Source organism: Eucalyptus grandis, chromosome 7 (genome assembly GCF_016545825.1).
Source record: "Eucalyptus grandis isolate ANBG69807.140 chromosome 7, ASM1654582v1, whole genome shotgun sequence".
NCBI lineage: Eukaryota > Viridiplantae > Streptophyta > Magnoliopsida > Myrtales > Myrtaceae > Eucalyptus > Eucalyptus grandis.
The window spans coordinates 2,315,313-2,387,401 of NC_052618.1; the positions used below are offsets into that span (position 1 = coordinate 2,315,313).

General features: G+C 38.0%; 3 protein-coding genes and 1 pseudogene across 6 annotated transcripts in view; 1 reads left to right on the forward strand and 3 right to left on the reverse strand.

Annotated features, from left to right (window-relative positions):
* Positions 1 to 5,462: 5,462 nt before the first annotated feature.
* LOC120295671 (tuliposide A-converting enzyme 1, chloroplastic-like) lies at positions 5,463 to 27,066 on the forward strand. Its single transcript, XM_039317009.1, has 2 exons — positions 5,463 to 5,719; positions 26,709 to 27,066. The coding sequence occupies exons 1-2, from the start codon at positions 5,463 to 5,465 to the stop codon at positions 27,064 to 27,066; spliced, it is 615 nt and encodes a 204-aa protein (XP_039172943.1).
* A 2,357-nt stretch (positions 27,067 to 29,423) lies between these two features.
* On the reverse strand, positions 29,424 to 48,793 carry LOC104452504 (annotated as a pseudogene).
* Positions 48,794 to 68,889: 20,096 nt separating this feature from the next.
* Positions 68,890 to 71,913, reverse strand: LOC120295672 (nucleolin 2-like). Its single transcript, XM_039317010.1, has 10 exons — positions 71,899 to 71,913; positions 71,709 to 71,795; positions 71,532 to 71,627; positions 71,367 to 71,369; positions 70,881 to 70,958; positions 70,384 to 70,464; positions 69,610 to 69,674; positions 69,460 to 69,506; positions 69,175 to 69,365; positions 68,890 to 68,982 (listed from the first exon to the last, which is right to left on the reverse strand). Exons 1-10 carry the CDS (start codon positions 71,911 to 71,913, stop codon positions 68,890 to 68,892), a joined length of 756 nt encoding a protein of 251 aa, XP_039172944.1.
* LOC120296416 (nucleolin 2-like) overlaps positions 69,618 to 72,089 on the reverse strand; it is a 4,389-nt gene continuing 1,917 nt past the window's right edge. For 3 of the 4 annotated variants that reach the window (XM_039318376.1, XM_039318373.1, XM_039318375.1), the window contains 7 exons: positions 71,879 to 71,993; positions 71,709 to 71,795; positions 71,532 to 71,627; positions 70,881 to 70,958; positions 70,384 to 70,464; positions 70,154 to 70,274; positions 69,618 to 69,674 (listed from right to left, as the gene is read on the reverse strand). In XM_039318376.1, coding sequence (XP_039174310.1) covers positions 71,916 to 71,993 — 78 coding nt within the window. In that variant the 3' untranslated portion in view covers positions 69,618 to 69,674; positions 70,154 to 70,274; positions 70,384 to 70,464; ... (2 more) ...; positions 71,709 to 71,795; positions 71,879 to 71,915. The remainder of the gene's footprint in view (positions 69,675 to 70,153; positions 70,275 to 70,383; positions 70,465 to 70,880; positions 70,959 to 71,531; positions 71,628 to 71,708; positions 71,796 to 71,878; positions 71,994 to 72,089) is intronic. The other variant, XM_039318374.1, reaches the window with a different exon arrangement.

The window sequence follows — 72,089 nt, forward strand, 5'->3', positions numbered from 1 at the left end:
AGCCTGAGAATAATGATCTAGCTAAAATTTCCTTCTATCGTGCATGTTGCGTGCACGTTTCGTGCACTTTCCTAGTCTCTCGAACGTAGACATTGCGATAAGAAATAGCCTTAACCATGTGACTAGATCGTCGATGCAATTAGAAAACTCTATTTAATTGAAGCTCTAAGTATTCAACGTTTTGGTTCCTCTGCCAGACTAGAGTTGAGATTTAGGCCGCTGATCCTAGGAGGAATTTCAAGTACACAATGAAGACTAATTCCAATGAGTGAACAAAAGGAAAGTATGACATAGATATAACAAAGAATTTGTTTGGGAATTAAGGGATAACATACCTTTGTAGAGGGGGTTTTCTTCCGCCTAACTAGGAACGAGCATTCCAATGATAACAGGCATGGAACTCTTCCCCGAGGCTACAAGGACCATTAGGGGAGATCTTCCAAGTGCACACGGTGCATCTGCCCTCGGCACACTTGGTGTTCTCGGTGCATCAACCATTGTCTCTCGATTGAATATATATGTCAAACCACTCAAATCATTCGGGCCACGAAAAGCTGCAAAAGAAGAGGGTTTGGTCGACGAAGTTGGGTATGAAGGAGAATTCCTAGCTGTCCTTCACCTAATGGATTCCTAGGTTGTCTTCTTCGATTTGCAGTGGACGGTGAGTGTGGTTCCAGCCGGAAAACCATTCTCGATCTTCACGTGCGTCTTCTTCCAGATGCTTTTGACACAGCTACTCATGAATAAGGACCAAACGAGGAGGAGCGCAACCAATGGCTTCGTCATTGGGGTAGGAGTTGGTCTGAATATAGAATCAAGCACTCAGTTAAACACAGATTCTCGGTGATGAATGACCTCATGAACGAAAGAGGGAAAATAGGGGGAGAAAGAGGGAGGGAGAAGTGGAGCAATGAAAGTTGACCTCACAAGCATGTTCTCTGGAAGTATCTTCGTCTAACGTTCCGGTGGCAGGCGGCGATGAAACAAAAGGCGAACCCCTCTGCCCCTATTTCTCCCCCTTCTTTTTCTTCCTTTGCATCAATTGCAGTAAGTAAATTTCGAAATTTCATAGTAGGATCATTACTTTATCGCAAGCCCGAGAATAACAATCTAGTCTGAAATTTCCTTCTATCGTGCATGATTCGTGCACATTCTGTGAACGTTTCATGCACAGTCCTAGTCTCTCCAACAAAGACATTATGATAAGAAACATCCTTAGCCATGTGACTAGATGATCAATGCAATTAGAAAACTCTATTGAATTGACTGCCATCAATTGTGAGAGACGAAGGGGCGGATGGTAGAGTAGTTGTTCGGTAAATCTGCAATGAAGGAAATGGAGATGCGAACGGAGGGACAAATAGTGAGGGTTCATCTATAATGCTTGCATGATGAGCAGTTAATGTTGTGTCTAGGACCTAATATTAATTGGACATCATGCATTACACGTGAGGCCTCACTATTTGCCTCTTCGGTCGTGTTGTTGTTCCTTTGCATCTCCATCTCCCTCACTCTGGACCTCCACTCCATATTTTTACTGAATAAGTCCTCCAACCTCCGTCCCTTTGTCCTTGGCATTATCAAGTAGAATTGCACTCACCCAAATCTCATAATCACCATGAACAAGAAGATGGTCCCACCAACGGTAACCACCCCGGGCAACGGCATTAACTTCATGGATATCAGTCCAATGGAGTTTATGGTTCTTCCTCTCTTTTCCTTTATTTTGGTTATTGGTTGGTTTATGTAGCCAGGAAACATTAGACATCTTTTTGTTTTGTTACGAGCTTTGTCTTCTCGGTTCTTGAAGGAAGATGGATTAAATCTACCATCTAATATCATCATTCATTTGAATAGAACTCCCAACAAGTTTGTCATTGACTAGACAAAAGGTGCCAACTATGGTGTAGGTGATCAACTTACATGTATTTAATTAGGAAAATTGGAGCTAATCAAAATAAGTATTTAACTATTTTGGTTGAGTGTCCCAGTGTAAAATGGCAGCACTTTGTCATTAATTTATTACTTATTTTGAATTGCTAATAAACTCTATTACTACCACCTCCAGAAAATTGCCTTTTTTTTTCTTTTAACTGACCTTCCTTGTTACCGTGATGTCCATTGTTTGTTCTTTATTGTAGGTTCTCTATCTGATTACGCAATAGTAAGCTACGGCATTTGATCATCCGGTTCATGCTCTGGTGCTTGTTATTTCTCTGGCTTTCTTCCCCGTGTTATTAATTCCAGCCGGACCTTCCATGTGGCTGGCAAGAAAGATATCTAGTTAGATGTGGTCTAGGTTTCATTATAATAATGATTGGAATAACTATTGGAATTTTCCTACCCTAATTTACAGAACAGTAATTAACAAGACTACTGTTATGTAAATGTACACATTTGAGGGACCTCATTCTTTAGATGAGCTTAGTGAATAATTGATACGCCACTAATTACTCGGTGGTTTTTGACCATCATAGTTGAGAATATTAGGTTTAAGACCTGCTCAGATTGCATTGCAGCATTGCTCTTGGACTTGGTGGTAATTCAATTCCTCTAACCCCCCCCACCCCCGAACCTAAAAAGAAGAAGAAGCTATTTGTGCCAGTTATTGACTATTGGCTTGCTCCATATCTTCTCATTCCATTGTAGACATTGCTTAATATGGTGGATTATTATTGGATCTCAAAACACTTTCTGTGGACAAGTATCTATTTTTTGGTCTTGGCTTCAAGTTATTAGCGCCGTTTAATTTGGTATGTCGGCCATGTAAGTGCAGATTGCTCAATTTGGACTTTCATATTTTAAATAAAGTTCTCTTTCTATAGCTCACTGAAATTGCTGTGTCAACTGCAAGTGTGAATCATCAAGGCTCATCCTGAGCATCTACAGAGTTCATCTTTCTTTAGAGCAAGAAACCAATTGTTGGAGCATAACCTTCTCCAAGTCATATCCACCACAGTAGTGAACTCAAAGCTACAGCTCCCCTCATTGACTTGCATTTGCTACAATTGCAACCTTGAACTAATGCAACAGCGGTTCTTATTATGCTAAGCCCAAAAAAGGGAAGGAAGAACTTGCCTAGCGCAGTGGTCGCTCCTTGGGTTAGAAGACTTAGAGCTGCCCCTTGTGTGCCTTCCTATTGTTTTGCATAAAATCTTTTGTTGAAAAATATTTTTCTCATTGTCTAGCATTGTCTAGCATTTAAAAAAAAATCATTTTCTAGTCAAAACCTGCATTTGGACTAGAGACCTTGGAGCTTGGCCATGGGATCCTCAAAAACCGTGCTCCAATCCTCGGCAGCCAAGCCTAGGTACTTGGCTCTGTGGCCTTAGTCCTTCAAGGTCAGGAGCAGTTGCTTGGTAGCCACAATCGAGTCCATAAAGGCCGGGCACAAGTCCTTTAAGGCCAGGCCCTAGACCCTGGTGTCCATGCTTGGGTTTCTAGCGTCCGTACCCAGGTAGCTGCTAGGTACTTGGCTCTAATGCTTGAGTCACTAATTCCTTAAAGTTGGTCCATAGAAGTGACCCTTTGGTCTCTTGAGGTTGAGCTTGAGTCCACCGAGGTTTGGGCCCAGATCCACATAGGTTGGCCTGGAGACCCAATGCTTATGCCTGACTTCAAGGCAGCAATGCCTGGCTCCTAACCCCGTGTCCATTAGCCTCAAGACTAGAGTGCCCATGCCCTCGTCCCCGATAGCCATGTTTGGGTACTCGGCCCTCATGCCTTAGTCACTAGCAGTCAGCCTGGTTCTCGACAAGAATGCTTGTGAGAGTGCTTGTGCTTGAGGAATTTGGACCTCAACAACTCACTACAACTCATTTTCATCCGACTTTCTACGGTGAAAGGGTTCATACAGCTCTGGTGGCAGCTCTGGTGGTAATACAACTCTGGTAATTGTCTCTGGAACAAGGAACATCACCAACTTTGTTAACCCAAAATAGTTGCAGTCAGTAAAGAAAAAAGAAAAGGAAAATTACTTAATCATACACGTAACCTGTAACCTCTCAAGTATTCTTAAGTATCCCTGACAAGAATGCTTGTGCCTAATCAATTTTGAGGATAAGAGAGAGAGAGAGAGAGAGAGAGAGAGAGAGAGAGAGAGAGAGAGAGAGAGAATTATGCCAGATTTAAAATTAAGAGATGGTGTATTATTTTAGATTATATTTTCCCATAGCCATGTTTCTTGTTGGTGGAATTTTCTTATTTTTATTTTTGCCACACTTTGATTACGAGTTACATGGTATGAATTTCGTCCACGTTCAATATTTATAACAACAAATTAGAGGCATAACTTAAGGAAATTTCCTCCAAGAGATTGAGAAAAACATGCCTCGATTTTTTCCAATCTTAATGATGTGATGAAAAAATAAGTAAATTTATTTTCTTTGTTTATAGTAATTGATATTCATAAGGAGGACCTTCTTTTTGTTAGATTATTGTTTAGTATTGGTAGATGTAATTAATTGAGTAATATTTCCCCTCATCCTTATTTGAAGTACTGATGAATTACAAATATGGAGATCACCATATTTGAGTAATGTCCATATTCATAATTCACCAATTAGAGACCTAATTTGAGAAATTTTTCTCAACATGCTTCTTATCAAAGTATTTTTTATTTTATTTTTTATAATGCAAGGGCACAAGTGATTGTGTTGATAAGTGGTTTGCATGAACTGATCAAGTCCAAGGCTTTGGCCCATACAAGTGATCTTGCATAGTGATCATAGTGATCGTGCTGCATAAGTGGTTTGCATGCACCTCCTAAGATGTAAACATTTAAACATGTGGCATCCAATTTGGAAGCTGAAAATTGTCTAATGCCAAACCAACTGTGCCAATCTTGGGGCTGAATTGCTTTGTTCAAATTAAAACATCTAATTTTCATAATTTTGTAAAACGTCATTATGTATTTGTGTGTCAAATACATAGTTAATAATGAAGCGGCTAGACAAACAGTAAGGTCTGGGCGTGGGCGCCAAGTATAATAAGTTTTCTGGGCTGCACAATACAAAAAGAAACATGAATTTTAAGATTTTGTGTGTCTTCTTCTCAAATTGTTACCCATCAATGAAAGTTAAATCGTTAACTTAATGCCTATCCCAAGATTCATCTCTTTCTAGAGTGTATGCCAGAATGCAATATCTAATAAGGAGAATCTCTACGAGAGGATAGCTGTAGCTGATCCGCTTTGCCCCCTATGTCGCCAAATGCCCGAAACAACAGAACATTTACTTCTCCTCTTGCCCTTGGACGGAAGAGGTTTGGTCTGATCAGAGGGTCCAGATTATAATTCAGCAACAGCAAATTACAAGAATGGACAAATGGGGGTTCAATTGCCGTTTGAATCAAAGAATCTCTTACCGACAAAAGAAGAGCTTGCTGGAATCCTGTGGTCAATATGGAATCCCGAAATGCCTATATTTTTCGATCAAGACAGCCGCAAGCTACCATGGTGGTAGATGAAGCTTTTTCAGCGCGAAAAAAGCTATTTTAGGTGGAACCCAGAGGCAAAACCGAAAATTGGGAGAGACGAAACTCAACTTGCAGCTTTGAAATTCAACTTGGATGGCTCGTGGGTGGAAGGGACAAAAGACGGAGCTGTTGCTGGAATGTGCAGGGATTCGAATGGTGTTGTAGTGGACGGTTTTGTCAAATCGGTTCGAGCTTCATCGGTAATTGAAGTTGAAACCCTGGCTTTGCAACAGACGCTTCAAAGGTAAAGATTCTCAGGAAATTGATTTGCAGGTGGCTGAGGACAGTGATGAGTCATCACTCATGCGCTGCGTGATGGGATTTGGGCAGAGCCCGTGGGCCAGCCTACCTTGGATTGAAGATTGCAGATGTCGGCCAGGCCTACTGAGAGGTGTCCAGCTAGCCCATTGTCTCAGAGGCGCAAATCAAGTCTATCGTGAAGGCCCATCGCAAGTTGTAGTTGGCTTGCGAACCCTTCAAATGCTCTTTTAGATTTATCATGCTCGGATGTTGCACAAACTTTGCTTTAGTATCTAATGAATTGCACATCTTTTTCGAAAAAAAAATTAATAAAAAAGTTAAATTGTTGAGTAAAGAGTACATTATCAATAATAAAATTAATGACACATGAAAGTCTTTCAAGAAAGTCATATAATTCCTATGTTATATATAGTTATCAATTGGCATGATAGAAGGAGGAGGAGAAGGAAAGGAAAACCTTTATCATTTAATATGCTACAAACATCAGTAAAAATATGTTACATAGACTCTGATTTTAAAAGAAAGTAAGGTGCAAGGCTCCAGCTCCACAAGGGTCACCACCTTTGTCGCCATGGCTGAGACCTTTTGCCCTTACTTCTCCACCTCCTCCGACCAAAGGGAATCCGGTGAGATCCTGGACGATTTTCCGAAAGTGGCTGCGCTGACTGTTCTCACCTGATGTTGAGCCGACTTCTTGAATAAGGAGCTCTGTTCTAATTTTGATTATGGTAACCTTTGTTCCGGAACCGTGTTCTGGCTGGAGTTCGGTGGCCTAAACAAGCTTGGTCTTGTCTAGTTCTGTTCTGGCAATCTTAGCCTCAGTTCTGTGCCGCTGCTGTTCATGGCTCAATTTCGCTTGATGAACACGTCGATCGGCCTCTCTTAAATGGAATCGCGGCCGATGATCAAGTTTCAAGCGTAATTTGGGTACTGCAAGATCTCTGGTCACGGAGCAAAGAATCCCACACTTTTCCGGCATCGATGCTAGCAATGACAACGAACGGCCGGCTACCTCCGAGACAACTAGCAAGCCTTGAGGATCAGTTTTCTACCAGTGATGTCTCTCGGAATCTCGACTCTCTCCCTCTCTGATATATCGTGTAAGGTGACTTGCAATGGAAACTCAATGATGACCGCAGATGGTGAGAGAAAATTGAAGGAGAAGATTCTGATTTTGAGAAACTTCGGGAGTCCACCATTAGATTGCCACCACTATGGTCCATAATGATGTATTTAATAGACAATTACGTGCGTTCTTTAAGATGTCGTTTTCGCCAGTGATATCCTTAATCACCGAACCACGTATGTCTATATATCACATACATGCTCTCGGGCGTCGTTTTTGCCGGGGTGATGTACTTAATCACAGAGCCAATATAAACAATTTACGTGCATGTTCTCGGGTGTCGTTTTCGCCAGGGTGATATACTTCATCACAGAGCCACGCACTAACTATTTCTTTCTCATCTTTACCATACCTGATATTAAAGAAAACTAAAAAGAATTTCCCGTAACTGAAAATTCTTGTCCTACTTACTTTTGTTTAGTCCAATTTGATCCCCATAAAATCCCGTGCTGGAGCACTTGGTCCTCACTTGTGTTCTTGCATCGAATTTCCCTCAAACAACAAATTTTGGGCAACAACAACGGCCATTTCCTTCAATTCCGAATTCTAATTCATTTTCTTTTCAGAATCCGATTTTCTGAACAAACAAATCCGATTGAGGTCCAATTTGAATTCTAAAAAAGCCCAAACAACTTCCATTTGCCCATTCACTCACACTAAATGCCAAAAATTCCTTCATTTGGCCAATCCGAATTTTCGTTTGTTTTCCAAATTGTCCACAACGATTTTCCGTAAAAATCCCAAACTCACCGAAAATTCTTCAAAAGGTGAGTCGACATTCCTAAAATGACTCATGACACGACATGACTTCCAATTTCTAAAATCGAATTCAAATTCATGGTTATTTTCAATCAAACGCGCTTTTAGTGTGACCTAGGCTAATATATAGTTTTCAAATATTTTTAGGGCAAATGACCCGTGGTCGATTTTCTTCGAACCACATTGAATCCACTCGACACATTGGCGACTCTTGATTGTCGTGAAAATCTCGAGGATTCAATTACGAACACAGGGTACCAAAACGACAGTAAAATCAAACTAGTGTCAGTCGACAAGAACTTTCCAATTTAGTGGAGTCAGCCACGATCGGTCACACATCTCAGTCAACTGACCTATCTCTGATCTCAAATCGATTTTATACTATGCTGTAATGACCTCTAAAGATGAGCATGATCGAAAAGCCGATTCCTGGTCGAATTCTCAAGTCTATTATCTTAAAATTTCTTAATGACTTCCCTAGATAGTCTAGTTATCTCATGAGTGGCCAACTTAGAAAAAATCACTGTTATCGCGTGGATGAAATGCCCAACTTATCCAATCGAAATCGGAACCTGAAAATCAAGATGTCACAAAAGGTCCAACGTTCCCCTTTCGTGTCGTTTTAGATGCACAAGATCCGAATGAATTTCAATTGTTAGATGAAGTCGGTGTTATATTTCTTGGGTTCGAGTTCAGGCCAACCATGTCTAAAGTGAGCATGAAAACGAAAAGGTCTTCTCACAGGTTAGTACGAGACACATTCAATTTTAGTGTCGTAACACATGTTGCTTTTGTTTGATCTCACAGAGGGGGACTTTGCATCTAATATATAGGAGAAAAATTGGGTCTATAATGGGATTAACTAATTCACAAGCGAAGGATAATACAAAGGAGTGAGCCTTGAGCTGAAGTATTCTAAAAATCTTACATCCTAAAGACGTTTCAGCCCCTATGTCAAGAAATAATACTACTCATTCAAAAATCAATAACTTTTAACGATTCAATCAGAACTTAAACCACCAATAGGCATGCTACCTTGTTGGTAAGGGGATTGAGGGGTGGGGCTCGAGAGTACTAGACCCAATGTTTGATCTCCATGACTATTGCATATACATGTTGTGACATCCTGATTTTTTAGGTTCTGATTTCGATTGGATAAGTTGGGCCTTTCATTGACGCATCTATAATGTTTTTCTCTGAGATAGCCACTCATGAGATAACTAGACTATCTAGGGAAGTCATTAAGAGATTTTAATGCAATAGACTTGAGGATTCGACTAGGAATTGGCTACTCGACTGTGCTCATTTGCAGAGATCATTACAGCATAGATATAAATCAATTTGAGATCAGAAATAGGTTGGTTCGACTGAGATGAGTGATAAACGTGGGTGATCCCACTAAATTGCAAAATTCTCATCAATCAGCACTAGTTTGATTTTTTTTTTTTTGATACCTTGTGTCCGTATTTGAATCCTCAAGATTTTAACGACAATCGAGAGTTGCCAATGTGTTGAGTTGGTTCATTGTGGCTCGAAGAAAATCGACCACGAGTCATTTGCACTAAAAAGTTCTAAAAGCTACCCGGTAGCCTATGTCACACTAAAATCGCACCGGATTGAAATTAACCATGAATTTCAATCCGATTTCAAAAATTTAAAGTTCTGTCATGTCACAATAAATTCTAAGAATGTCGACTCATTCTTAGAAGATTTTTCTGCAAATCAAGACTTTTTTTGGAAAAAGTCGTTCTAGGGCCGTTTTTGTCCAGAAAAAGCCAGGGACCATTTTTGATCATGCATTTGGGAAGTAAGTGGGTTGTATTAGTGAAGAAAAATATCAATTTGATCAATGACTCAACAACGGGATTTATTGAAGCCGAATTAGATTGAATCAAGCAAGAACAAATATCCATTTGATGCCAAAACCCATCAAATTTGTAACTCCCCCATCACCATGACTTATGGACCATCTAAGTAGGTTTCTAGAAGGAATTAGTGCTGAAAATTGCTGTGCAAGCTAACCAAATTTGGTGGACAAACTCAAGGGGACAACTTGGTGGAAAATCAAGCCAAGTGCCCCCTCGTTCTCTTTCCTTTCTCATTGTTCCTCAAGCCAACCAGCTAGCTTTCCCTTTCCATCTCCTTCATTTTCACACACCAGCATAAGCAAGGAAGACCAGCAAGGCCACCGGACTGCCCCTCAAGTCGTCACATGCCACCACCATCGCCGGAACGCCATCCCGCCGTGTGAGCGTGTTGCTTGTGCACGTCTGCCTCGCCACCCCAGCTCGCCTCATCCAGCTTGTCCCTACATTCCAGCAGTCATCTCAGCCCGTGCCAGAGTCGTTTAGCCCACCTTTGACCCCCGTGAGTCCTCGTCAAGGCTCAGTTTAGCCCTTTCCACCCTCCCAATCAATTCCCGCCTCAACCAACCTTGTTTCCTCTCTTTTGTAGTAGCAAACAGAGAGTTTGTTAGTGGATTTCCAGGGGTGGTCTAGGATTGTTTTGAGGTGGTTTCGGGCCTCAGTTGCCAAGACCGCTTTGGAGAAAGTCAGCCTTTGTTGTGTTCCCATTGATTTGAACCGACCGGTTCACCGAACAAGTGAGTTTGCTCACTAAACCCTACTTAGTAGATTAATTATGCTTAATGGTTATTTAGGTTAGTTTAAGTATGTATTAGTGATAAGCTAGAATTAGATTAGCCCTAGAATGGATTAGTGTTAACTTAATTAGTGAGATTTGTTTCATGGATGATGGATTAGTTGAATCTAGTAGAATTACTGCAATTTGGATTTCTAGACCCTCACCGTTTGCTGATTTTTTGGATCAAAATGGGTTACGAATTTGAGGTTGATGTCTCATTGAGAAATTTTTTAAACATCCTTAGCTATAACATATATTTTTCTCAAGATTTTTAGGGATTTAAAAGAAGGTGATATCAGCTCCGTCATTTTCGAACATAGCCTCAGTTTTTGCTGGAATTGGTGACCTTTTAGGATTCTATGGGTTTTTATCAACTCTTAGGGTTCGAATTTCAAAATGGTTTCTTCACAAAAGTTGTTTTTCATATCTTCTAATTTAATATAGTCAAATGTCAGATCAAATGGACATATTTTGGATCTCAAACCAAATTGATTTCGGAAAATATACTTTTTGGAAATAGACTCAGTTTTTGGTGTTGAATTGAGCGATTTACTGGGCCAAATCTAGAAGGATCTGGATTTAGGTGTCTCATGAAAAATGTTTGTTTATCTGTTCTTTACAACATATTTTTCTGAACTCATTTGATTTAGTTTTTGGATTTAAACTTGGAGATGTGCGAGTGGGCCTATTCTGCCGGTTATGGCCAATTATAATTTTGTGATGGTCCTTGAGGCTTTGAGTGCTGGAAATTGCACATTTGATGATATATGGTTAGTTTGTGATATGCCTAGAGTTTATGCTTGATGATCATGTGATAATTAAGAGAACCTATCCCCAACGTGTGTTGGTGGACGTTAATAGTTAAGAGAACCGGTCCCCAGCGTGTGGTGGTGGACGTTAATAGTTATTAGTTCTTCTTGGCATTTGTCGGTAATTATTATCTAACCCTAGCGTGTGTTGGTAATTATTATCTTTCCCGGCGTATGTCGGTAGTTATTAGTCGTTTCCGGCGTGTGCCGGTATTTATTATTCTTCCCTAGCATGTGTCAGTAATTATTATTCTTTCCTAGCGTGTTCAGTAGTTATCATTCTTCCTCGGCATGTGTCGGTAGTTATTATGCTTCCTTGGCGTGTGTCGGAATAAAACTGCTCGTATAGGTAGTAATAGTTAATTAATTGGAATGCATGTTGAGTTGAATTGATGGACCGGCGTGTGTTGGTAATTCTTGCTTTGATGTGTATCGGTAGTTCTTGCTCGTGTGAGTAGTGATTTAATTGTGATTCTTGCTCGTGTGAGTAATGATTGGTTTAGACGTTCCAAATTGGTATGTGAATTTGTTATACACACATGATTGTGATATGAACTGTGCTGACCTACAGGGAGAAACCGAGGCCAAGGTAAGCCTCCATGATTGTATGATTGTGTGATTAAGACGTCTTAGGCGTATTAGCCTCCTAATCAGAGTTTAGAGGGTGGACTTGCTGAGACATTGTCTCATTGGTTATTGTATAACCATTTTTAGATCCTTAGAAGGTGGTCGTGGAGGACCGAAGCCCCGGAGTCTATGAAGGTCCAATCCAAAGGATCGTCGTATATGTCTAACTAGTATGTCGTAGGGCAATTCCTTTTGAGAGTCGATCTCTTAAAGTCTTGTGTTGGTAGACTTTTGTATATGACTCAATTGGTCTTTATCAGCATGTTTTGTTTGGAAATCTGATGTTCTGCTTTTCTATCCCGATATGGTTACTGTCAAGGGATTTTTTATTCGCTTCCGCATGTGCAATAAAATGAAAGGGTTGGCGACTTGTCCTGGGAAGTCGCAAAATTTTATTGACCGCTGAGGGATGGGCACGTGCTCAAGGATCGGGGTGTGACACATGTACATAGAAGACAGGAGTGAGACAAGAAAAGAACCAGAACTTAAATGAGAACACATTTTTTCAATGGTACTTGTACCCATTCATCAAGAAGTCAAGGTCTTTTGTGGAGAGTATGCAATTCGAGTGTCACTAGAAGTCATGGTCTTCGTGGTTTTATGTGTAGATTTTCGGACCGTGTGAACTACATCATGCAGCGGGTCCTTTGGGGTTTCATATGTTGATTTTTTGGACGACTACAAGTTACATGATTCGTGAGAAGTGATGGTCTCACAGAGACTTTATGCCGATGTTCGGCCTTGGAATATACCCATCTTTTATGGAGCGAAATATAATATCAAATAGACTTACTCTATGAGTTCATCTGAATATTATCAATTACATTATGGAAATTGTGAATGGATACTCGTGTTTTATATTGGGACTAGAGTCGGTTTTGTCATTTCTTGATGCATTGTTCATTGAAAAGAAGAAAAATAAACGGATGTCATATATAAACTGCATCTCACTCTTACAGCATAGAATGGAAAAGAGTTCTCCAAGACTTAATAATTTGCAGAAGCCATGCAATTTTATATCCTCAATCACTTTCACCAAGTTGTAGCTTCATTTTATCAATTATCCCTTTACTGGACAAGCACTTAATGACCCTTACTCATCGCTCTATCCTAATGAAGCTTCTGTTAATTCGCCTTCCAACTGTGATCTATTAATATATCGGAGTTGAGCCAATGAGATCTCATGGAAGGGCTTCGCCAATGGTGACTTTTGAGCTAGAAAATCTTCCGAGACTTGCTTCATAGTTGGTCGAGACTTTGGATTAGCACTCAAGCAGGCAAGTGCCAGAGAAACTATCAAAACAATACTTCTTGCAACAGAGTTCTCTCTTGGAAAAGGCAACCGCCAGTCTAGAATTTTATGTAGCATAATATCTTTTCCAGAGGATGTCAACAAGATAGATATAATATCTCCTGGATGTTCACCCATCACCGTTTCCATTGTTACCACTCCAAAACTATACACCTCGCATTTCACATCAACGGCCAAAGTGTACGCGAGCTCTGCAGAAAAACACAAAAGAATACAAAAGGCATACAAAATTTTAGCAGTTGAGGCTTTGGATGGGATGACTACACCCTTAACTGCCTGCCCCGTCGCTGCCCCGCAAGGGGCAACTTTTCCCTCTCCATCATGCCCCACATAACTATGTGCGGCAACCAACCCCGCTCCATTTGCTCCTCCATTTTTTCTTTGAAAACAGTTAATTTTATTTCCACAATAAAACGTTTAGTAGAAATGAATGATTTAGTAATACCAATATAGATGTAATACAAAATCTAAAAATCTTACTATTCCGACTTGCTTTTACTTAGGTGCAACATCAAAATTATAGTTTGAGACATTTTTATTCTAAAATAAGTAACCCAATTATACTGACCACAGTAGCATACAAAATAAATATTCATTTTCCAAAAATATTTAAATATATAGACATGAATAAAACGAATAGAGGAGTTAGAGCCACGGCGAACAAGGTGGTTCCGGGGGGACATTTTGCCAATTGTGGCACAACAAATCCTTAGCTATTGTTGGCTAGTACAATAACAGTCTACAAGTCACTGATGTGCATGGATAGTGAAACTTCTACAATGTCATTTATTTGACTTGTAACTCTATTAGTAACTTTGAGGGTAAAAAAAAAGAAAGAAAAATTATGAAGCATAAAGTATTGCTCACCTGGTGCAATGTATCCATAGGTGCCATCCATATTTGTAGTGAAGTTAGATGAGGAATTATGATCCAGAAGTCTTGCGGTGCCAAAATCTAATACAAAAGCTTGCATTTTACTATTGAGTAAGATGTTATTGCTAGATATGTCTCGATGAACAATTGGCTGAGCACAATCATTGTGCATGTAAGACAAAGCATGTGCCGTATCTCAGACAAGATCAACTCTTTTAGACCAATCTAATTCCACCGCTTCGACATCATCTCTCAAAACACCAAACAGACTCCCATTTTCCATGTATTCGTACACTAAGAACATGCATCGCTTGTGTAAGCAAAAATCATGGAGCTTGATTATGCTTATATGCCTTACTTCTGTCAAGTGTTTCACTTCATTCCGAAAGCTCTCGTCAAAGGATGAGTCCTCTACTTCAAGACGGTGAAGTTTCTTCAATGCCACAACTTTCCCATTGGGCAATCGCGTTCTATAGACGCTACCGTAGCCACCAGTCCCGATGCAATGTTTGAGATCGAAGTCCTCTGTTGCATCAATTATGTCTTCATATGCAATCCTCCCGTCATAATTCCATATTGATAAGAAATTTCAATTTTTCGCTGTAGTCTCTAGTTGCTTTGTCTTTGTTGCACATCGAAATAGAAAGCTAGATTTGACCACTATACAGCAAATTGCAGCCAGCGGAATGAACACCGTCATAAAATGAATTACGCTAGACCTTCTTCTAGGGTCTTGGGTTTTGTGAAACTGGTTCAAATCTTGGTTGCCGAGAAAAGCGTTAGGAAAAACAACCCTCAAATTATTTGGAATTGGACCCTTGAGACGATTATATGATAAGTTGAGGTGATTTAAGTAAGAAAATATTGTAAATATGAATATTGAGCCAAAAGAGAATTGTTGTGAAGATCAAGATCTTTTAACTAGCTCAAATTGTTAAGTTTAATAGGGATTTGCCCGACAAAGTTGTTCAAGCTCAAATCTAGCTGTTGGAGACTTCTTAAATCTCCCATTTCCAATGGGATGGCACAATCAATTCTATTTTCCCGTAAAATTCAACCCAATCAAGTTGTCCAAATTGCCTATTCGTGACGGAATACATCCACCAAGTTGGTTTTCTTGTAAATAGAGATAAGTCAAGCTCCTCAAATTCCCTATTTCTAGAGGAATAGATCCACCGAGTTGGTTTTCTTGCAAATTGAGATAAGTCAAGCTCCTCAAATTCCCTATTTCCGAAGGAATAGATCCACCGAGTTGGTTTCCTTGCAAATTGAGATAAGTCAAGCTCCTCAAATTCCCTATTTCCGAAGGAATAGATCCACCGAGTTTGTTTCCTTGCAAATCGAGATAAGTCAAGCTCATCAAATTCCATATTTCTAGAGGAATAGATCCACCTAGTTGGTTTCCTTGCAAATAGAGAAGAGTCAAGCCCCTCAAATTCCCTATTTCCAAAGGAATAGATCCACTAAGTTTGTTTCCTTGTGAATAGAGATAAGTCAAGCTCATCAAATTCCCTATTTCCGGAGGAATAGATCCATCAAGTCGGTTTCCTTGCAAATGGAGATAATTCAAGTTCCTCAAATTCCCTATTTCCGGAGAAATAGATCCACCGACTTGGTTTCCTTGCATATCGAGATAAGTCAAGCTCTTCAAATTCCCTATTTCTGGAGGAATAGATCCACCGAGTTGGTTTCCTTGCAAAATCAGATAAGTCAAGCTCGGCAAATTCCCTATTTCCGGAGGAATAGATCCAACGAGTTTGTTTTCTTGCAAATAGAGATGAATCAAGCTCGTCAAATTCTCTATTTCCAAAGGAATAGATCCATTGAGTTTGTTTTCTTGCAGATAGAGTTGAATCAAGCTCGTCAAATTCCCTATTTCCGGAGGAATAGATCCACCGAGTTTGTTTTCTTGCAAATACAGATGAATCAAACTCGTCAAATTCCCTATTTCCGGAGGAATAGATCCACCGAGTTGGTTTTCTTGCAAATAGAGATTAATCAAACTCGTCAAATTCCCTATTTCCTGAGGAATAGATCCACCGAGTTGGTTTTCTTCCAAATGGAGAATAGTCAAGCTCCTCAAATTCCCTATTTCCGGAGGAATAGATCCACCGAGTTGGTTCCCTCGCAAATAGAGACAAGTCAAGTTCCTCAAATTCCTTATTTCCGGAGGAATAGATCCACCAAGTTGGTTTCCTCCCAAATAGAGATAAGTCAAGCTCCTCAAATTCCCTATTTCTGGAGGAATAGATCCATCGAGTTGGTTTTCTTCCAAATGGAGAATAGTCAAGCTCCTCAAATTCCCTATTTCAAGATGAATAGATCCACCGAGTTGGTTTCCTTCCAAAAAGAGATCAGTCAAGTTCCTCAAATTCCCTATTTCCGGATGAATAGATCCACCGAGTTGGTTTCCTTCCAAAAAGAGATCAGTCAAGCTCCTCAAATTCCCTATTTCCGGAGGAATAGATCCACCGAGTTGGTTTCCTCCCAAATAGAGATCAATCAAGCTCCTCAAATTCCCTATTTCTGGAGGAATAGATCCACCGAGTTGGTTTCCTCCAAAATAGAGATAACTCAAGCTCCTCAAATTCCCTATTTCTGGAGGAATAGATCCACTGAGTTGGTTTCTTCCCAAATTGAGATGAATCAAACTCATCAAATTCCCTATTTCTAGAGGAATAGATCCACAGAGTTGGTTTCCTCTTAAATCAAGATTAGTCAAGTTCATCAAATTCCCTATAGAGGATGGAATGGGACCAATCAAGTAGTTGAAACTTAAATCAACATAATCCATTTTTGCGAGGTTCCCAAGTTCAAGAGGGATAGAGCCACTTAAATTGTTTGACCCAAATCTAAGAAATCATAAATTGTGCAAGTGGCCAATAGTCGGAGGGACTACACCATTAAGTGAATTGAACTCAAGATTCAGGGTGTTCAATCTCTCCAAATTTCCCAACTCAAGAGGAATAGAGCCACTGATGTAATTACTACCGATATTAAGAATTTGAAGCCTAGTGAGGTTTTGGACACATGGAAGCAACTTGCCAGTGAGGGAATTGGAGGACAAGTCAAGGTAAGTTAGCCTCGACGGAGTACATATTTGAAGGGGGATTTTGCCGGCTAGTCCAATATAAGAGAAATTAAGTAAGGTGAGGCTTGGAAGTAGAGAGAAGTTCATGTTGCTGAAATTACCTCCTATTTGGTACCCATATGGCAAGTGAATCCCGTCGATGCTCCCAGAGGCGTCGCACAATACCCCGGGCCACGCTCAATGAGGTATGGTAGTGTTTTCGGCGACGGAGGGAGACCACCATTCGCTGTAGAGAAGCGCACTTGCCTCTGATTGTTTAGAAGGTGCTGGTGTTGCAAGAATTGAATTGTAGCAGGAGAAAGCTATAACGATTAGTACAGCTAAGGACAAGTTGTGGATTATGCTCATCATGTTGCAGCTCTAGTCACTTGTTATTGCCATATTCTTTGGATTACGGCATTTAAAAAGCGAAGCAATACACTGTACCAACGCGTCAAACGGAACGCGATTTCCACAATTCACTTGTTATCTTTGTATTGACTTGACACTTACTGTCTTTTATTCTTTCCTCCCTTCCTTTTTCTTTTGAGATGATGGAGTTGCCACCAACTCATAGGGCTGTAAAAGGGGAACTAATTACTAAACATTGAATTAGGTTGTGAAGCAATCCAAGTTTCAGCACCCCTACAAAGCAAAAACTGTGTATCAAATATCATCACTACTTTTTACGTCCTTACAGAGTCACAATGCTTTATCAAGGACTATTCTATTATTTTGAACTGCAAAAAGAAGAAGAAGAAAAAAGGATCTTCTTCTGTGCCCATAAATTCCTGAAAAAGTTGGTAAGTGCCAAAATACTAATGATAAATGGATCTTCATTGGGTGTGATTTTATGCAACATAAAATCAGCAATAGTAATGTTATGACTTTTGAAGTAATCATTTAAGTGTCGTATTTTAGCTCACTTAAGTTACGTAGGTGATTCTTTTACTAGAAATTTCAATGTGGCATTGATTCCTAGCAAATCAATTGCATTATTTAATATTAAATTAATGCCACAATGAATTTTCAAGTTAAAAAACCATTATTGTAATTTTAGATATTTGGTTTTTGAGCAAACAAGATATTTTGCTCTTGCAAATCTTTGAATGTCGCAATTTTGTGATTCGATTAGAATTTAAATAAGCATACTAGCCAAAAAGAAAAGGATTTAAACCTTGTAAGGATGGATCTTGTGCACATCCATCAAGAAGTCAAGATCTTTTGGGGTTTTACGTGTGTTGACTTTGGATTAGTACGTGGTTAATGGTTTATGGGAAGTCAAGGTCTTTATGACACTTTTAATGGGTGATGTTTGGCCCTAAAAATTTCTAACCCATCGTAAGGGAAAGGTCATGGACAAATTTTTCAGCTTTTTCTTCTTTTGACTAACAAGCCTTCAACTTAGGGTCCGTTCGTTTCGTGGAAAATATTTTCCTAGAAGTCATTTTCCAAGAAAATGACTATTTTCCAATGTTTGGCCGAAACCTAAACTTTGAGTGGAAAATATTTTCCACCATTAACTAATTTAATTGTTTGAAAAAAATTATCAAAAATTGAATTTTAATATTTTTAATTGACCAAAAAATTAATTTTATTATATATATATTTATAATTTTTAAATGAATTTTTAATTATTTATATTTTAAAAATCAATTTTTTTATTATTCTTTATTTTTCTCTCTTTTTATTTTTCCTTTTTCTTTTTCTTTTCCTTCCTCCTTCCTCCTCCTTCTTCCTCCTCCTTCCGCCGCCGCCGCCTCCTTCTTGCTTGACAATGGCCGACTTCCTGGCGGTCGACCAAGACCCGGTGGCCAGATCCGGCGAACTCGAGGCTCGGCCGATCTCGCCCGAGCTCGCCATGTGCATCGCCGGGCTCGGCGAGCCGCGGGCTCATCGGATCTGGCGGCGGAGCTCGAGCTTGCCTGGATTGGGAGACCGAGCTCTACCGCCAGATCCGGCGAGCTCGCGGCTCGCCAGAGCCCGGCAAACCTCTGGTGAGCTCGAGTGAGGCCCGAGCCCCGCCCAGCTCGCTGGATTTGGCGAGTCGCGAGCTTCGCCCCAGGCCGGCGAGAGCTCCACCTCGCCCGATTTGGTGAGGCCTGATCTTGGCTTCGCTAGATCGGGCTAGGTGGAGCCTCGCGGACCTGGGGCGAGGGTCATGTTGGCTTGTAGCCGGTCGGCGGACGCCTCATGGCCGGTCGCTAGCTGTCGGCCGCCACCAAAGAAGAAGATGAAAAGGAAAGAAAGAAAAGAAAAAAAAAAGAAAAGGAAAAAAAAAATTAAAAACTCGATTTAAATAAAAAGAAAAAAAGAAAAAGAAAGCATAAAAATAAAACAAAATATATTGATAAAAAGAAGCAAGATGGAAGAAGTTCTGGAAAACGTTTTCCACTTCAAAAGTGGAAAACGTTTTCCTCACTTTTAAAGGTTGTTTTTTTTTTTTCCAATGACGGAAAACATTTTCCTTGACTAGCTCATTTTCCGTGAAACGAACGCCGAAAATCTGAAAAACATTTTCCCGAAAGTCATTTTCCACGAAACGAACGGACCCTTAGAAAGAGAAAGATCCTTGTAATTCCATTCACACTGTAAATATCAAATCGTGTTGTGCATCAATGATAGTGATCCTATTGGAGTTATTTCTCAAAAGCACATAGTAGACTTCCCTTCCAGCTATGGACAAACACCTACGCTGAAATGTCGCTTCTTCCTCACCGATGATGTCCACGGTGAAACGCCCTCACCATTGCATGTTCATCATCGACAAAATATGATGAAACACCAAGCAAGCTGAACTCTACGTTCCTCTCGTTCTGTGGTTTTAGTAGGGGAATCGAAGCTTGGTGTTCTATTTCCTTCTTTCGTTTCTTATTACAGAACAATATGGATTCTGATTCTCCACTGGTTTCAGTGTATTTTTTTTTTTTGTCATATAGCAGCTTCATCATTGAATGACGGACATCTCTGAAGGTTACTTGATCGTCGGTTCATGAACGAACAAATGTAGGCTTTCTATCCTCTATGATTCTCGTCCTATGAAGTGAGGTCGTTAATACTGATTTTTGGATCAATATTTAATGGCTGGGGCTAGGATCATCATTCTGAATGCTCGACGATAGTTAGAGATGCATATGTGTGGATATGATGTTAATCAATGGCAGTTAAGGCATGATTAGTGGATGTTGATAGTGTAAACGTGATTTCTGGACTGATTGTGTGATATTGATGATATGATGACGTATATGGCTGATTTTCTCGATGTGATCAACTACAGAATGCTAGTAATCTTCATTACCTTCGTTTTGACATATTATATTATACATCATATGATGTGGTTTGCATGCTAAAATTGTGCTATGATCTTAGGTTTAGAATCTGAACTCTTAATGCGTTCCGTTCTGTCTGACCTGGCTGTTTAGTCAAATTTTTATGATGTGATTTAGGTGTTGATGTCTTCATGGGATTTGTTCATCAATCTAGGTCTAGGTCATATAAAATTTTCATAAAAATTTTCAGTGATGGGGAAACTAGATATCCAGAGACTAAGACATTAACCATTAGCCAATTCGAGCTTGGACTTTGCCATGGTCTTCAGGTTGGATGCTTCTACTATTTCACTCTATCTGTACTTCTTTTTTTAAAGCCCTACCCACCAAAGATCATTCCTCATTCTCCTCTTCACTAACCAAATGTGACTGGTTTTGGTCCAAACTTGAACCAAATACCGCAACAGACAAGCTAGTGCCCAGCCTAGTCAAAGTAGCTCTCAAGGAAGCTTCAAATATGGAAGATCTGCTTGTCAAACAATCTGCTACAGTAAGGATCGGCAAAGCTCCCTGGACAATGGACCACTCCTCGTTAGAGCTTGTTTCTACCTTTCTTGCACTTTGAGTTTCCTCTATTCTGTCCTACCCTGTTTCTTTCTTTAAGCCACCCTCACCAAGCAAGATCCCACACCACAGAATGATTTCAGCGTCTCTTGCAAAGAAGAAATGTATTGTAACATGATGTCATGAAGCGCAAGAATTAGTTCATCTGCCTCAGAAACACCAGTAAAGCTGATGCGCCTTTTTACAGCTGCTTCAAGAACTACAATAACTTGGGGAATGGATTCCTCATTCCTCTTAACTGTCTCGCTGAGTTCACTCCCTGGGCTCCCACACCACGAGCAACAGCTCCTCTTAAATCCACCCCAGAGATCTCATTGGTAAGTATAGCCCGTTCTAGCTGTCCATATCTAAAATACAACATCGGGTGAAAAATATATATAGTCTATTGAGAACCAATAAGCAATTTCCTGACAGAAAAGCTTCATCTGAGAGTGAAAATCATGAAGAGGCTTGGAATCCTTCTCTTTCTTCGGTTATTGATTTTAATGCATCTTGCATATTGACTCATAAGTTGAACAATAATGACCCGAGATGCGAAGTATTGGACAGCCTAAATTAAAACGATCCTCACTAAACATGGACAGGATTCTGACAACGAGATTAGACTGCCAAATATGACCATGTACAGCTGTCTCCAACAGTAGAAAGATCACTTGATCCAAACATTTCACGACTCCTGTCACTAGAGGGTTAAAGTAAGATTTAACATAAGTTAGTCATGGAATACAAAGACTGGAAGTTACTGAGCTATGCATGCAAATGCAGAGATGAAGCTCATCTTGGAGTGGATGGTGTCGCATCGGGCTGTGCCTTCATTGATGATGATAACGTATCCTTAAAATCTTAAAGCCACGTGTCACATTCATTGCACAAGTTGAGGTGTGACGTGGACAGTGTTATGTGAAAGTTATTCTTCAAAAATGGTGAAAAACTATCTCTGTACCTTTTAAAGCCTTGCTCCTAAGTTTGAAAGGTCCAAGATAAATTCTGAAGTAGAATACTGACATGAGCGATCCTCAACATAAGTTTTATGAAATGACTGTCTACAATCCATACTTCAGAGTCGAACTCAACTTCATCTAGTCATTCCATTGTATTAGTATCTGTCAAATTCAATACTTCAAGGGAATTTCCTACAACCCATAGCTAAAGCTTCCACACTGCAGATACGTACTCTCAGAAAGAAGGTGAACTGCCTTCGATGTATCCATCAGTACACAGAGATCTCACTCCGAAAATAGGTGCTGAATATTCCTCGCAAAACTCCCTATTATGTTTTGTAACTCGATCAGGGCCTCAAGATGCTTTGGTTGAATTTTTATAGCCTTTGGCATATCTCCAGACAAAATATCTAACAAACTTGTGGTCAGGAAAAAGGATATAAATACAATGAGTAGAAAAGGAACCTGGGGCAGAAATGAAGGAACTGATTGGGACATGAATTCAACAAGTGATCTTGTTTAAGCCCAAAAGCAGGGGAAAGAGCTAAAGAAACCTACATTGCACTCAAACGGATCAAATGAAGAAGAGGGAGAAACGCTGACCTATACCTTCTTGAGCTCTGCTCCTCGAGTGATGCGATGGAGTTCCCGAACAGTGGGATTTTCTTCCCAGACTTTACGAGATTGCTGGTAATTGAAGACGCTTCTTGTAACATGTACGCAGCAAAGCAAGCGACTGCAATTTTTGGGATATAGCCGATTTAGCCCCCGACGACCTACCCCTGCATCCTTGTTGCTGCCGCTGCACCGAGGCCAAGACAACGAATTGCCGACCCTCACTAAGTCTTGCGAGTCAAGCCCTTGGTGTGTCCCGGAGATCCATTGCACCGGGGGGCTCCACGACCTTGCTGCCTGATGGATTTTTTCCTTTTGATGGGCCTGAGTTGGCCCGTCCGCCCATGTTGGGCCCAAAAGGCCCGGCCTATGAGTTGAGGTCCCATGGAGGAAGTTATTAAAAATAAAGGAAAATCATAAATGCGGTTATCTGAGATAGAAGTTACGTATTTTGTAAAAGAGAGATTACGTTCTCTTAGAGGTTACGTCTTCTCATACCACTTTCTCCCGAAGAACAGAATAGGATAATCCTCTGAAGAACAGTGTGGATTCTTCCTCTTTGATTCGCAACACCGGTGTTTAGTCCGTGGAAACAAGGTACGTTCGATTAAGTTTTCTTAAGCCATGGGGTTGTGCTGCCTATACTCATGAGTCCTCTCACAAGTTTGGGAAATTGGGTCCCAAAGGAAAGAAGAGTATTTTCATAAGATACTCTGAACACTCGAAAGGGTATGTGTTCATAGGTGAGCAGGAAAATGAGAGTAAAACTGAGTTTGAATCACGGAATGTCACATTCTTAGATAATGATTTTCCTAAAAAGGGCGAAATAGGTGAGGACTACTCTTTATTTGAAACCTTAGATCCAGATAATGAATTTAGTGGAGTTCGTCCAAGTGGGAGTAACATGAGAAGTGATGAATTTAATTCAAATCACTCTCAATTACAACCACATGATGAGACGATATCATTATTATCTAATCTGAGTGCGAGCATAATGGAGAATGATGTGCAAAGTGTACCATCTCCCGTACGGCGAACAAGTCGCAAAAGTATTCCCCGTTGATGTTTTGACATTGAAGGGGAAACTTTTATGGTTGCTCCGTAAGATGAAGATGAGCCAAGGAATGTAAATGAGGTTCTAAGTTGCTTTAATAAGGAAAAATGGATGCATGCAATGAAATAGGAAATGGAGTCAATGAGGTCAAACCATGTTTGAGAACTGGTTGATCTTCCAAAAGGATACAAAGCCATTGTGAACAAATGGGTTCTCAAAATTAAGCGTAAAGATGATGGCTCGATGAAAGGCATAAGGCTCACCTTGTGGCAAAGGGATATAATCAACAAGAAGGAATTGATTATGATGAAACATTTTCTCCCATCGTGAGATTTACCTCGATTCACATTATTTTGGCAATAGTGGCAAGTATGGATCTTGAATTATATCAAATGGATGTAAAGACTGCTTTTCTCAATGGAGAATTAAACGAAGAAATTTATATGGAACAACCTGTTGGTTTCATTATGAAGGGTCAAGAACAAAAGGTTTGTCGACTTTTGAGATCGATATATGGCCTTAAGCAGTTATCAAGACAATGGTATATATGTTTTCATAATGTCATAATGGCATATGATTTTACAATGATTGATGATGATCATTGTGTATATATAAAAAATTCCAAAGATCAATTTGTGATCATATCATTATATGTTGATGATATACTAATTGCCGGAAGCAATATGGAGTTTGTTAACATTGTCAAAAGTTGGCTATCTTCCAACTTTGAGATGAAAGACATGGGTGAGCTTGCATATATTCTTGGAGTTAAGATTTCAAGAAATTGTTTGAAGAGATCATTGTCTCTTTCGCAAGAAACATACATAAACAGGTTTCTTGAACGATTTCGTATGCAAGATTGTAAACCCATAGATACTCCTATTGCAAAAGGCGAAGGATTGAACCACAGATTGTGTCCAAGGACTCCACAAGAGAAGGAACAAATGCAACATGTTCCTTATGCTAGTGCTGTTGGGAACTTGATGTACGCTATGATGTGTACAAGACCTAACATATGTTTTGCAGTTGAAATGGTAAGTAGATACCAATCCAATCCAGGTCAAGCACATTAGAAAGCTGTTAAGAGAATACTAAAGTATCTAAAGGGAACTGTTGATTATATGCTGAGTTATCAAGGAAATGATCTGCGACTCGAAGGCTATTCAGATGCTGATTGGGGAGGAGATTTAGATAAATGAAATCTAGCTCTGGGTTTGTTTTCTTACTGAATAATAGCGTCATATGTTGGAGCAGTAAGAAACAAACATGTATAACCTTGTCCACGATGAAAGTTGAGTTCGTGAGATTATTAGCAACAATACAATAAGGTATTTGGCTTAAGAAATTTTTGGATCATTTAGGTGTTATTGAAAGTGCTGCAAATTCGTTGTTAATTAACTGTGATAGACAAGTAGCAATAGTATACACCAAAGATCCAAAATATCATGGTAAGACCAAACATATAGATACCAAGTATAATTTTGTCAAAGATATGATTGCACGAAAAGATGTGAACTTTCAGTACATGTTTACACATAGAATGGTAGCAGATCCTATGATAAAGTCAATACCTAGAGATGTGTTTTTTGGCCATGTGAAATCTTTGGGACTGCGTAGAGGGTGATGTACTGAATATTGTAATTTCCCTTAAGTGTTCACATTTGATGAATTTGTGTTTTCATCATTAATGCCTATAAAATTTTGTTTGACATTTATGCATCTTAATACTTAGTGCATTATATTAAGTAGAGAAAGTATGTCAGACATATAAGAGATTAGCACACTCTCACAGGTAATCGCCTCTATTTACTGTGTGATGAATAGAGATGAGACGGTTTTTAAGCTTATTATCTAGGTGATAATTGAGAGCTCAAGCTTAAATACCTATGTCGCCTTAACTGAGTGTTAAGATGATGACATAATATTTTCTATGTCCGAAAGTAAAATAACCCACATATTTTACTTTATCTGTCTATAATGCTATATGTGAATTCTGATAAATTCTGTGAATGAGTAGATACGTAAACTCAAGTTAGACATTAAGTATGTCTGAACTATCATCTTGTACGGTATTAAAGATGTAGACATACGCTCTATGGAAAAAGAGTTAAATACCATAATACGTATTTCATACTACGTATGCATGTGACGACCAATAAGAGTGGCAAAAGTTTTGATCTCAACTTTTATGCTGTGTGAGACTCTTGAGGAAAAGAGTTCCTCAAATTAGTGCCCTCACTCTTACTTATTTTCAAGATTTCTATTCAATGTTTGCTATCTTAGAATGTTACCAATGGTCATGAATTGATTCGATGTAATGGGATATTTCTAGAAAAGCAAGTTGAACTGAAATTGAGAGTTTCAAGGAAAGAGGAAGATCGAATTTGGAGAATCACATTATAGTTTTGTATTCACCGGTCAACCAATTATGATTGTTTTATGGGATAATCATAATTGTGAATATAATATATCATTGTTTAAAAAGAGATCAGAAGAGAGATATAAATGTGATCGATCAATCTAGGGTACTGCATATTAGGTCTACTCATGATGTGATGCCCATTATGAGCTGCTATATATTCCTAACAGATGTATGGTAACGAGCTCTCAAAGTATGCTGGTCGCACGGACTATTTACCAGTATGAATGTTGCAGTGAGGAAAATAGGATTCTGTTCGGCCCACCATGTCAAGTGGGAGTTGATGGATTTTTCTCTGATGGGCCTAAGTAGGGCCTGTCTGCCCATGTTGGTTTTGGCCCACCATGTGTGAGTGGGAGATGATGGATTTTTTCCTTTTGATGGGCTTGAGTTGGTCCGTCCGCCCATGTTGGGCCCAAAAGGCCCGACTCGTGAGTTGAGGGCCCATGGAGGAAGTTATTAAAAATAAAGGAAAATCAGAGAGGCGGTTATCTGAGATAGAAGTTACATATTTTGTAGAAGAGAGATTACGTTCTCAAAGGTTACGTCTTCTCATACTGCTTTCTCCCGAAGAATAGAACAGGATAATCCTTTGAAGAACAGCGTGGATTCTTCCTCTATGATTTGCAACACCGGTGTTTAGTCTGTGGAAATAAGGTACGTTCGATTATGTAATGTGCCTTAGGATTGGTGATTCATGATTTTCCTAGGCTCACTTCCGCTACATTTCGATTCTGTGTCGAATCATTGTTTTTGGGATCCCGTTTCCCGAATTTTTTTTCCCATCATTGCTTGTCCATCACGTGACCGTGCTCCCCGACGATGTACTAGGCAAGCGGGTCAACCTCTTGGGGCGGAGGTGGCGGACCCTGGCCGGAAGGCGTGGGTGGACAGCTGGTGGCAGTTCGTGCGCGGGTTAGACAAGGGGTGCGATGACCCGCTGATCAACCCGTTCGCCGACGGAGCTGCCGGCGTGGAAGGGCTGGCGTGCAAGAACGTACTGGTGATTGTGAGCGAGAAGGACATCTTGCGGGACAGAGGGAGGATGTACTACAAGAAGCTGGTGGAGAGCGGCAGAGTTCATGGAGATCGAGGGCGTGGATCACGTGTTCCATATCTTCCACCCGAGCTGCGAGGAGGCCAAGAGGCTGTTCAAACGCGTGGCCTCGTTCGTGAACAGCGATGGTGATGATCGCAAGGAAGGAGATCGTAATGTCAAAGGTGCATGAAACGGTTTGAGGGCGTTTTCAAAGTTTGTCTTTTACTTTTCCTCGTCGCTGATGGAATTTCTGGTCGTCGTCAAGATGTCGCCTGTCGTGGTGAAAGAACGTGGTCGTCGATACACATTCTTGGCCACGAGAGAGTCGTCGTGTGTAGCTTTTGTCAATTCCTGATTATTAGTATGATTGGTTATTGACGTTTCGACGTTACTGACCTTCTGACCGACCAATCGGGCCAGAGAAACGCGCGTCATGCTCTGACTTTCCTAGTGAAGTTCTGGACTTTCGTTCATTAAAAGTGAACTTCGTGCACAACAGTCGTTTCCCGTGCTATTCGTTTATATATATATTTTACCCTGTTCAGCATAAACTTTAACTATTGATTATCTCCACATTCAACCGAGTTAAATGTTACTTTTTTTTACTAATTTTTTCTTCTCATAAATTTTCTCCAATTTACAGTAATAATTTATGGTAAGCACGTAAACTTCATACCAATCCACTCCTACAAAGCACGCACTCTTCACAACAATTGGCTCATGTGGCTGCCAAGTAAAGCAATAACGATGCATGCCCAAGTTCTTGTCTCATGTGTGCCCACGGAGCGATGCGGTGGCTACATCTTTGTCAACTCCATTCATCGTGTCCCCCACTGAACAGAGACAGGAGACCTACCCCATTATTTAGTATAAGAGTGTTGGAAATGGTGATCAATTTTCTAGAATTTTCTAGAGTTGCTAAACTTCTAGAACTTCCTAGATGAAGTTTCTGGAAGAAAGAGGAAAATGTCTAGCATGTAAGAGAAGTCTCTAGAAGAACTACAATCTACAATTTTCTAGAATAAGCCTAAGTGGACAACATTCCATATTATTCTGGAATGTTGTATTTAGTCCCTATAAATAGGAAAGAGGGGGAGCGTAGCAAAACAACAAATGTAAAAGAGTGAGACAAGCATGAGATAATACTCCATATCATGAAACTCCTCCACCAACACTTCCTTCAACTATTGTAAAATTATTTTATCCAACTAACGAAACTATTTCCCATATCCCATGTTCTTTATCCTTCAATTATCCTATCTTATCCCTTGTCCATCCTCTACAAAATATACTATACACTTGCAAATGTCACTAACAAAAAAAAAACTATAACTAATACCAAAACCATACTTTCGCAGCTCACACACCAAATTTTTTTTTTAACATGCTATTAGAGCCAGGAATATCGGATGGTTATGGTCGTTTGTCCTCACCATCCTCAACTAAAAAAGCTAGAGCCCGAGCCAGAGTCAACAGAGCCAGAGCCGGAGGCAGAGCCAGAGCCAGAATCAAAGGCCAGAGCTCGAGCCAAAGCCAACAGAGCCAGAGACGGAGCCAGAGCCAGAACCAAAGCCGGAGCTAGAGCCAGAGCCTACGAGAGCCAGAGCTAGAGTCCGAGGTAACAACTACAACTAAGAGCATTTTGATGCCCCGAGACATATGGGACATCATTAAAGAAAAGACATGGACATTCGAAAGCCAGTGTGAGTGTGCCAACAAAAGGATACAAGGGATCATGGAACGAAGACGGAATAAAAGACATGAGACAAATTACAATATTCGAAGTATCCCGGAAATGGATCAAGGGGGAGTGTTGGAAATGGTGATTTTCTAGAATTTCCTAGAGTTGCTAAACTTCTAGAATTCCCTAGATGAAGTTTCTGGAAGAAAGAGGAAAATGTCCAACATGTAAGAGAAGTCTCTAGAAGAAATACAATCTAGAATTTCCTAAAATAAGCCTAAGTGGACAACATTCCACATTATTCTAGAATGTTGTATTTAGTCCCTATAAATAGGAAAGAGGGGGAGCGTAGCAAAACAACAAATGTAAAAGAGTGAGAGGAACATGAGATAATACTCCATATCATGAAACTCCTCCACCAACACTTCCTTCAACTATTGTAAAATTATTTTATCAAACTAATGAAACTATTTCCCATATCCCATGTTCTTTATCCTTCAATTATCCTTTCTTATCCCTTGTCCATCCTCTACAAAATATACTATACACTTGCAAATGTCACTAACAAAAAAAAACTATAACTAATACCAAAACCATACTTTCGCAGCGCACACATCCAAAATTTTTTTAACAAAGAGATCATGTCACAGAGGCTCGCAGATAAACCGTCTCCTTTCCTTTCCCTTTCTTGGATAAGAACAAATTGGTAACTGAATTGTTTGAATGGGGATACAAGCAAAGCAGAGAACAAAAGGCTAGATTTCTAACAAGCTGCAGCATCTACTGATCAAGCCGATGTAATAATTAGTCCTGGAACACCGCAGAATGCAGGTAACATAAGATGCCGATTCGGAGAGCCTTAGAAGACTACGGTATCAAGCATGGTCCCTAAGGTCTGAACTATGTTGGAAGACATAAGGTTGGAGACGTGCTCCTCGAGGTGCTTCTTGGCATCTTGCCTTCCCACATTCGCGATCGCTACCTTCTCTGGTGGCAATTCGTCCTCCTCCTGCACCGCCTTGTTATACTTGATTGCCAAATTCAGCATCTCCTGCAAGATTGGAAGGGAGGGGGGGGGGTGAAATCAACTCATTTTGATTGTGCCATAAATAGAAATCAAAAACATCCGCCCACCAACCAACTGATATGATATTCATAATGAACTGCAGAAAAAGATGGGTTTCCTGTGGCCCTACCATATGGATATTGTGGCCAGCCACTACTCGTTATTGGACACTAATAAGATACAAACGATCACCAGTTATACTCAATGGCCAACAACCCTCCTCTCACTTTCCTAATCCTGCCACGGGTGAATTATATATATCCTCCATTTACTTAAATGGACCTACGAGGAAAACCCATATTCAAGTCTTCAGACTTGAGGCATTTATTACACCACCACACACAATGTCATCCCCGTCCATTGCCATGGATGTTCCTAATATATCTGTAACACCTATCCAGAGTATGCACCAAGAATCGTGTAAAGCTTTGACTAGAGATTGTCACCAATCAATTGTTGCCCTGTTGCCTTTCATTGAATAGGTCTTTGCCAATCCGTTTAAGAGAAAAAAAAAAGAAGAGAAGGGAGGAGGGAGGTGTAACTGCAGTGTACTTTCATTAATAGTTTTTGGAAGAGAATTTACCAAAGAATGAACTACTCTATGTAACCAATCTTATTACAAAACAAACGACTATATTTTTTCCCCCTGGATGCTTTCTTCTCAGCCTAGATGTAAAGCATAAAGCACAACCTTAGCTTTTGGATAATAAAGCATGAATCTTACTCCTACCCCCAAAAAAAATCCACCTAAAACAAGGATCTGAATTTGGAAACAATCATTTGTTTTGCAAGAAATGACAGCTTTTCAGCATCCAGTTCAATGAAATCTATATGCATTGCAAGCTAATTGATCTTGATTAATTAGGAAAAAATTGACATCAGATGAAAATATGCTTAAGCAGAGGGTCTTGTCTTGCATTGTCTAGAATCCACCTCTAAGTGACTGACGCAACCAATTCTCCAATCTTTATGCAACAGATTAAGACCTTGACTTACCTGAACAGTCTGTTCATTGGTTTTAGAATGTGTGTCAAAACGACGAAGCGTCAAGCCATCTGTCCATTTCTTCTTATGAAGATTAAGTAGCATTTTTTCCTCAAGTTCATTCTTTCTGTAATTGATGGCGATTGAGTAATAGTGTCTGTTCAGCCCATGGATCAATGCATAGAAACATGAAGGCAACCCCATGAGATAAGATCAAAATTCAATAATAAAAAAGAATATTATCTGGTCAAAACTCACCTGGATGGACGGTTTGTTGAGATGTCCAAGGTTGGAGGTTGTCTGCCTGGGTTCTTGGCCAAGCATCATGGTTTGTGGGTTGATCAAACGGAAGGCATCAATCACAACCTTCCCTTTGACATTCTGGATGGGATCCACCACTACTGCAACCACCCCTGATTTAAAGCCTCAAAACTCTGATTTTTATAAGAACACAGCACAAGTAAAAAGCAGCCCCGTTAACAATTGGATCAAACTGGAAACCTACGAGCAATTATAGTCTAGCAAAAAAAAAGGACAAAAGAAACCAAGCATATGATTATCAACCAAGAGTGAAAATATTTAAAATATCTTGAGGTACAACTCTCTGAGTGAATTTCCAAACTCCATACTTATGCTTACAGACTCGCATGCCGTACTATCATAACACTAACTACATCACCAACCAATAGTTGTTGTAAGGCCAAAAGGTCATACCATTTGTAACTACAATTTACATGCTCCCAATAAGAATCAAATATAGGGTAAAAGAGATGACCTGCTGAGTGTTGATGTCCACACCAGAAAGCCAACATCCAAAGCCAGGATGAGAGTGGTACCAACCTACCACCATCTCTGGTCTGCAATGCAGAACACATAATAGCTTTGATGAAAGGGCCCCGATACAATTAAGCAAAAAAGATAGATTGAGAAGTGTCCAATGTCCATCCAGTTAGAAAGAAAAAGCAAATGGGACCAAGTGGGTGGGTGGATAATTAAACCTTCCAGTCTGTTTGAGCATGTCGAGCATGTTGGTCTGGAACACATGATCGACTACCTCGACACTGACACCGGTACCACTCTGCGGCATAGCAAACACATCGACGACTCAGACGGTGTACTCGTCCACAAACTTCCCAAGCATCAAGCCCATCACTTCCATGGGAACCCCAGCCCTCCCTGGTCGGTCAAATCCAAGTCCCAATTTAGGGAAAAAGCAAAGCCACGCTAAAAATGGAACAACCGCAAGCAACCGACATTACCCATTAAACCGCGCCAACAGAAACCACGAAAGACGAAGCAAGAGAGAGAGAGAGAGAGAGGGAGGGAAAACTATGTAAGAGTTTTCCTAATGTTGACTAAATTAATTGATATTGTAATTTACTGTTTTTACGGTTACCGTAAAACATGGTTGGTCTAAAGTGAAATAGAAAGTTTCTTAATTAATCTAATATGGGCTGGCTAGTGTGGGCCGAGTTGAGCTTGGCCCGTAATGAGGCGGACTGGCTGGAAACTCTATAAATAATGCTCAAGTCTCTCCTCTAACCCTAATTCTCACTTGTATTCTCACCTAAGGGGCGTTTACCTAACGTTACACGTGAGGGGGCTGCCTCATTAAGTCAGTGATACGGAGGGCAATAGACGAGAATGACTTGCGCGTGGAATATTGTGTTTCCGCTTCCGCTTCAAGAATAATGAATCCCAAAACAAGTGCGTTAATCTTTCTACTCAATTATGCATGTTCTTGTTCTAGTTATGGAGATCTTGGGGTTATGCAATTTACGTCCAACATGTGGTATCAGAGCTTCCATAACCCTAGAACTTGAACGCAATTGGTTTTGCCCTAATTTGTATGGATTTACCATAATTTGTACGGATCTACCCTAATTTGTATGGATTTGCCCTAATTAGTATATATCTTGCCATAATTTATGATTTTCGAGTTTTTTTTGCTCAATAAAACTAAAATTAAATTGCAAATTCGGACTGGGTTCGACGATACGAGCAGAACCGTGGGTGGCGTGTCGCCAAAGGACGCCACACGCGCCCCCATGCGTGGCCACCCGTCATTGGGGCAGTCAAACACGCGCCCCACGCGCGGTCACGAGCCCCTACGCGCGGGGCGTGCGACGCACGCAGCTGCTGACGTCACGGTGATGTCAGTGTCCCAGGTTTGACCCAATGCGTGCGCCGCACATGAGTGCTGACGTCATGGTGACGTCAGCGACCGACCCGATGACGTCAGTGCCCGACCCGATGACGTCATCGACCCGACCTGGATGGACACCGGCCCAACCCGGTCAACCGTTGACCGGACCGGTCAACCGGTCAGACCAGGCGGCTAGATCGGACGGTGGGACCGGGAACCGGTCGGACCGGTTTTTGACCGGCTTCAAGACGCACGCGTGAGCCCCACGCGCCATGCACTCAGGCGGCGCGTGCGGGCACGTGGGGTCTTCTTTTGGCACGTGGTTGGCGGCGTTGGACTCGTATGGTGATTTCCTATCTCGTGGTATGTTTATTTTACATGTTTGATAATTTTATAGATGTGAAAATACATAAACCTGTATTTTTAGTGTATTTTTGCGTATTTTTCTTGTATTTTCTGTGATTTTGGAAATACAGGTGATGTGTTACTAGTATGTTATCACATAAACATTATGAATGTGTGATTCATTAATAAAATCAAACTTTATTATAAATTGAAACTGGTTTAATGAGGTACAACCATTATGGAATAGTAATTGAGCTATTTATTGAGCTGATGAGAAATAGTAAAGGTTATGAAACTTTTGTTGCTCAAGTATACTCCTTGACACGCTGGTAATCTTTGAATGATGGACGTCTTAAGAACTCGTGGCCAAACTGATTGTACTGATTAACATATCTGTTGTATGTGGGTAATGCATGTCAATTAAGTTACTGCATATTGTACATGAATCCATCTGGTCACTTGTTAATGTCTATCAAGTTGAATATTTTTATGGTTAAGGAGTATGATAATATTTACACAGAACAATAATATCTACTGTTAAATTTTAGATATTTGGTTCTCTAGTTTAACTCAATTAATAGGCCACTAGTTGATTACAATTATAATTTGTTACTTAAAAATTGTCTAATAAATCAGTTCTTGGCCTTGGAGTTATTGTTTGCCTTATGAACTCATGAGTGATAATGGATCGGTTGTCAAGCTTGTCGATTTGGTGTACCATGTATTACTATTGATGTTAATTTGTGATAGATATTTTAGATCGGCATTCTTTTTATGTTGTTCTGGTAATATGTAGTCGGGGTGTATAAGAGATGTTTTATTCTTTGTTATGAGAAGTTTCTCGTGTTACTGTGATCAATGATCTCATTGGAATCTGTTTTTCAGGTTCGCTGTATATATATATATATATATATATATATATATATATATATATATGTATGATTAATTTTTATTAATGAATAAAGCAATGTAATTAGCATGATATGTGATTTTGGTGATATGCTATCACGACCCAAACCCCGGGCACATGCACACCCCTCAATGGTCGATTTAAAATTTGCAACATCCCGGGAATTGTTGCCGACCCATTCATTATTTTGCACATGCGTAAACATAAAATAATCTTCATACAACAAAACAGTGGGATAGAAACGTAGGATATTATATTTCACAAGACACACCTACAACATCACAATACTTATATATATATATATATACCAGTTTAACACCCCAAGGTCTGATACAAAAAGTGAAGCTGTTCGATTACCGACTAACTAAGCTTATATCTATAAGACTGGGGTTTACTACTGCACTACCATACTTCTCGATTTCTCGGGGTGAGCTGTCACCCTACATCCAGCCTTGACGGAAAACCTGTCATCACTTGGAAGGAGATAGCGAGAGTCCTATTCCTCCTTTACTGCGATCGACTATACACGACCTGGCCTTCCTCCATTTAGGGACTTGAAAAATTTTAGCCCATGACGGGGTGAGATCACATCTCAGCGAGTAAATCCCCTAAATCCATATTAGGAGAAGGGTACACTCAACATGCAATCTAATCGCCTTTCTAACACTTTTTTTAATACCAATACTTTCCTGCATATTAGTGTCAATTAAATCATGCATAAGATATCGAGATCATATATCATCAGAATACTTTTAACACATACATATGTAAGGAAATAAATGTCACATACTTACACGGGCCCCCAATTACCAGACTAAACCATTATGGCACATCCCATAACACAACCACACAGTTCCGTCTTTTAATTAGGTCCCTCACTTTCACCTATTCATGCGTCATAAATGATTTCAATGCTCAGATAACAGTCTTCCGGTATAACTGGGCATTTCATGTGTTACAAATGATTTCAATGCTCAGATAACAGTCTTCCGGCATAACCGGGCATCTCATGTGTCACAAATGATTTCAATGCTCACATAACAGTCTTTTGGCATAACCGGGCATCACCTCGCATCGTCGAGTGCGGCACCGTCTACATCTAGACAGCATTCCATATAGGAGCATTAGTCCAGCCTCCACTGCGACCAGCATCCGTTGACTTGGGGCATTCCTGAAGGAGCATCACACGGCCCTAAAGGCTCGTGGCGGAATCTCATGCCGTGAATGCATATGATCAATGTCACACTTCAATAATCAGTTACACATATCATTCACAGTCTCAATTAAGCAATTTCATAGCAAGAATACTTCAAAACAAGCATACTCTTTTACTAACCCGAATTGACAGAAAACAGTCCAATCACGCTCTTCCGAATTCGAAGTCAGAAACCCACTCATATGAGCCCGAAAAATTCTCAAATTTGGACACCTCCTAAAAACATATAAACAAACATTTTTTATGCAAACACTAAGTTCCAGATCCCTTTGGATTCGGCCCAGAAATTCTCTCTATCAAGCACAAAAATCAGATCCAGTTCCAGAGAGCCTAACTCATCGAAATCAATTCGTTTTTGGGTCAAAATCTGGTTTGTTTGATTTAAATTCGAGTCTGATAAACTATAAGTTGTAACGAACAACTTTCATGAAGAAAACAATTAGAAATTCGACCTCTAAAGATCAGTAACAGCCCTCAGAATCATAACAGGTCACGGGTTACAAAACTGTCCGAATTATTGTTCGAGGATGACGTCATTAAAATCGTCATCTTTTTAATTTCTAAAAATTATAATAAAATATATGTTAATATTTAAGATGTCCAAAATGTTTCTTTAGAATAATTTTCCTTCAAAATCACAACACACAGTTGTCTACGAAATAAGCAAAACACACACGTTCTGGAAACTGTTTCAGAAATCAGCTACTGTTCTAGTCCGAATCTTCCTCCACGACGTTTGTCTTACTCTCTAAACCCTATCTAAGCTTTTCTATGGCCATCATAACATTCCTAACCAACATCTATCTATATATAACGTCATATACATCTTTCTAACTTGCACGAATTCCTAATAGAGGTACTCAACCCTTAATCCAGATTTAGAAGACAACTCACCACCGAAACTAATGGCAATCCTCACTTGTGGCCAGATGGCAACACAAGGACAGCCGTGGAGGTTTTTGACGATGATTTGGACCCGGCACAACGGCTGGAGGTGTTGTTGAGCGACCACCATAGCAACACACAAAGTCCCGGATTTTCTTGAGGAGGGAGGAACGCTCGAGACTTTGTTGTTCGGTCGCTGCTTTGTCGTTCAAGGGGGAGCAAGAATGGCCGAATAAACTAACTTAAATAAGAAGAAGACAAGACTTTTTATGGCTGTGAAAGGGAAATGAAATTGTTGTAAGGCTGGATAAGGGAAAGAGAGAGACAGGTGCACGGCAGCAAGGGAGAAGAAATAAGTGCGGAAGAAAAAGAAAATAGGGTAAAGCAGAAGACTAAGATCCTTCGGCTGAGAGAAAAGAAAGGAAAGAAAAATAAAGAACAAGAAAGAAAAGGGAAAAGTAAAGAGGAAAGCAGCCCATTTGCTGCTGCACTTCGGTTTCCTATGGCAAGAAGAGAGGAGGAAGGTGGGGAGTAAATGCTTGGAAGTTACTCAGCATTTACTCAGCATTTACCTTTTGCTTTTGGTCCCAAATTCCATGGAAAATTGGCTCTCCATTACTACCTTAGGTCCCACTATCTTTTCTAAGTCCATCTCCTTTAAATACCAAGGAAATTGAGGTAAAATTGTAGGAGAGAGGGATTCCTACGAATTTCCTTTTGAGGGGACTTCTCTTCTTTCTTATTTACCAAATTAACACTTAAGTTAATTGGGTCAAGTCCCCTAGTAGTCACTTATAAATCCTTATTTAAACATCTATAACTCTTTCTCCAATCGTTTCATAATAAATGCCCAAAACCTATTTGAAAAGTGGCATTTCCTTTTTATTCTTTTAATTTGTTACTCTTGTCCCTTTTCCGTTAACAATTCTCGTCGTCCATAAATTTTGAAAAGATGCAACAACATTTCCCGAGATTAATTGTGACACATGACAATTCTTAATTTCTGTAATCGACATCATTTCCTCAGTTAATTTCAGTCAAATGTGATTTTAGCGCATCCTAAATTATCAGTTAGTTTTTAGGAATTTTCGGTGCAACTGACCCGTGGTCGATTATTCCTAGCCACAATGCACATCTTCGACATATTGACGACTCTTGATTATCATGAATAATGTTGAGGTTTCAATTACGAGCACAAGGTACCAAAACAACAGAAAAATCGGTTTAGTGCCGATCGACGAGAAATTTGTAACTAGTTGGAATCACCCAAACCTAATTTTATCTCTATCAAATCGGCCTATTTCTGATTTCTGATAGATTTTCGACTATGCCGAACTGATCTTGGTAGACTAACACGGTCGACTAGTCGATTCTTGGTCAAATTCTCAAGTCTGTTGCATCAAAATCCTTTAATAACTTTCCCGATTAGTCAAGTTATCTCATGAGTGATCAGCTCAGAGAATAGCACTTTAAGCATGTCGATGAAAAGCCTGATTTATTTAATTGAAAACAGAAGCAGACAATCAGACTGTCACAATTCTTCCCCTCCTATAAAAATTTCGTCCTCAAAATTTAAACCGTTAAAATTCTCCTTCCAAATGGCGGGGGTATTGTCATCTAATTTATTCTTCGCTTCTCCAAGTAGCTTCTTCTGTCCCAGGCGTTCTTGATAATTCAAAGTCCAATCTTTAGTTTTCATGCCATGTGAATTTTGCCCTAATGCCATTTTGGCTACAACTCAGACTGACAAGCGGCTTTGAGGATTCACGCGTGACCGACTCGTGTGAAACCACGTTCAAGACATCTCAACTCATGGACGTCCTTAACTACATGGAATTGCGGAGGATAGATTCTTATTTCAAAGTACACGATTACTAATGATCGACCTAGGGTCGTTCGTGAATTCAATAATAGTAAACAGAATCACCCGTTGTTCCATTATGTTCTGTCTGCGAATCGACTTTTAGTCGTCCTTGAAATCGGCCTGCATATCTACAGGATCATCCTCACGCAAGTCTCACAATCAAGTCGTTTTCCCAGGTCAAGTTCTTTAGTCGTACGAGTTCTGTCCTCATTAACCTTTCCTCTCATGGTCAGTATCTCAGGTGTGATTAATTCCGAGTGAGATCAACCAACAATGCATTGACGGAATTCACATTCATTCATCCCTTAGAGAACTCGAATTTCAAGATTTCAAAGGGGCCTACATACCTCGGACTTAGTTTCCCTTTCCCACCGAAGCATGAAGTACCCTTCATTTGTGACACTTTCAAAAATACGTTTTCACTAACTTGGAATTCCAATGGTCTCCGGCGCTTATCGGCGTAGCTTTTCTGACAGTTTTGAGTAGTCTTTAATTTGCTTATAATAACTGTGACATCATCCATTAGCTGCTAGACTAACTCTGGGCCCGTGGCCTTTCGTTCCCCGACTTCATCCATTAGCATTTTGCACACTCTACAATACAACGCTTCAAAATGAGCCATCTGAATGCTCTACCGGTAGCTGTTGTTGTAAGCGAACTCAACGAGATGAAGTTGTTCCTCCCAACTTCCTTTGAGATCTAACACGCAAGCCCACATCATGTCTTCGAGGGTTTGAATCGTCCTCTCAAACTGGTCATCTATCTGAGGATGATAGGCCGTAATGTACTGTAACTTCATTCCTAAGGCATTCTGCAATTTTTTCCAAAAGCAGTTGTAAACCTCGGGTCTCAGTTTAACGTAATCGTCCTGACACTACATGCAGACGAACAATTTGACGTACATACAACTTTGCATGCCTATCCAAGTCCAAGTCTTTTCGTACTGTGATGAAGTGAGCCGTCTTCATCAGTCTGTCGATCACTACCCAAATAGAATCATTACCCCTCGGACTTCTCGATAAGCCTATCACAAAATCCATTGTGATATGCTCACATTTCCACTCAAGAATTTTGAGAGGTTGTAAAAGTCCTCCTGGTTTATAGTGCTGAGCCTTTACTTGCTGACACGTCAAACACTTGGCGACATGCTTAGCTATGTCTGCTTTCATACTAGACCACCAATAGTGTTGACGCAAATTCCGATACATCTTCGTATTGCTAGGATGTATGCTATAACTATTACGATGTGCTTCTGATATGATTCCCCCCTTAAGTTCTACATCATGAGGTACACACAATCGTCATTTGAATCTCAACGTTCCGTCTTTTAAAATGTGAAAATCTGATTTTCTCTTTTCTACCTCTTCCTATACAATTTTTGGATCTATGGGTCGGTCCACTAAAGTGTATTAATCCTCATTTGTAGTTCCGGTTCAATTCTGAGGGTGGCCATAAGATTTGAAAGGTGGCCTACCTCAAACTTGAAATCCGAATCTCTAGCATTCTCGATCAAAGTCCATTCCTTGAGCACCATTTGGGCAACTGAAGACTTCCGACTCAGCGTATCGACGACTTTATTCGTTTTTCTTGGGTGATACAAAATACCACAATCATAGTCCTTCAGAAGTTCCATCTAGTGACATTATCTCATATTCAATTCCTTCTGAGAAAATAAATACTTGAGACTCTGATTGTTCGTGAAGATCTGAATCTTTCTCCACACAAATAATGTCTCCAAATCTTTAGAGCAAAATGATTGCTGTGAGTTCTAAGTCATGCGTCGAATAGTTCAATTCGTAAGGTTTCAATTGACAGGACGCGTAGGCAACAACTTTATCATGCTGCATTAACACACAACTCAGTCCTCTAAATGACGTATCACTGTAGATCTCGTATTCTCTAGGATCGGATAGTATGGTCAGCGCAGGTACAATAGTTAGCTTTTCCTTAAGCTCTTGAAAACTATACTCGCATTCACCTGTCCATACAAAATTTTCTTCCTTCTTTAGAAGTCGAGCCAACGGTGACGCTAACGCAGAAAACCCTTCTACAAACTGTCTGTAATACCCTGCCAGACCTAGAAAACTTCTGATCTCTGTCATTGTAGTTGGTCTCGGCCAATTACTTACTACTTCAATCTTGCTTGGGTCCATAGCAATATCTTTGATCTTCAACTCTTCAACTGTCGTGTCAACGATGATTGCCAACTACCTTGGCAACTCCCATCTAGTCACCGGGTTGCCTCAACAAATGAAATCAAAGTAATCGAGAGTCCTCCTTGATTTTCAAGGAATTCAAAACTACCTCTCGCCACCGGGTTAAACTGAATTGCTTCACAATAACAATCCATTATAGCAAGATGCTCCTCCTTTCTCCAACCTCATTCCACTAAACAGAAGTTCTACAAGCTTAACGATACTTTCGTTGTGCCACTCTGATAAATTATCCCAGAAACACTGCCGCTCCTATTCAGTGCATAGTCCGATTCATTCCTGCCCCCTTCGCCATACTAGAAGCTTGCCAGGAGCCGCTCCTTGTCCAGGCTCTTTAGCCTCGGCAATCACTCCCTGCCCTCGTTTGACCGGTTTGTATAGGCCTATAAGCCTTTGTCTGGTTCGGCCTCGAGCTACATGTCTATTGAAGGGGTCCTGTTTCTATAGGGACTAACTCACAAATGCATTATCCGCTTTGGTCCGTCCCATACCAAGCCTCACGGTTTTACCTTTTGGCGCATGGTTAGGCACTACCCCAGGAGGTCACCCATCCTAGTAGTGCACTATCCTAAGCTTGCTTATCCTTCAGGTTCAGAGGCATCAACTGACTTTCAATATTCAGTTTTAAATCGTCTAAAAAACCTCTTTGTCCCACCTACTGGGTTATAAATTAGTCTCAGTGCATACTCAGGCAACTCTACAAACTTTGTCTTGTACTGATCTACGGACATCTCATTCTAGCGAAGCCGTTGGAACTTTGTCATCTTGAACTCTCTCATACTGTCTAAGAAGGACTTTCCATTGAAAGCCTCACAAAAGACACCCTAAGTCTGAGCTATGCCTTCCGAGAACACTCTTCCTTGAGTGACTTCCCACCACATACTAGCGTTACCTTGAAGCTGATAAGCCACCAGAAGTACTCAATCTTCCTCTGAACACCTTAACACAGTGAAGGTCTTGTCAACATCCCTTAACCAAAGGGTCGCAGTCTCAGGGTTGCTTACATCATTGAACCTCGGTGACTTAAGTCTTAGGAACTGTTCTACCAGCTTGTGCATCAGTCTCCTACCGATCACAATCCTAGGTTGGACTTCAGCAAGTGTGGCTGCAGTAGCGGCAGCGGTAGCTTGATTCTGAACTTGCTGTCCCATCAAAATTCCCAAAGTCTCAAGTGCTTGCACGATCTTATCTAATCTAGGATTGTCAAGTGCTGCTACACCAGTACCAGCCTGAGGCAATACTCTCTCACTCATGCTGGCCTAAGCCTGCGCTCTTCCTCGGGTACCGACCCTAGTCGACGTTCTATCCCGAGTGACAGACGCGAAAGACCTCCTCTTAGGAGTCTTCTGATCTGGATCACTCATCCTACATGATCTCTACAGAACATTCCTCCTAATTCCACACGGAATTAGGGAAAATTGAATGACCCACACAAAACAACTACCAATCAGCTAGCCAATCACAAGCGTTTGCATAAGGAAAAAGCATTTCCTATTAACTATCCCAAAACCCATTGCACCTTATCACTCCAAACACTAACTTGCTCTAATACCATTTAAACGGGGATGTCACGACCCAAACCCCGGGCACATGCACATCCCTCAATGGTCCATTTAAAATTTGCAACATCCCAGGAATTGTTGTCAACCCATTCATTATTTTGCACATACGGAAACGTAAAACAAACTTCATACAACAAAACAGTGGGATACAAACGTAAGATATTATTTTTCACAAGCCACACCTACAACATCACAGTACTTATATATATATACCAGTTTAACACCCCAAGGTCTGATACAAAAAGTGAAGCTGTTCGATTACCGACTAACTAAGCTTCTATCTATTAGACTGAGGTTTACTACTGCACTACCATACTTCTCGATTTCTTGGGGTGAGCTGTCACCCTACATCCAGTCTTGATGGGAAACCCGTCATCACTTGGAAGGAGATAGCGAGAGTCTTATTCATCCTTTACTGCGACCGATTGTACATGACCTGGCCTTCCTCCATTTAGGGACCTGAAAAATTTTAGCCCACGACGGGGTGATATCACATCTCAGCGAGTAAATCCCCTAAATCCAGATTAGGAGAAGGGTACACTCAACATGCAATCTAATCACCTTTCTCACACTTTCTTAATACCAGTACTTTCTTGCATGTTAGTGTCAATTAAATCATGCATAAGATATCGAGATTATATACCATCAGAATACCTTTAACACATACATATGTAAGGACATAAATGTCACATACTTACAAGAGCCCCTAATTACCAGACTAAACCATTATGGTACGTCCCATATCGCACCACACAGTTATGTCTTTTAATTAGGTCCCTCACTTTCACCTATTCATGCGTCACAAATGATTTTAATGCTTAGATAACAGTCTTTCGACATAACCGGGCATTTCATGTGCCACAAATGATTTCAATGCTCAGATAATAGTCTTTCGGCATAACCGGGCATTTCATGTGTCACAAATAATTTCAATGCTCAGATAACAGTCTTTCGGCATAACCGGGCATCGCCTCGCACTGTCGAGCGCAGCACCGTCTACATCTAGACGGCATTCCATATAGGAGCATCGGTCCAACCTCCACTGCGACCGGCATCCGTTGACTTGGGGCATTCCTGAAGGAGCATCGCTCGGCCCTAAAGGCTTGTGGCGGAATCTCATGCCGTGAATGCATATGATCAATGTCACACTTCAATAATCAGTTACACATAATATTCACAGTCTCAATTAAGCAATTTCATAGCAAGAATACTTCAAAACAAGCATACTCTTTTATTAACCCGAATTGACAGAAAACAGTCCAATTACGCTCTTCCAAATTCGAAGTCAGAAACCCACTCGTATGAGCCCGAAAAATTCTCAAATTTGAACACGTCGTAGACAACACATAAACAAACATTTTTCATGAAAGCACTGACATCTAGGTCCCTCTAAATTCGGCCCAGAAATTCTCTCTACCCAGCACAACAATCAAGTCCAGTTCCAGAGAGCCTAACTCATCAAAATCAATTCGTTTTTAAGTCAAAATCTGGTCCATTTGATTTAAATTCGAGTATGATAAACTATAAGTTGTAATGAACAACTTTCATGAAGAAAACGATTGGAAATTCGACCTCTAAAGATCAGTAACAGCCCTCAGAATCATAATAGGTCACGGTTACAAAACTGTCCGAATTACTGTTCCAGGATGACGTCATTAAAATCGTCATTTTTTTTAATTTCTAAAAATTATAATAAAAATATATGTTAATATTTAAGATGTCCAAAACGTTTATTCAGAATAAAATTCCTTCAAAATCGCTACACATAATTGTCTACGAAATTAGCAAAACACACACATCCTGGAAACTGTTTCAAAAATCAGCTACTGTTCTAATCCGAATCTTCCTCCACGACATTTGTCTTGCTCTCTAAACCCTATCTAAGCTTTTCTATGGCCATCATAACATCCCTAACCAACATCTATCCATATATAACGTCATCTACATCTTTCTACCTTGTACGAATTCCTAATAGAGGTACTCAACCCCTAATCCAAATTTAGAAGACAACTCACCACCGAAACTAATGGCGATCCTCACTTGTGGCCGGACGGCAACACAATGATAGCCCTAGAGGTTTTTTACGATGATTTGGACCCAGTACAATGGCTGGAGGTGTTGTTGAGCGACCACCATAGTAGCACACAAAGTCCCAGATTTTCTTGAGGAGGGAGGAACGCTCGAGACCTTGCTGTTCGGTCGCTGCTTTGTCGTCCAAGGGGGAGCAAGAATGGCCGAATAAGCTAACTTAAATAAGAAGAAGACAAGACTTTTTATGGCTGTGAAAGGAAAGGAAATTGTTGTAAGGCTGGATAAGGGAAAGAGAGAGACAGTGCACGGCGGGGGGAGAAGAAATAAGTGCGGAGGAAAAAGAAAAGAGGGTAAAGCAGAAGACTAAGACCCTTTGGCTGAGAGAAAAGAAAGGAAAGAAAAATAAAGAACAAGAAAGAAAAGGGAAAAGTAAAAAAGAAAGCAGCCCATTTGCTGCTCCACTTTGGTTTCCTACGGCAAGAAGAGAGGAGGAAGGTGGGAAGTAAATGCTTGGAAGTTACTCAGCATTTACTCAGCATTTACCTTCTGCTTTTGACCCCAAATTCCATGGAAAATTGGCTCTCCATTACTACCTTAGGTCCCACTATCTTTTCCAAGTCCATCTCCTTTAAATACCAAGGAAATTGAGGTGAAATTGTAGGAGAGAGGGATTCCTACGAATTTCCTTTTGAGGGGACTTCTCTTCTTTCTTATTTACCAAATTAACACTTAAGTTAATTGGGTCAAGTCCCCTAGTAGTCACTTATAAATCCTCATTTAAATTTCTATAACTCTTTCTCCAATTGTTTCATAATAAATGCCCAAAACCTATTTAAAAGTGGCATTTCCTTTTTATTCTTTTAATTTGTTACTCTTGTCCCTTTTCCGTTAACAATTCTCGTCGTCCATAAATTTTGAAATGATGCAACAACATTCCCCGGGATTAATTGTGACACATGATAATTCTTAATTTATGTAATCGACATCATTTCCTCGGTTAATTTCAGTCAAATGTCATGTATTCTGCCCAAAAGCGATTATATGATTAGGTATGTAACTCTCTGGATGTGTACTTGTACGTCAAGTTACACGGTACTCATATGATGCTAATTATATATATTGCGTGGTTTTCAGTCACCTTTTTTTGTAATTAATAATTTCATTATTATTGAGGTTTTTACTGCTTCAAATATTAAATTGTGGACATATGATTTGTCGCTTGAGAAAAGAGCAATTGAATTTGCTTACTATCCATGAAGCGTTCTATTCTAGAACACTTGAAAAGATATTTACTTGCGGACTGCACTGCTATAAGATGATGGAAGCCTTAGTTGGTGGAAATTATGTCTTGTCTAATATTGAAATTATGACACATCTGCAAAGATTATGTTTAAGTCATAATGATATATACATCTTGCATATGATTAAAAGGTTGTTTCTGAAAGTTTTCTATTTGAGGATCAAATGACCGAGATAAAGTATAAAACAATTACAATTAGTCTTAAAAAGTTGTCAGGCTTAACAGTGGCCGTGAGTATTTTGACAACTATGACAATGCCAAATAGCTTAAAGGGTCATTTGTCAAATACTTGGTAGATTCTGGGGTGATAATTTAATTACTAAACCTGAAAATTCTGACAAAAAGATTTGGCCAAAAGGCATAAATGCACCATATTGAACATGGTGATGAGTATGATTAGTAAGACTAATTTATCTGATTTTTGTGGGCTGATATTATAAAAGCAATTTTGTCATATACAAAATGTGTCTCTTATCAAAGTTGTTTCATAAACTTCTTTTAAGTTATAGATTGGACATAAATTACTTGAATCATATGAAATTTAGATGTGTCATGCAAAAGTGAGGTTATCTAATCCAATATTAAGTGCATTAGAATTCAGATCCACTCGGAATTATTTTGTATCTTATTTAGATTGTTAAAGTGGTATTGATTTTATGACCCTAAAGAAGGTACAAGAATTATGGAATGACATATTCTAAAGTTTCTAAAGATTGACGTAATTGTATAGGATAATTATGACCCTAAAGTTGTTTCTAAAGAATTATAGTATGATGGATGTTACTATGTTTTTGTCTTTACCTATACAGATAATTATGGAATCTCCTGTACCATAGACTAAACTTGTTGATGTTCAAGGTACTATTCTTGATGTAGTTTATAATGAAATTTCTTAAACCTCTCAAGTGCAGAATGAAGTGGTTGCAGCTTTATTAAGGAGATTTGTTAGAGAAAGACGATCAGTTATATCATCATACTGTATAGTCTATTTGTGAGAGCATGATTACAATATCCACTACATGATTGTTTTAGCAACTTATATAAATGTCGTTTCTTGTTCTCATTTAAGTATGTGATTAGATGCCATAAAATACGGTATACAATCTATGAAACATCATAGTGTTTGGAAACTAACTTACTTGCCTAAAGATCATAAGTTCATTAGTTGCAAATTGGCGTACAAAACTAAAAGAATTTCAAAGAAAGATTGTGGAATTAAAGCCAAATTGGTAACTAAAGTTTTCACTCTGAAAGAGGGGTGGATTGTTTATAGTGAAGAAATAATTATTTCTTTAAATATTCTTTCAGAATGAACGTGGCATTAATAATTTATTTGATATAAAATTATGCCAAATAGATACAAAATCTATATTTTACAATTGGAGAATTTTGCAACAAATGTTTCAAGTAAACTTGTGTGTAGACTGAAAAGTCTTATTTATAGTCTTAAGCAAGTTTCCAGACAATATTATTAAAGTTTCATAGTGTTGTTATTTTTTGTTCAATTGGAAACAAAGTAATTCAATATACTGCAAGGTTAGTGGGAGGAAATTTATTTTTTCTCATACTTTATGTACATAATATTTTGCTTACAAGTTGTGACCTTGAGACATCTTATATCTTTTGTACTGAGGTTTGTAAGGATTGTTTTTGCCATATTATAGTAGATTTTCTCGGAGGACATTTGCTGATTGTATATTGGAAATATTCAATATATATTATTGCAAGCCAGGAATTGCTCCTGTTGTTAAGGGTGATGGACTAAATCTATCACATTGTCCTTATTTAGATATTGAGAAAATCTAATTAAAGGGTGTACCTTGTGTCAATGCACTTAAAAGTATAATGTATGCTCGAATTTGCACTAGACTAAATGTTGTCTTTGTGACGGGACTTCTAGGTAGATATCGGTCAAATCCAGGACATGATCACTGGGTTGCTGTCAAGAAGGTTTTAAGGTATTTAAAGAAGACAATAGATTATATGTTAATTTACAGACATGTTCAAGTCTTGCAATTAGTAGGGTATTTAGATGTAAACTTTGCTGGCTGTTGAGATGACATGCAATCAATAATGGAATACATATTTATGTTTGTAGTAAGTGCAGTAAATAAAGTTCTATGTCATCTTATACTATGTAAGCAGTGTTAGTAACATTCATTTAGGCTCCTGAACCTCATGAAGAAATTAATTGTTTTAACTTTATGGATAGACCCATATGGTTGTATTGAGATAACAAATTTGTAATATTATTTATTTATTACAGAGGTCTCAAGGGGTCTAAATATATGGTGGTCAAAATTTTTGACCAAAAGTAAACGGTACAGAAATGTGACGTTTTAATATAATATATTTTTACAGATGATGTGATTGTAGATCCACTAACTAAAGGCTTACACCCGTGTGTATTGGAGTGACATATTGTTAGCATGGGCCTAGGAGGATCATGAGATGCTGTTATTTAGTGGTAGCTATTTTGACTTTACTCTGATAAAAGTTTCATCTGTGTTCGTTACACTTTGTAACGGTTTGATATGTATCAACTTTTGCATTCAATAAAATATTTTTGAATGTATTGTTATTATGTTGAATACATATTGATAAAGTCTCAAGGGATTGTATAAACCTTGAGTGAAGGCTAGGGGCATCCGGGCATCCTGTTATTAGCCTTATGCATATGTCTTGTGATACATAAAGAAATGTTAACCATAAGGACAAGACATATGTGGGTTCATTGGAACTATAAAGCATTCTCTAGTGCCACAAGTTTTTGTGACGCCTAAGGTAAGAGAATGGTGACTGACAAATGGGATCTCTCTATGAGAGATGTTATCCATTTGCCACACTACCATATTGAATCCATATCAATAAAGTTGAGAACATTCGTGACCATAGAAGGCTCTGTGTGTATACATGCAGTTACTGCCAAGATTCGGTGTTTAAGATTTTATGGGATAGGATTGACTACTGAAAATTATCTCTGGACCAAATGTGTTCACATACAGTACAGTTTTAATTAATATAGTATAAGTGGGAGAATGTAAGAGTTTTCTTAATGTTGACTAAATTAATTGATATTGTAATTTACTGTTTTTATGGTTACCGTAAAACATGGTTGGTCTAAAGTGAGATAAAATGTTTCTTAATTAGTCTAATATGGGCTGGCTAGTGTTGGCCGAGTTGAGCTTGATCCATAATGAGGGGGACTGGCTGGAAACTCTATAAATAGTGTTCAAGTCTCTCTTCTAACCCTAATTCTCACTTGTATCCTCACCTAAGGGGCGTTTACCTAACGCTACACGTGAGGGGGCTGCCTCATTGAGCCAGTGATATGGAGGGCAATAAAGGAGAATGACTTGCGCGTGGAACATTGTGTTTCCGCTTCCACTTCAAGAACAATGAATCCCAAAACAGGTGCGTTAATCTTTCTACTCAATTATGCATGTTTTTATTCTAGTTATGGAGATCTTGGGGTTATGCAATTTACATCCAACAAACTATACCGTGCTTGAGCATCTTGAGGAGGGCGAGGGAGGAGATGTAGACCTGCTTGAATGAATCGAGGGTCAAGGAGTCGGGGGCCGGGTGGCCCAGACCACCTCCGGCGCCGGCGAACATTCTCTAAAGCCTCTCCATACCACCGGACATCCAAGTTCAGGATCAAACTGTTGCTGCTGTGAAGCGATGGAGGAGAGAGGAAGTAGGACGAGGGGGAGGAGAAGAAGGAGACGAATTTCGGATGTTGGCTTTTGCTGCAAGCCAGCCAGCCGTTTGGGCTGATTCGAAACAATAACGAATCAAATCCACCTAAATGTCGGAACTTTACATCGACCCATGAAGCCAAAAGCACAAATTAAGGAAATCGTGATTTCGATCGAACGAACGTGAGGGAGATTTTAATTGAAGTTTTAATTTTTTTCCCCTTAACTTGTGAAAAGCATCGATTTAATTGATTTTCATATTGGTTAATGTAATTGTGATTTTTTTTTTTTTTGCATGTCATTGAAATTTTTCTTTATACAACATCCATTATGCGTATATAAAAACAATTTTGAAAAAGGAACTTGGTAGTGATATGCACAACCAAATAAATATTTATAGAAACATTTATCCATGTTAAAAAGTTGTTTATGCTCAATTCTTTTCTTTATTTTATTTTACAATTGATCCAAAAATTTGCTTAAACTGGGTTTTTTTTTTTTTTTAACTCTCCATGTTAAAAACCATTTATTACTTTCCCAGCTATTTCCTTAGCATTACCTTCATAAGCTTTTCAGCCTCAATTGGCTGATTCTCACGCTAGAGACTGATAAAGTAAACTTGAAGTTTTTTGGCAGACTCCATAAAATCTCTAGCATGTCTCTCAACATCAACTAAAACGGTAAGAAGCACTTTCTCAGTAACCAGGCATTCATGACAATTAACCAGCTAAGGGCTGGGAGGGGGGTTTTTTTATTTTTAGTTGTTTTTTTTTAAGGGGCGGTGGGGGGTGAAGCAGTTGCACTCCAAAATAGGGAACCAAGATTACCAATTTCTTTCAAGAACAGCTAACAGAACATCTTTGTTTAGTGATGAATGAGAGATAAATTAGGAATGCTTACACATATCTTATTCACTTTTTGAACGATTAGAATTACACAAATAGAGACATTCTCAACCTCCTACACGTGGGGAAAGTTAACAAATATAACAACTCAAGAGTACATTAGCACACTAAGGTATCCAATCAGCATGATATTGGACAAGCAACAAGTCAGATGTAACTTAGATCTAAGATATTAATAAAATTACAAAAAAGCTTATTCAGCCTAGAAAGTCTCTTTCTTAGTCCACTGTCGCAACAGTTGGGACATTATCCGCCCCGAAAAAAGGAACCTTGGTAAAGGATTTTATGATCACTTTTTGGTCTCCTGGTGGCACCAAGCCAGCACTCCGTTACAAGTTGAGTGCACTGTCCCTTCTGTATCCAATAAAAAAACATTGCGAGAATGCTGTCCTGTAACTAGATGTTAAGGATCTTTCATTCCTCAAGCTTCCTCCGCGCACGACTCATACAAGAGCACTTCCTACATACCAACTAATATTACCCTATGCATTCCACTTAAGACTTGCAATAATCCAAGTGTCCTCCATAAGAGGTCAAGTTCATTCAACAGATTCTCTCAAACTATAGGAAACTCGCAGCTTATAAATATGATTTTATAGTTTAGAAATACTAGAAAGGCAACTTATTAAAACTGCTTTTGAGTTCAATTGCAAGAGAAAGCACACAGCATATGCTCTTCTGGTATAGAATCCAGATAACTAGCTCCATCATGATATGTCTAAATAAAACTTCATAGGTTTATAGAGCATCACATGTGCAAGTCCTTGCTGGGCATGATCAATGAGTGATCTCTTGTTCTCTCCTCTTAGGGCTATTGATGTTAGAATGGTGGTAAAGAAACTACCATATCCCCTTCTGCCTATCCCCATCCACCACTACATATGGACACATAGCTGTGGACATGAGTATTGTGGTGGTCATTCGACTGACATATGGGATTCTCAAAAAATTTATAATAATGACTTATGTATCCGATTATACGTAGTTTTCATCACCTGAACTACTCTAAATGTAGACATTCCTCTTAGAACTACCTGAGATGTACTTTTCGAGAACCATCAACTAGAATCTTAACCAATAACAAACTAACCCTTATCCTACTCAGCAAGTCAGAACTAGTTCGTCGTCATCTTCCGCGCCAAGCAACAAACATTCATTACGTTTTAGTTGATTAAATTAAACCTACTCTTCATAATAACAGGGTCAGACTTATTACGAAGTCATTTTACATAAGATGTTGGGCCATGCATAGTTCTAAATTCTCGGTACCAACAAAACCTCATTAAATGTTCAAAAGTCAAGTTTACATAGTATATGAGTAGCAAAAGTGTACGCGTCTTCTCGAATGAACAAACAGTTAACATTTGAAGGTTTTGTTGAATCGTCCAGTATAGGATATTTGAATTATCAGTTAACGGAAAGAAAGAAATTACGAATGGAGCAATTGGATATGTACATATATAAATAGAGAAATATATTTTGAGATTTGAACTCTTTTTTTTTAATCCATCTATTAATCTTTTTATCGCTTAGGCATTTGTTTCAAAAGGCTGTGTTAAAAGCATAAGAAATAAAGTGACGGTTTCTTTATAGCTTTGTACGGGACTATGTTTTTAGACTCGAAAGCTAGTGAAAACTTTAGGGGCGGATTGTATTTTGCAGATCATTTAAAAAATTACAAGTTTAATAAGCACATTAAACGCTGAAAATATGATTCATCCACAATTGTTCTTCCGTGATAGTTAACCAGAAGGTTTAAGAGGCATGAAAAATAAAATAAAAAATTTGAGGAGAATCCAATCAAAAATTATAATTCTTTCGTCCTTTTTATATTACACGTTTATTGTACTATGAAATAGGAATAGCTCTCAATGAGCCGGCTGGGGGAGGGGATACGGGACCCCGAGCCGCAACGCAGTTGTTCCATGTCTCATTGCTCCTCCTATAGACATCAGATTTTGTCCCCTTAATCGGCTTGTGGCTCGAGATGCTCAACTCCACAAATTGGTTGTGGCAGTTCTTCCCGCTTTCAAGAGCTCACGACAACATTCATTGGTGGGTGTAAAGGTGTCGGCAAGGAATATGAATTGAAAGAGTCCAGACCCACAATCGGATCTTATTCCCTTTCCGCAATCAGGGTTTCCGACCTTGGCGAAGGTAGCCTTAGGAAGCAATGCAACAGGGACGACCAACAAGATCATAAGAGCGGACAAGTTCTTCGGCGTTGCCATTATGGTCTTTGGGGATAGGAGGGTGAGAAAATTTTCCGAGGTTGTTGATCGTTTGATGATGCAGTTGATCTTGAGATGAGAACTTATATAGCTCGAGGGAAGTAGTGCATTAATGAAATCAATTCATCGGTTAAGATTTAGAAATTTATGTAGGGAACGTGTAGAATTATTTCTCTTGCAATAAATGCAATGATTGAGGGCCTTGTCTTCTGACCTTTTTTTTTTTTCCAGTTCAATCATTTGCCATTAAAAAACAAAAGCATTAATGAGTTGCTTGGTTGAAGAGAATTATCTGTAAACGAAAATACTTATTTCCAATGTGATTTTCAATCCCACGTTTGATATATAATACCAACTAGTGACATGCCCTCAGTTTAAAATAATTTTATAAAATTAAATTAGCTTAAAACGTTTCACCATATATACTCTCGCAAATGCACGTTATGTTAACGATACCTTTTATTTAGGGTTAGGGTCCATCCCTAATTTTTAGGATTAACGCCACAAAAAGTTATCAAACAAGTACATCTATGACAAATTTATCTCAAACTAATTTTTAAAACCGCCATAATTCCAAGCTAGTATTCCTATGACAAATTTTCCCAAACTAATTTTTTGACCACAAAAGATCCCAACCCGATACGTTTGTGATAGATTTGCTCTCAATTAGTTCCTATGAAATTGTATTAATATCACGAAAAGTCACAAAACCGATATCCTTGTAACAAATGGAGGATAAACCAAATACCCATCAACTACCACATATCATCCATCCAACTCAGGAATTTGATAAAAAAATTTAACGAAAACCAGTAAAAGATAAATTTGTCATAAGTATACTAGTTTAGGTTGACACAAGTGTACTCATTTAGGGTTTTCGTGATATAAGCCCTGATTTTTATGCAAGTGATTACAGTTGAAGCCAAAATTTAAGCATCAACAATTGATAAATTAAACCATTGATAAAAAAATTTGGTCTTGGTTTGTTATATTTATCGAACTTATTAATTAATTAATGATTTGCCCAAATATTTTGGCGTGATTTTGTTCTTCATTAAATTAATTTTCAACAACTTGAGGAGAAAAAAAAGAAATAATCAATAGGTCTCATTAATTAATGAAAAGGAGCCGAGATTATATGTACAAAGTTCTTACCAGTCTTGTTTTCCTTTATATCTATAAACCAAAACTGGCTTTGGTTTTCTAGATTAATCGAGATTATTTAAAAGATGAATTTTTTTGGTTGAATTATTTATTAGGTAATTATCCTTTAACAAGATTTGGGTTTTGGTTTTCAGTTTACTGAACTCATTAATTGATCATTTAACCTTTGGACTAGTTATTGGGGCGGGACTATTTTTTCTTTTTAAAAATTATTAAAACTTGTGATAATTAATAGGTTTCGTTAAATGAAGAGGGGCCAAGCTGATAATAATAATCTTTGTCGTCATCTTCCGCGCCAAGCAACATACATTCATTACGTTTGGGTTGATTAAATTAAACCTACTCTTGCATAATAACAGGGTCCGACTTATTACGAACTCATTTTACATAAGATGTTGGGCCATGCATAGTTCTAAATTCTCGGTACCAACAAAACCTCATTGAATGTTCAAAAGTCAAGTTTACATAGCATATGAGCAGCAAAAGTGTACGCGCGTTCTCGAATGAATATACATACAGTTAACATTTGAAGGTTTTGTTGAATCGTCCAGTATAGGCTATTTGAATTATCAGTTAACGGAAAGAAAGAAATTACGAATGGAGCAATTGGATATGTACATATATAAATAGAGAAATATATTTTGAGATTTCAAAAGATTCAAAGTAAGATTTATTTTTTAAGTAACCCATCTATTAATCTTTTTATCGCTTTTAGGTATTTATTTCAAATCACTTAGGTTGTGTTAAAAGCATAAGAAATAAAGTGACAGTTTCTTTATAGCTTTGTACGGGACTATGTTTTTAGACTGGAAAGCTAGTGACAACTTTAGGGGCGGATTGTATTTTGTAGATCATTTAAAAAAATTACAAGTTTAATAAGCACATTAAACGCTGAAAATATGATTCATCCACAATTGTTCTTCCGCGATAGTTAACCAGAAGGTTTAAGAGGCATGAAAAATAAACTAAAAAATTTGAGGAGAATCCAATCAAAAATTATAATTCTTTCGTCCTTTTTATATTACACGTTTATTGTACTATGAAATAGGAATAGCTCTCAATGAGCCGACTGGGGAGGGGATACGGGGCGAGCCGCAACGCAGTTGTTCCATGTCTCATTGCTCCTCCTATAGACATCAGATTTTGTCCCCTTAATCGGCTTGTGGCTCGAGATGCTCAACTCCACAAATTGGTTGTGGCAGTTCTTCCCCGCTTTCAGAGCTCACGACAACATTCATTGGTGGGTGTAAAGGTGTCGGCAAGGAATATGAATTGAAAGAGTCCAGACCCACAATCGGATCTTATTCCCTTTCCGCAATCGGGGTTTCCGACCTTGGCGAAGGTAGCCTTAGGAAGCAATGCAACGAGGGACGACCAACAAGATCATAAGAGCGGACAAGTTCTTCGGCGTTGCCATTATGGTCCTTTGGGGATAGGAGGGTGAGAAAATTTTCCGAGATTGTTGATCGTTTGATGATGCAGTTGATCTTGAGATGAGAACTTATATAGCTCGAGGAAGTAGTGCATTAATGAAATCAATTCATCGGTTAAGATTTAGAAATTTATGTAGGGAACGTGTAGAATTATTTCTCTTGCAATAAATGCAATGATTGAGGGCCCTGTCTTCTGACCTTTTTTTCCAGTTCAATCATTTGCCATTAAAAGACAAAAGCATTAATGAGTTGCTTGGTTGAAGAGAATTATCTGTAAACGAAAATACTTATTTCAATGTGATTTTCAATCCACGTTTGATATATAATACCAACTAGTGACATGCCCTCAGTTTAAAATAATTTTATAAAATTAAATTAGCTTAAAAACGTTTCACCATATATACTCTCGCAAGTGCACGTTATGTTAACGATACCTTTTATTTAGGGTTAGGGTCCGTCCTAATTTTAGGATTAACGCCACAAAAAGTTATCAAACAAGTACATCTATGACAAATTCATCTCAAACTAATTTTTAAAACCGCCATAATTCCAAGCTAGTATTCCTATGACAAATTTTCCCAAACTAATTTTTTGACCACAAAAGATCCCAACCCGATACGTTTGTGATAAATTTGCTCTCAATTAGTTCCTATGAAATTGTATTAATATCACGAAAAGTCACAAAACCGATATCCTTGTAACAAATGGAGGATAAACCAAATACCCATCAACTACCACATATCATCCATCCAACTCAGGAATTTGATAAAAAAATTTAACGAAAACCAGTAAAAGATAAATTTGTCATAAGTATACTAGTTTAGGTTGACACAAGTGTACTCATTTAGGGTTTTTCGTGATATAAGCTCTGATTTTTACGCAAGTGATTACAGTTGAAGCCAAAATTTAAGCATCAACAATTGATAAATTAAACCATTGATAAAAAAAAATTGGTCTTGGTTTGTTATATTTATCGAACTTATTAATTAATTAATGATTTGCCCAAATATTTTGGCGTGATTTTGTTCTTCATTAAATTAATTTTCAACAACTTGAGGAGAAAAAAGTGAAATAATCAATAGGTCTCATTAATTAATGAAAAGGAGCCGAGATTATATGTACAAAGTTCTTACCAGTCTTGTTTTTCCTTTATATCTATAAACCAAAACTGGCTTTGGTTTTCTAGATTAATCGAGATTATTTAAAAGATGAATTTTTTTTGGTTGAATTATTTATTAGGTAATTATCCTTTAACAAGATTTGGGTTTTGGTTTTCCGTTTACTGAACTCATTAATTGATCATTTAACCTTTGGACTAGTTATTGGGCGGGACTATTTTTTTTTTTAAAAATTATTAAAACTTGTGATAATTAATAGGTTTCGTTAAATGAAGAGGGCCAAGCTGATAATAATAATCTTTGCCGTCATCTTCCGCGCCAAGCAACATACATTCATTACGTTTGGGTTGATTAAATTAAACCTACTCTTGCATAATAACAGGGTCAGACTTATTACGAACTCATTTTACATAAGATGTTGGGCCATGCATAGTTCTAAATTCTCGGTACCAACAAAACCTCATTGAATGTTCAAAAGTCAAGTTTACATAGCATATGAGCAGCAAAAGTGTACGCGCGTTCTCGAATGAATATATAGTTAACATTTGAAGGTTTTGTTGAATCGTCCGGTATAGGCTATTTGAATTATCAGTTAACGGAAAGAAAGAAATTACGAATGGAGCAATTGGATACATATATAAATAGTACATTTCGAGATTTGAACTTTTGTTTTTTTATTAAACAAGATTAAAAGATAAAGTATTTATATAAGATTATTAAGTATACATTTATCCATTGACTAAAACAACTATCGGGGATTTTTTAACCCACATTACTTTATATAACAGTATGCTAGATCGACTAGCTTTAACTACGTATTCATGTGATTATTAGAGATGAATGTATGATTATTAAACCATCTATTAATCTTTTTATCGCTTAGGTATTTGTTTCAAAAGGTTGTGTTAAAAGCATAAGAAATAAAGTGACAGTTTCTTTATAGCTTTGTACGGGACTATGTTTTTAGACTCGAAAGCTAGTGACAACTTTAGGGGCGGATTGTATTTTGCAGATCATTTTTAAAAGATTACAAGTTTAATAAGCACATTAAACGCTGAAAATATGATTCATCCACAATTGTTCTTCCGTGATAGTTAACCAGAAGGTTTAAGAGGCATGAAAAATAAAATAAAAAATTTGAGGAGAATCCAATCAAAAATTATAATTCTTTCGTCCTTTTTATATTACACGTTTATTGTACTATGAAATAGGAATAGCTCTCAATGAGCCGGCTGGGGAGGGGATACGGGAAGGAATATGTATTGAAAGAATCTGAGCCGCAACGCAGTTGTTCCATGTCTCATTGCTCCTCCTATAGACATCGGATTTTGTCCCCTTAATCGGCTTGTGGCTCGAGATGCTCAACTCCACAAATTGGTTGTGGCAGTTCTTCCCGCTTTCAAAGAGCTCACGACAACATTCATTGGTGGGTGTAAAGGTGTCGGCAAGGAATATGAATTGAAAGAGTCCAGACCCACAATCGGATCTTATTCCCTTTCCGCAATCGGGGTTTCCGACCTTGGCGAAGGTAGCCTTAGGAAGCAATGCAACAGGGACGACCAACAAGATCATAAGAGCGGACAAGTTCTTCGGCGTTGCCATTATGGTCCTTTGGGGATAGGAGGGTGAGAAAATTTTCCGAGATTGTTGATCGTTTGATGATGCAGTTGATCTTGAGATGAGAACTTATATAGCTCGAGGGAAGTAGTGCATTAATGAAATCAATTCATCGGTTAAGATTTAGAAATTTATGTAGGGAACGTGTAGAATTATTTCTCTTGCAATAAATGCAATGATTGAGGGCCTTGTCTTCTGACCTTTTTTCCAGTTCAATCATTTGCCATTAAAAAACAAAAGCATTAATGAGTTGCTTGGTTGAAGAGAATTATCTGTAAACGAAAATACTTATTTCCAATGTGATTTTCAATCCCGTTTGATATATAATACCAACTAGTGACATGCCCTCAGTTTAAAATAATTTTATAAAATTAAATTAGCTTAACACGTTTCACCATATATACTCTCGCAAATGCGCGTTATGTTAACAATACCTTTTATTTAGGGTTAGGGTCCATCCCTAATTTTTAGGACTAACTTCACAAAAGTTATCAAACAAGTACATCTATGACAAATTTAACTCAAACTAATTTTTAAAACATATAATTCCAAGCTAGTATTCCTATGACAAATTTTCCCAAACTAATTTTTGACCACAAAAAAGATCCCAACCCGATACGTTTGTGATAAATTTGCTCTCAATTAGTTCTATGAAATTGTATTAATATCACGAAAAGTCACAAAACCGATATCCTTGTAACAAATGGAGGATAAACCAAATACCCATCAACTACCACATATCATCCATCCAACTCAGGAATTTGATAAAAAAATTTAACGAAAACCAGTAAAAGATAAATTTGTCATAAGTATACTAGTTTCGGTTGACACAAGTGTACTCATTTAGGGTTTTTTCGTGATATAAGCTCTGATTTTTACGCAAGTGATTACAGTTGAAGCCAAAATTTAAGCATCAACAATTGATAAATTAAACCATTGATAAAAAAAATTTGGTCTTGGTTTGTTATATTTATCGAACTTATTAATTAATTAATGATTTGCCCAAATATTTTGGCGTGATTTTGTTCTTCATTAAACTAATTTTCAACAACTTGAGGAAAAAATGAGTTAAATAATCAATAGGTCTCATTAATTAATGAAAAGGAGCCGAGATTATATGTACAAAGTTCTTACCAGTCTTGTTTTTCCTTTACATCTATAAACCAAAACTGGCTTTGGTTTTCTAGATTAATTGAGATTATTTAAAAGATGAATTTTTTTTGGTTGAATTATTTATTAGGTAATTATCCTTTAACAAGATTTGGGTTTTGGTTTTCGGTTTACTGAACTCATTAATTGATCATTTAACCTTTGGACTAGTTATTGGGCGGGACTATTTTTCTTTTTTAAAAATTATTAAAACTTGTGATAATTAATAGGTTTCGTTAAATGAAGAGGGGCCAAGCTGATAATAATAATCTTTGTCGTCATCTTCCGCGCCAAGCAACATACATTCATTACGTTTGGGTTGATTAAATTAAACCTACTCTTGCATAATAACAGGGTCCGACTTATTACGAACTCATTTTACATAAGATGTTGGGCCATGCATAGTTCTAAATTCTCGGTACCAACAAAACCTCATTGAATGTTCAAAAGTCAAGTTTACATAGCATATGAGCAGCAAAAGTGTACGCGCGTTCTCGAATGAATATATAGTTAACATTTGAAGGTTTTGTTGAATCGTCCGATATAGGCTATTTGAATTATCGGTTAACGGAAAGAAAGAAATTACGAATGGAGCAATTGGATATGTACATATATAAATAGAGAAATATATTTTGAGATTTGAAATTTTTTTTTTTAATGATTGCTTCAAGATTTTCAAAGTAACCCATTGATAGAGTGTTATATAAAACTATTTTAATTTGTCTTTTTCCTCTTTATCGCTTAGATCGTATTTATTTCAATTAAGAGATTGTGTTAAAATCTATTAATCTTTTTATATAGCAGGTATTTGTTTCAAAGGCTGTGTTAAAAGCATAAAAATAAAGTGACAGTTTCTTTATAGCTTTGTACGGGACTATGTTTTTAGACTCTAAAGCTAGTGACAACTTTAGGGGCGGATTGTATTTTGTAGATCATTTAAAAATTACAAGTTTAATAAGCACATTAAACGCTGAAAATATGATTCATCCACAATTGTTCTTCCGTGATAGTTAACCAGAAGGTTTAAGAGGCATGAAAAATAAAATAAAAAATTTGAGGAGAATCCAATCAAAAATTATAATTCTTTCGTTGTTTTTATATTACACGTTTATTGTACTATGAAATAGGAATAGCTCTCAATGAGCCGGCTGGGGAGGGATACGGGACTGAGAGCCGCAACGCAGTTGTTCCATGTCTCATTGCTCCTCCTATAGACATCAGATTTTGTCCCCTTAATCGGCTTGTGGCTCGAGATGCTCAACTCCACAAATTGGTTGTGGCAGTTCTTCCCGCTTTCAAGAGCTCACGACAACATTCATTGGTGGGTGTAAAGGTGTCGGCAAGGAATATGAATTGAAAGAGTCCAGACCCACAATCGGATCTTATTCCCTTTCCGCAATCAGGGTTTCCGACCTCGGCGAAGGTAGCCTTAGGAAGCAATGCAACGGGGACGACCAACAAGATCATAAGAGCGGACAAGTTCTTCGGCGTTGCCATTATGGTCTTTTGGGGATAGGAGGGTGAGAAAATTTTCCGAGGTTGTTGATCGTTTGATGATGCAGTTGATCTTGAGATGAGAACTTATATAGCTCGAGGGAAGTAGTGCATTAATGAAATCAATTCATCGGTTAAGATTTAGAAATTTATGTAGGGAACGTGTAGAATTATTTCTCTTGCAATAAATGCAATGATTGAGGGCCCTGTCTTCTGACCTTTTTTTCCAGTTCAATCATTTGCCATTAAAAGACAAAAGCATTAATGAGTTGCTTGGTTGAAGAGAATTATCTGTGAAAATACTTATTTCCAATGTGATTTTCAATCCACGTTTGATATATAATACCAACTAGTGACATGCCCTCAGTTTAAAATAATTTTATAAAATTAAAATAGCTTAAAACGTTTCACCATATATACTCTCGCAAATGCACGTTATGTTAACGATACCTTTTATTTAGGGTTAGGGTCCATCCTAATTTTAGGATTAACGCCACAAAAAGTTATCAAACAAGTACATCTATGACAAATTTATCTCAAACTAATTTTTAAAACCGCCATAATTCCAAGCTAGTATTCCTATGACAAATTTTCCCAAACTAATTTTTGACCACAAAAAGATCCCAACCCGATACGTTTGTGATAAATTTGCTCTCAATTAGTTCCTATGAAATTGTATTAATATCACGAAAAGTCACAAAACCGATATCCTTGTAACAAATGGAGGATAAACCAAATACCCATCAACTACCACATATCATCCATCCAACTCAGGAATTTGATAAAAAATTTAACGAAAACCAGTAAAAGATAAATTTGTCATAAGTATACTAGTTTAGGTTGACACAAGTGTACCCATTTAGGGTTTTTCGTGATATAAGCTCTGATTTTTATGCAAGTGATTACAGTTGAAGCCAAAATTTAAGCATCAACAATTGATAAATTAAACCATTGATAAAAAAAATTTGGTCTTGGTTTGTTATATTTATCGAACTTATTAATTAATTAATGATTTGCCCAAATATTTTGGCGTGATTTTGTTCTTCATTAAACTAATTTTCAACAACTTGAGGAAAAAAGGAGTTAAATAATCAATAGGTCTCATTACTTAATGAAAAGGAGCCGAGATTATATGTACAAAGTTCTTACCAGTCTTGTTTTTCCTTTATATCTATAAACCAAAACTGGCTTTGGTTTTCTAGATTAATCGAGATTATTTAAAAGATGAATTTTTTTGGTTGAATTATTTATTAGGTAATTATCCTTTAACAAGATTTGGGTTTTGGTTTTCGGTTTACTGAACTCATTAATTGATCATTTAACCTTTGGACTAGTTATTGGGGCGGGACTATTTTTCTTTTTAAAAATTATTAAAACTTGTGATAATTAATAGGTTTCGTTAAATGAAGAGGGCCAAGCTGATAATAATAATCTTTGCGTCATCTTCCGCGCCAAGCAACATACATTCATTACGTTTGGGTTGATTAAATTAAACCTACTCTTGCATAATAACAGGGTCCGACTTATTACGAACTCATTTTACATAAGATGTTGGGCCATGCATAGTTCTAAATTCTCGGTACCAACAAAACCTCATTGAATGTTCAAAAGTCAAGTTTACATAGCATATGAGCAGCAAAAGTGTACGCGCGTTCTCGAATGAATATACATACAGTTAACATTTGAAGGTTTTGTTGAATCGTCCAGTATAGGCTATTTGAATTATCAGTTAACGGAAAGAAAGAAATTACGAATGGAGCAATTGGATATGTACATATATAAATAGAGAAATATATTTTGAGATTTGAACTTTTTTTTTTTTTTTTATGATTGCTTCCAAGATTAAAAGATTCAAAGTATGATTTATATAAGATTATTAAGTATACATTTATCCATTGATAGAGTGTTATATAAAACAACTATCGGGGATTTAATTTGTCAGAAAACCTTTAAAGTAAGAAGTCCTCTTTACATTACTTTATATAACAGTATGCTAGATCGACTAGCTTTAACTACGTATTCATGTGATTATTAGAGATGAATGTAAGATTTTTAATCCATCTATTAATATTTTTATCGCTTAGGTATTTGTTTCAAAAGGTTGTGTTAAAAGCATAAGAAATAAAGTGACAGTTTCTTTATAGCTTTGTACGGGACTATGTTTTTAGACTGGAAAGCTAGTGAACAACTTTAGGGGCGGATTGTATTTTTGTAGATCATTTAAAAAATTACAAGTTTAATAAGCACATTAAACGCTGAAAATATGATTCATCCACAATTGTTCTTCCGTGATAGTTAACCAGAAGGTTTAAGAGGCATGAAAAATAAAATAAAAAATTTGAGGAGAATCCAATCAAAAATTATAATTCTTTCGTCCTTTTTATATTACACGTTTATTGTACTATGAAATAGGAATAGCTCTCAATGAGCCGGCTGGGGAGGGGATACGGGACTGAGAGCCGCAACGCAGTTGTTCCATGTCTCATTGCTCCTCCTATAGACATCAGATTTTGTCCCCTTAATCGGCTTGTGGCTCGAGATGCTCAACTCCACAAATTGGTTGTGGCAGTTCTTCCCTTTCAGAGCTCACGACAACATTCATTGGTGGGTGTAAAGGTGTCGGCAAGGAATATGAATTGAAAGAGTCCAGACCCACAATCGGATCTTATTCCCTTTCCGCAATCGGGGTTTCCGACCTTGGCGAAGGTAGCCTTAGGAAGCAATGCAACAGGGACGACCAACAAGATCATAGAGCGGACAAGTTCTTCGGCGTTGCCATTATGGTCTTTTGGGGATAGGAGGGTGAGAAAATTTTCCGAGATTGTTGATCGTTTGATGATGCGGTTGATCTTGAGATGAGAACTTATATAGCTCGAGGAAGTAGTGCATTAATGAAATCAATTCATCGGTTAAGATTTAGAAATTTATGTAGGAACGTGTAGAATTATTTCTCTTGCAATAAATGCAATGATTGAGGGCCCTGTCTTCTGACCTTTTTTTCCAGTTCAATCATTTGCCATTAAAAAACAAAAGCATTAATGAGTTGCTTGGTTGAAGAGAATTATCTGTAAACGAAAATACTTATTTCCAATTTGATTTTCAATCCCACGTTTGATATATAATATCAACTAGTGACATGCCCTCAGTTTAAAATAATTTTATAAATTTAAATTAGCTTAACACGTTTCACCATATATACTCTCGCAAATGCGCGTTATGTTAACGATACCTTTTATTTAGGGTTAGGGTCCATCCCTAATTTTTTTTTTAGGATTAACGCCACAAAAAGTTATCAAACAAGTACATCTATGACAAATTTATCTCAAACTAATTTTTAAAACCGCCATAATTCCAAGCTAGTATTCCTATGACAAATTTTCCCAAACTAATTTTTTGACTACAAAAGATCCCAACCCGATACGTTTGTGATAAATTTGCTCTCAATTAGTTCCTATGAAATTGTATTAATATCACGAAAAGTCACAAAACCGATATCCTTGTAACAAATGGAGGATAAACCAAATACCCATCAACTACCACATATCATCCATCCAACTCAGGAATTTGATAAAAAAATTTAACGAAAACCAGTAAAAGATAAATTTGTCATAAGTATACTAGTTTAGGTTGACACAAGTGTACTCATTTAGGGTTTTTCGTGATATAAGCCCTGATTTTATTGATTACAGTTGAAGCCAAAATTTAAGCATCAAAATTGATAAATTAAACCATTGATAAAAAATTTGGTCTTGGTTTGTTATATTTATCGAACTTATTAATTAATTAATGATTTGCCCAAATATTTTGGCGTGATTTTGTTCTTCATTAAATTAATTTTCAACAACTTGAGGAGAAAAAAAGTGAAATAATCAATAGGTCTCATTAATTAATGAAAAGGAGCCGAGATTATATGTACAAAGTTCTTACCAGTCTTGTTTTTCCTTTATATCTATAAACCAAAACTGGCTTTGGTTTTCTAGATTAATCGAGATTATTTAAAAGATGAATTTTTTTGGTTGAATTATTTATTAGGTAATTATCCTTTAACAAGATTTGGGTTTTGGTTTTCCGTTTACTGAACTCATTAATTGATCATTTAACCTTTGGACTAGTTATTTGAGCGGGACTATTTTTCTTTATTAAGAATTATTAAAACTTGTGATAATTAATAGGTTTCGTTAAATGAAGAGGGGCCAAGCCGATAATAATAATCTTCGTCATCATCTTCCGCGCCAAGCAACATACATTCATTACGTTTGGGTTGATTAAATTAAACCTACTCTTGCATAATAACAGGGTCCGACTTATTACGAACTCATTTTACATAAGATGTTGGGCCATGCATAGTTCTAAATTCTCGGTACCAACAAAACCTCATTGAATGTTCAAAAGTCAAGTTTACATAGCATATGAGCAGCAAAAGTGTACGCGCGTTCTCGAATGAATATACAGTTAACATTTGAAGGTTTTGTTGAATCGTCCAGTATAGGCTATTTGAATTATCAGTTAACGGAAAGAAAGAAATTACCAATGGAGCAATTTGATACGTACATATATAAATAGAATATATTTCGAAAACTTTTTGTTTTTTTTATTGCTTCCAAGATTTTCAAAGTAGATTTATATAAGATTATTAAGTATACATTTATCCATTGATAGAGTGTTATATTTTTTGTCAGAAAACCTTTAACCCATCTTTATTATTCATCTTTTCTTTTTATCGCTTAGGTATTTGTTTCAAAAGGTTGTGTTAAAAGCATAAGAAATAAAGTGACAGTTTCTTTATAGCTTTGTACGGGACTATGTTTTTAGACTCGGAAAGCTAGTGAAAACTTTAGGGCGGATTGTATTTTGCAGATCATTTAAAAAATTACAAGTTTAATAAGCACATTAAACGCTGAAAATATGATTCATCCACAATTGTTCTTCCGTGATAGTTAACCAGAAGGTTTAAGAGGCATGAAAAATAAAATAAAAAATTTGAGGAGAATCAATCAAAAATTATAATTCTTTCGTCCTTTTTATATTACACGTTTATTGTACTATGAAATAGGAATAGCTCTCAATGAGCCGGCTCGGGGAGGGATACGGGACTGAGAGCCGCAACGCAGTTGTTCCATGTCTCATTGCTCCTCCTATAGACATCAGATTTTGTCCCCTTAATCGGCTTGTGGCTCGAGATGCTCAACTCCACAAATTGGTTGTGGCAGTTCTTCCCGCTTTCAAGAGCTCACGACAACATTCATTGGTGGGTGTAAAGGTGTCGGCAAGGAATATGAATTGAAAGAGTCCAGACCCACAATCGGATCTTATTCCCTTTCCGCAATCTCTCAATGGGTTTCCGACCTTGGCGAAGGTAGCCTTAGGAAGCAATGCAACAGGGACGACCAACAAGATCATACAATAAGATCTTATTCCCTTTCCGGACAAGTTCTTCGGACGTTGCCATTATGGTCTTTTGGGGATAGGAGGGTGAGAAAATTTTCGAGATTGTTGATCGTTTGATGATGCAGTTGATCTTGAGATGAGAACTTATATAGCTCGAGGGAAGTAGTGCATTAATGAAATCAATTCATCGGTTAAGATTTAGAAATTTATGTAGGGAACGTGTAGAATTATTTCTCTTGCAATAAATGCAATGATTGAGGGCCTTGTCTTCTGACCTTTTTTTTCCAGTTCAATCATTTGCCATTAAAAAACAAAAGCATTAATGAGTTGCTTGGTTGAAGAGAATTATCTGTAAACGAAAATACTTATTTCCAATGTGATTTTCAATCCCACGTTTGATATATAATACCAACTAGTGACATGCCCTCAGTTTAAAATAATTTTATAAAATTAAATTAGCTTAAAACGTTTCACCATATATACTCGCAAATGCGTTATGTTAACGATACCTTTTATTTAGGGTTAGGGTCCATCCCTAATTTTTAGGATTAACGCCACAAAAAGTTATCAAACAAGTACATCTATGACAAATTTATCTCAAACTAATTTTTAAAACCGCCATAATTCCAAGCTAGTATTCCTATGACAAATTTTCCCAAACTAATTTTTGACCACAAAAGATCCCAACCCGATACGTTTGTGATAAATTTGCTCTCAATTAGTTCCTATGAAATTGTATTAATATCACGAAAAGTCACAAAACCGATATCCTTGTAACAAATGGAGGATAAACCAAATACCCATCAACTACCACATATCATCCATCCAACTCAGGAATTTGATAAAAAAAATTTAACGAAAACCAGTAAAAGATAAATTTGTCATAAGTATACTAGTTTAGGTTGACACAAGTGTACTCATTTAGGGTTTTCGTGATATAAGCCCTGATTTTTATGCAAGTGATTACAGTTGAAGCCAAAATTTAAGCATCAACAATTGATAAATTAAACCATTGATAAAAATTTGGTCTTGGTTTGTTATATTTATCGAACTTATTAATTAATTAATGATTTGCCCAAATATTTTGGCGTGATTTTGTTCTTCATTAAATTAATTTTCAACAACTTGAGGAGAAAAAAAGTGAAATAATCAATAGGTCTCATTAATTAATGAAAAGGAGCCGAGATTATATGTACAAAGTTCTTACCAGTCTTGTTTTTCCTTTACATCTATAAACCAAAACTGGCTTTGGTTTTCTAGATTAATCGAGATTATTTAAAAGATGAATTTTTTTGGTTGAATTATTTATTAGGTAATTATCCTTTAACAAGATTTGGGTTTTGGTTTTCAGTTTACTGAACTCATTAATTGATCATTTAACCTTTGGACTAGTTATTGGGGCGGGACTATTTTTTTCTTTTTAAAAATTATTAAAACTTGTGATAATTAATAGGTTTCGTTAAATGAAGAGGGCCAAGCTGATAATAATAATCTTTGCCGTCATCTTCCGCGCCAAGCAACATACATTCATTACGTTTGGGTTGATTAAATTAAACCCACTCTTGCATAATAACAGGGTCCGACTTATTACGAACTCATTTTACATAAGATGTTGGGCCATGCATAGTTCTAAATTCTCGGTACCAACAAAACCTCATTGAATGTTCAAAAGTCAAGTTTACATAGCATATGAGCAGCAAAAAAGTGTACGCGTTCTCGAATGAATATACATAGTTAACATTTGAAGGTTTTGCTGAATCGTCCGGTATAGGCTATTTGAATTATCGGTTAACGGAAAGAAATGGAGCAATTGAAATTATAAATGAGAAATACATTTCGAGATTTGAAGTTTTTGTTTTTTTACGATTGCTTACAAGATTAAAAGGATATATAAGATTACATCCATTGATAAACATAAAACAACTATCGGGGATTTAATTTGAAAAACCTATATTTTTACATTACTTTAGATTTCAAGCTTCTTTTTTAGAGATGAACCCATCTATTAATCTTTTTATCGCTTAGGCATTTATTTCAAAAGGCTGTGTTAAAAGCATAAGAAATAAAGTGACGGTTTCTTTATAGCTTTGTACGGGACTATGTTTTTAGACTCGAAAGCTAGTGACAACTTTAGGGGCGGATTGTATTTTGTAGATCATTTAAAAAATTACAAGTTTAATAAGCACATTAAAACGCTGAAAATATGATTCATCCACAATTGTTCTTCCGCGATAGTTAACCATAAGGTTTAAGAGGCATGAAAAATAAAATAAAAAATTTGAGGAGAATCCAATCAAAAATTATAATTCTTTTCGTCCTTTTTATATTACACGTTTATTGTACTATGAAATAGGAATAGCTCTCAATGAGCCGGCTGGGGAGGGGATACGGGACTGAGCCGCAACGCAGTTGTTCCATGTCTCATTGCTCCTCCTATAGACATCAGATTTTGTCCCCTTAATCGGCTTGTGGCTCGAGATGCTCAACTCCACAAATTGGTTGTGGCAGTTCTTCCCGCTTTCAAGAGCTCACGACATTCATTGGTGGGTGTAAAGGTGTCGGCAAGGAATATGAATTGAAAGAGTCCGGACCCACAATCGGATCTTATTCCCTTTCCGCAATCGGGGTTTCCGACCTTGGCGAAGGTAGCCTTAGGAAGCAATGCAACAGGGACGACCAACAAGATCATAAGAGCGGACAAGTTCTTCGGCGTTGCCATTATGGTCCTTTGGGGATAGGAGGGTGAGAAAATTTTCCGAGATTGTTGATCGTTTGATGATGCAGTTGATCTTGAGATGAGAACTTATATAGCTCGAGGAGTAGTGCATTAATGAAATCAATTCATCGGTTAAGATTTAGAAATTTATGTAGGGAACGTGTAGAATTATTTCTCTTGTCCACCGCCTCTTCCACCACTACTCCATCCACCACTCCTTCCACCACTCCTTCCACCTCCCCTCTGCCGCCATCAAAACCACCACCGCTATTATCTCTCGGTCTTGCCTCATCCACTGCAAGTGGATAACCACCTAGTTCAGTCCCATTAAGCTCTAAAGCCTTGTTGAAACCGTTGCTATCCGTAAAGTCAATGTAGCAAAACCTGCAAGAATTACATAAAAATCAATATTCACACATTAAACACAAGCTATTGGGTTTTTCGATTTTGATCAAACAAGAATTAAGCAACTTTATAAATTAAGGCTCTGTTTTGCTGATAGAAAGAAAGAACATACCCTTTGGGTTCACCAGAATCATAATCCTTAGGAATTGAGATTCTTGAAACCTCACCACAGGTCCCAAAATGCTCTGACAAGCTGCTTCTTAACTGACATTCAAAAGGGATAATATTTTTAGAACCCAGAATCAAACAGTTGCAAAATTCATCAGACGGGAGAACAATTTTAGTACCTGGTCCTCTCCAATGGACTTGTCAAGACCCTTCACAAAAACGGTTTGTGCCTGACCCCCCACTCCCTTCTGCGAGAAATTGCCTTTTCCTGCAAATTAAATTATCATAAGACCTAGCGGTTTACTGCTGCTGAATATTTTATTCACAACTAAATTAGAAACTCACCCGCTTTGTGGAGTATATGCTCCCCTTTCATGTGCCAAACTGATTCTCATCTGACGATCATTAAGATACTCTCCATTGTATTCAACAGCCTGCAATGGAAGTCAATTATTTGAATCTATAGAACCCAGAGTACCTAAACAACCCAGACACACTGGTACACCAATGAAATTCATCATTCATTTCTCCATCCATGAGTAGCTACAATGACTACAGGAGAACCTTCAACATCTCTATAGTATATGATAAAGTAACGATGCAACGCCAGATTCAACTAATATTACCTCCGAAGCCACAAGCAGGCTGATTTTATAAGTAATTAGGTCTATCAAATGACAGATAACCTTTTGTGCTGCTTCAGCTGTGGTAAATTCAACGTGACAAAACCCCTTGAACCTCTCATCAGCATCAAAAGCAAGGCGTACATCCTGAACTTCACCAGCAGCTTGGAAGAAATCTCTCTGCAAAATGAAATCTGTGAGTTCTTAATACATGAAAATAAAGCTCCAGAGTCCAAGAAGTGACACTTACACATCAGCTTTTTCAACTGAGTATGGCAGGTTACCAACAAAAATAGTCTTTGAGCCCGTACTTTGAGGTGTGACAGGGGTTTTGGCTGCATTGAGAATTAACATGAGTTTAGAATATCAAAAAGCTGATGATAGGGGTCGATGAACAGGAGCCAAGGACAGGACAAGAAGCAGCGTAAGGAGTCATACAGCTTTTTCTCTGACATTGGAGCTTTTGGGGCAGGAGAAGCATCTACCATTTCTGTATCAGCATCCTGTAAAAATATATTAGAAAATTTAAATTATGCTACATTCAACAAATAACAAAAGGACTATCCCTTACCCAAAAAAAAAAAAAAAAATAACAAAAGGACTATCTAACTCTCACGATGGAAAAGCATCATAACTAACCCCACCAGCACACAAAACAATTTTCTCTCTTCAGGAAAAGCTGATAAGGTATCTCTCTCTCAGCACAAGGTTGACATATCTACTAAAACAAACAAGTAATCATTCCCCTATGGATGGTCTTAGAATCCAAGCATCCCGTGATGAAATTTTAGGAGTAGACAAATGACCAAATATTACTGTTCTCAACACCCTCCTTTCCTATATACATTCATCCAGCAAACTGACCGACTATGGAGGGCGAGTAGAATGTGGTGAGAGTGGCCATTTGAAATATGCTTTCCATCGAACCCACTGACCCACAAAGAATCAATGGTCAGTAAGCATGCACGTCCCATATATTTACCTTCTTTGATGTCTTCTTAGGCTCATCATCCGAGCTGTCATCGGATTCGTCAGAGGTTTCTTCATCACTGCTGCTTTCTTTTTACTAACTTTCCCTTCGACTTGTTTGCAGAAATCTTGGGCTGACAAGAAAAGGAAGAACAAATAGCATTGAGATCCTACCTATGAGATACCGAATGGAACATCCAAGCGACACACACATGGAAGAAATGAAAAATGCTATGTGCAAACCTTTTTATTTTGTGGCTCTTCATCAGTCTCCTCTGAACTATCATCCTCCTCACTGTCGCTTTCATCAACATCCATCTTTGCCTGCAGCACCAAGCACCAACCGCTCAGCCTCAGAGGTAGCACAGTTACATCAATCAACTCTTTAGGTGACAAGACACAATCAGTTATATGATTGTTTTACTTATTCTTGTCAATTCAAAAAGCATTGACAGAGTCAACACCCATTCCGACCAGCTCATTATTAGCATCATAATAAGAGAACTCTCAGAACTTCCGTAATTGATAATTTTATGTCATAGCCAACTACCTTCCACCATGGATGGAACATGATTAATTCATTAAAACACCATTAAAAGTAACAATTTTAAACCAGTCCAGCAACCAAGAAGCACAAATGAAAGACAGAGAAGAGAGGAAAAGATAAAGCAACGCTTTAGGTCTGAAATTGTAACCCAACTAATTTTACATCACTCAACATAAAGAATAAGAAGATAAACCTGCTGGGTCTGCTTTGTTTGAGCTGCCGCACGTGGCCTCTTAGCAGAAACGTCCAAAGCGTTCTTCTTAGGTGGGCCCTGTAAAATACGAAAAAAGAAGAGGAATAAGGACAAAACGAACAGGTTCACAGAAGACATCCAATTGCACGAGACTGCTCTACAATAAGCAGAAGTTGCACAATACAAAGAAATTTGCAAGCATCTACAGAAAACAAACTAATGCAGAGTCCATAAGTGTAACCACAGGTAAACGAACACAATTGTTTTAGGTAGATTTCTATCAGGAGTCACTTATCAGCCAAATGAAAGAATTAAAAGTAAATTTGTGTGTCCAAAAGGATATTAGAAAGGTACCAAAAAATGAACATGAGAAAAAAATAGATCACAAATGATTGATTGGATACAGCAGGTACAATACAAGCCATCACAAAATCAAATCAGTAGAGCAATGCAATGCTGAACATCTACACTTATGCATGCACAAACCAACTGCAGTGACAAAAGCAATATCAGTCAGCATATACAAAATCAATAAAATATGAGACGTTACATTAGCAAAATGACATTCAAGGTCATTGCCCAAACCAAAATTTGGGAACCAACAATTAATATCAAAGGAGATTTGCAAATCATCGGATGATGATGACTCACATCATCATCATCCGAACTACTGTCTGAGTCATCTTCAGAACTGCTATCACTCGATTCCTTTTTTGATACACTCTTAGCTGGTTTTTTAACAACTTCCTGCATCAAGCGCAAAATTGAGAAAGGACAGAGAACAGAAATGCTCTCAAATACACAATATAGAAGACAAATAGAACAGACCTCTTCCTCTGATTCACTATCCGAATCATCACTTGATTCTACTTTCTTTTTAGGAACTGCAGAAGTTGGTTTCTTAGCACTTTCATCCTGTGTGCAAGAAGCTAAATGTTAAAGTGGGAGAAGAATGAAAACCAGTCTGTTCTCAAGAATAGAATCATTAGCATACATACCTCATCAGAATCAGAATCACTTTCTTCAGATTCATCGCTAGACTCGTCTTTTTGGGAGCCGGCTTAGAAGCATTGGCTGATGCCTTTTGTTTTGAGAAGTAGCTTTTGCAGCTTCCTGCAAGGTGGCCCAAATTTATTAAATAATATGATTCCAAAGCACCAAAAATTTTGTATTCTCAGCATGCAACCCAGAAGAAAATAGCTGGTTAAA

Bases quoted from the DNA above. Each gene is read 5' to 3' on its own strand.
- LOC120295671 (XM_039317009.1), top strand. From the start codon at position 5,463: ATGAAGCTTTTTCAGCGCGAAAAAAGCTATTTTAGGTGGAACCCAGAG. The intron at 5,720-26,708 runs GTAAAGATTCTC...ACGATGTACTAG, and splicing joins TTGCAACAGACGCTTCAAAG to GCAAGCGGGTCAACCTCTTG.
- LOC120295672 (XM_039317010.1), bottom strand. The intron at 69,675-70,383 runs GTTTGCACATAG...ATATTTTTACAG, and splicing joins AAGAGCCACAAAATAAAAAG to GATGCTGATACAGAAATGGT. The intron at 69,366-69,459 runs GTTGGTAACCTG...AAGAACTCACAG, and splicing joins CGGGCTCAAAGACTATTTTT to ATTTCATTTTGCAGAGAGAT.